Raw genomic sequence first — 71,804 nt, 5'->3', positions numbered from 1 at the left:
GGATTTGCAAATCTGAGTCACTTGTCCCCCTCGTCGGAGCGGGACGTGACATTAAATTGGCGTAGTCGGCAGGATCCCCTTCGGTGTCGGAAAGTCTTGTTAAATAGTGGTTCTCTATCCGACAAACTCGGACAGGGAGAACTGGGAATTGGCCCCTCAGCTCTAAGCTGGGAGAGGGTCGGAGGGATACCGATTCTCTATCCGATGAGGACAGGGAGAATCGGGAAGTGACCTCTCAGCTCTAAGCCGGGAGAGGTTCGAGCAGTTGCAAGCCATGACTGGCCAGGAAACGTCAGTGCTTGACTGCTCCCCTATTTTTGAGAAGCTGAAGGAGTATAAGGCTTGTCCTCCTCCTTTAGTAGAGGTTTGGGCCCACGATAATTGGCAAAATCCAGAAGCAGTGGCGAGCTATATCAGTGTGCTTGCAGGGGTGAAAGGGTCGCGACCAGGCAAAGGAAAAGCTGTAGTGTGTGCTGTATTAGGGGCAGCACTGACTGCAGCCCAAAAAGATAAACATGTTAAGAAACAATTGGAAAGGGGAATGATCGAATCCCTACAAGATCTGGTAAAAGCTCTCCAGGATCAATTGGTTGAGGAACGTAAAGTTACTGAACAAAAAGCTAAACTCTGGCAAGAGCAAAATGAAGCTTTGAAAAGTCAATTAGCTGATGAGCGTAAGATCACTCAGCGACTTCACATGGCTCTAATAGATGCCTTGGACCGAGAAAAAATCTCACGGTCTGAAAAGGAGGGGAATGAACAAAAAACTTGTAACCGGACAGATCTTAGCTCTGTTCCGGATAGTGAACAGGGATTTACAAGTCTGGCAAAATCAGCAGCCAGACCCTTGTACCCAATGAAGGATTTAGAGATAAGCCGAGAGATTTATTACCCCGAAAACGAGGGGGCAAATTTAAGACCATTAATTAAAACAGAGACCACCGAGGGTCAGGGTGGAAGAGCTCCGCAGGTCACCACTCGAACTACACCGTACTCAGCAACTGAGCTTGCAAAAATTCAGGAGAAATATACCAGACGAGCTCAGGAAACTGAGACTGAATATGTGTGGAGGGTATCTTTGACTGGTGGCGACCGAATTTTGTTATCAGAAGATGAGGCCCAGGGGTAGTGGGGGCCAGGGGTTTTCTTAGTTACTGACGACCAGAGAGAACTGTGGTCGTTAACTCAACGAGCTGCTTATTGGGCTGGGAGTCTGGACCCATTGGAAAGGGAGGATCCAGTATGTATTGAGACCCCAACCATAAATCATTTGACTGAAAGTCTGCAGAAGGCTGCTTGTCTCCAATTAATGCATGACAGGCGTTTGGTTCCGCAGCAGCCTTCCCCGATATTATTAATTGCTAACCCTGATCAAATGACTCCCCTGATCCGGGGCTTGCCGGACTCTTTGAAATCATATGCAGTACAGTTACATGATCGTTTGCGGATTGCATTAACCCCACAGAGGGGGAGACGGGAAAGGGGAGAGCCCATGACTTGGGGAGAGATAGCTCAGGACTTAATAAATTATGGCCGGAGAATGGGCCTTACCAGGGGAATGGGTAAATCCAAGCCCTTGGTACGCAGAGTGGAACAGCAGGAAAATCCGTCTCCTTCCCCTCCACAAGTTTTAAGAGCAAAGAGAAACCTCTTGTAGACTGAGGGAACGAGACAGGGGATTCCCCGAGAGTTAATGGATGGTCTGATTACTGCAGTTTTAGAAAAGCTCATTAGAGCCTGGAAAGGCAGAAGGAAGCTGCCCCCCCCCCCCCACCCGAGCAGACCTTTCGGACGAAGGGAGGAACAGATCTGAAAACTAATGAGATGGTGGTAATTGCTTCACAAACACCAACTGCCCCTGAACAGGACTTGATTGATTTAGGGTCGGAAAACTGGATGTGCCATCCCCAGTAAGTGAGCCGGGGGATGGCGGATGAGTACACTTAAGGAGGCTCACAGAGAATACTAAAGGAGAGTTGTGGATTACTTTTCTGCTCGTCCCCCTTTAAAACTCCAGTTACATTTCTAGTAGATACGGGTGCTCAGATCTCAGCACTCCAAACTGATGTTGCCAAGCGGAACGGCATAATTGCTGGTAAAAAGCAAATTTGAGTTACAGATGTTTTCAGGGACTCTAAGCCATAGCCGACTGCTCAGGTGAAATGCTGGTTACCTGGGAATGAAACTGCAACAGAAACTATTATGATTCTAGGAAATTTTCCCACAAATATCCTGGAACTTGACCTATTGATGGGTCAAGTCTGGGTAGATTCAAATGGAAGAAAATGTAAATTTGGGTCCCCAACTCCCTCTATAAGACTTAGAGCAAACGCCTGTGCTTCCTCCTTCTAAAATTGTTAATGTGAAAAGGAGACTAAAGACTTTGCAAACCCGCTCCATTATCCTGGACAACCTGTTCTAGTAGACTTGCCCACTGTGGGGCAAGTACCCCTAACCCTAAAAACTCCCATCAATACCTGTCCATGGGTAGCTACTGATGCCCATGGGAAAGAATACCATATCAATACCAGGTGGATTATCCTTTCTTTCTAACCATCATTGTTTTGTTATGCATGTATTTGTTTTACAGGATATTGATCCTGGATGACCAAAGACCTATGTTACTTTTAGTGCTTTCAATAGTTATAGGCATTATTGGCTAGTTATTATTTGTAATCTGCTTACATTGTTATATAATTTGTGGAATCATACCTGCTAAGTGTAGAGAATCTACTTATTGAAAGGCTAATCTGGAGTTGTGCCTTAAGTTACCTTATTGGGAATCATCTCCAAAATTAAGGAAGTCTGTGAGTCACCTATGACTGCACACTGGTGCTTGCAAATATCATATAACCAATAGGAAAATAAAATAATCAAAGACTAGCTGAAGGGGTCTGGTCCCACAAATTAAGCATTGACAAATTGTACATCCTTATTGACCTTCTAATGTGATTGTGTAACCTCAAATAGTTTTAAAAAATTTAACTTAGCATATATATGTACTAACAAGGTATACCTTTAAGGAATTAAAGGTGCAGATCCATCAAGCATCTAGGATGGTGTTGCAGAATACAGCTAGCATTGCTGAAGGAACATGGACTGTGCAGTGTGCTGAGTCTACTGAGGGAGAATGCTACATCCCCATCCACAATGCACCTCTACACCACCTCTACAGAGGACACCCGTGCCACAATGAAGAAGATTGCCAACAGGAACAGAGAACTTTCTTGACCAATGAACTGATTTGATGTATGGAACCTTGGGTCATGGGTAACATCACCGGGATCCTCAGGACTCACGGGGTGGGGAAGACGGCTTGTAAATATTAGTATTGTAATATTGTGCAAAGTTTTGCTTTTCATAGTATGCCTTGAAGTAGTTGGATATATACTCTCTTACCTTCTGTCTTCTTTTTCCCTATACCTTTTGAGATCACAATGGTCAAAGAACTTGGAGTGTTTGAGTCACGGGGTGGGATGTGAGATACGAGAAACCAGGCCTGTGAGAAACTAAGACAAACAACCTGGGAAAGCAAAAGTTGAGGCTGATTGAAGAAATGCCTCAAACACTCGCAAGAAAAAACTCTGAGTCACAGGGTGCATTCTGTGGAGGCCAAAGCTGATAACGCTGCCCGATGTAGCTGGGGGAGAGAGCCCTGTGGAGACAGGACGGCTCTGCCCTGGGGCACCTGGGAAAATTTCAAGGGCCATGTGTCCGGTGAATGAACTTTGCTTCATTATCCACAAAATGCATATTAAAGTTGACACCCCTCAATATGCTAACGAGGGCTGTCATGATCATGCTAATGACATCATCCCATGAAACACCTTACCCCTCCAAATGGGTATAAATCAAAGGGGGTAAGAAAGGACTCTCTCTCTCTCTCTCTCTCTCTCTCTCTCTCTCTGCCCCTCTCTCCCCCCCCCACCCCCCCCCCCCACCGTCTGGAGAAAGCAGTGAAGCGAAGAAGACGAATGCCAGCGAAGAAGACGGCTGCCTCCTGGAACCCTCGCCGGCGGGATCAGCGCAGGAACCCAGACCGGTGATCTGTATTCCCCCATTCCCTCTATCTCCCTCTTTTCCTTTTTCTATTAAGAAATGCAAAGCGTATTATATTGCTCACCACAACTTGCTCTGTACTTAGCCAATTATCATGTGTTCAATTAGTGCATTGTAGGTAGTTAATAAATGCTTGAACTTGGAGACTTGTTGTCCGCTCCAATTGGGGATTTGCGAATCTGAGTCACTTGTCCCCCTCGTCGGAGCGGGACGTGACAATTTTATAGAATGAAGAGGAAAAGTGAAAGCATGCACAATGAGTCACATCATGATAAATCTACAGCTAAAAATCTGTGGGTGTATATGATTATGTTAATGTCAGTGCCAGTATCTTAGAACTAGAATCACTCTTCTTAGGAAATGTCTTTTGCTTGTATAAAAACCATGCATCTTTCCCCAAATCCCTTGAGACTTCTCGTCCACTTTGGTTTGGTTTTGGAGATTATTTGCCCGACCCTGAGACTTAAAGATTTGCAGGTTTAGGGAACGTCCATCCCTATAAAACTCTTTGCACATGATAGACAGCAGACTTGGGGTCTGAATCCGTATGGTCCACAGGCTTTTATTTGCATGATGTGGAGCACTGGATTATAAACCTGAAGTTCCCTAGTCTTGAGGGGGGAACCATACAATGCGGTACGATACGATACAATACTTCTATACAATAATTCTAATCCAGTAATTCTTCTCTCCTCTGCCCTCTTTATTAATGTAGAGAGTTGGCAAAGCCGAACTCAGACCAAAAAAATGAAGACTATAAAGAAGGTAAGTAGTTGTAATTCCTTAGGATTCCTTTTTAGTCTGGTTTCTGAGAAGCATTGCATTTGGTCACTCTATTTAACTTGCCCCCAAAATCTTCTGAACACATCAGCCAGAATCGGCTGAAGTTGTGAGTATTGATATCTCCAAGATAGTGAATTTCCTATGAGTTTTGTGAAGAGAGGTAAGTGCAAATAGGAGGATGTGCTGTTAATTCCTTTCAGGCTGTGGGAGAGCACAGTGTGAATTCCAGCCTGTTCTTAGGCACTGGAGAATCTGTTCCTTAGCCTGGGTTTCTTGGTGACATAGATTTTTCTGGAGTTTGCAGGACACCAAGTAATGGAAAATCTGTCTTGCAGCTAGGAGGGAATGTTGCAGTATTGTCGTGGTTCAGCTAGGATAGGGTTAAGTTTTCTCCCAAGCAGGGGGAAGGGATCTCTAGCCGGGTTATTCACACCATGCTGATGTCAGGTCTGTCATGGCAGTGCGGGAAGCTTTCCTTTGTGGCTTTGGTGGCAGAAAGCACGCGTGGCGGGCTGGCTGTATCCTTGCGGTATTTCTCTGTATATCTTTTGTCTCGTTTACTGTCATTACTGTTTGTTGTTGTTACTATCGCTACTGTTGTTGTTCAGATTGTTTTATTACACTGTTGTATTAAACTTCTTATTTTAACCCGGGGTTTGTGCCCTACTTGTGTCTGGGGGTGGGGGAGGGACAACGGCAACGTGGTCTCCGGTCCCAGCAGGGCCTAAACCAACACAAGTATTATCATAGAACAGTTTGGTTGGAAGGGACCTTAAAGATAGATCATCTAGTTCCAACCCCTTGCCATGGGCAGGGACACCTTCCACTAGACCAGGTTGCCCAGAGCCCCATCCAACCTTCCAGGGAGGGGACAGCCACAGCTTCTCTGGGCAACCTGTGCCAGTGCCTCACCACCCTCACAGGAAAGAATTTCTTCCTTATCTCTAATCTGAATCTACCCTCTTTTTTGAAGAGTTTAAAACCGTCACCCCTCGTCCTGTCCCTACACTCCCTGATATCGAGTCCCTCCCCAGCTTTCCTTTAAGTACTGGAAGGCTGCTATAAGGTCTCCCCAGAGCCTTCTCTTCTCCAGGCTGAACACCCCCAACTCTCTCATCCTGTCCTTGTAAGGGAGGTGCTCCAGCCCCCCGGTCATCTTCTGGGCCCTCCTCTGGACCCACTCAAGCATGTCCTTCTTATGCTGCCAGAGCTGGACACAGCACTGCAGGTGGGGTCTGACAAGAGTGGAATAGAGGGGGAGAATTGCCTCCCTTAGCCTGCTGGCCACACTGCTCTTGATGCAGCCAAGGATACAGTTGGTTTTCTTGGCTGCAGATATACATTGCAGTGTCATACTGAGATGCTTCTCACCAACACCCCCAAGCCCTTCTCCACAGGGCTGCTCTCGTTCCACTCATTGCCCAGCCTGTACTTGTGCTTGGGATTCCCCCTACACTTGTGCAGAACCTTGCACTGGGCCTGACAGAAGTTCGTGAGGTTTGCACAGGCCCACCTGTCCAGCCTGTCCAGGTCCCTCTGCATGGCACATCCCTTCCCTCCAGCAAGTCGACTGCACCACACAGCTTGGCATCATCAGCAGACTTGCTGATGGTGCATTCAGTCCCCCTGTCCATCTCTCCAGCAAACAGATTATTATATATTGCAATATTTTATGATATTGTAATACACTATAATATTGATTTCATTGTAGTGTTGTAATCTTTATTGTTTGTTTATACTATTGAATTAATTATTATAACATGCAAGTTAGAAAATAATTCAGTCAGGAGACGCACAAACCCACTGATGTCAGGAAGGTGTCCCTCGAGCTCAGCGATTCATCTTGGAACTGAATTGCCGTGCTGAGAGCACAGGAAGGCTCAGTGCTCCTAGGCTGTTTGCTGGCAGCTGGGAAAATCCGTTGGCTCCAGGCAGTGTCCTGCTAGCCTTGGGCTGTATGCGGGAAGGGACCTGAAATGCACTTTGTGTGTAGTAATTCAAGTTCTACCTGTGCAATGTACATTGTTATTTAATGAGCTCTGCCTTAGTGTTATTGTTGCTGATGATGAGAGGGAAGCATAGCTGTGTTTATACTGACTATCTCACTGATCTCTCCACTGTTTTAATTATAGTACAAGTAACAAACCCATGGCAAGTGATGGTGTGTGGTAAGTACTGGGCAGATCTTTCTTTGCAAGCAAGCAAGCATTTGAGTTCTTTGGTGTTTGGGTATTTGTCTTGAGGAATTTCTTACCTTCTAGAGATTTTGTGTGATGATGGAGAAAATTAAAGTGATGCATGTTTAAACAGTGTACTAAAACCACGCATCTTAATGAGAGACTTCCCACATAAACAATTTTTAAAAAAACCAATTAGATACAATTTTACATGGATGGAGCAAAAACACTTTATATGGAGTTATATTCGGGAAGAAGTAACTGCATGGAACAAAAGTTGTGTGTTTGTTTTCATCAGAGTTTCTTTTCAGTCTATTAAAAACTTGAGATACAGGTCGTGCTTTTAAGTAGGTAGTTTAAAGAGAAGTAATTTAAGCTGAATGCTGTGGTCACAACAATAACTTCCAATTCAGTATTTGAAGAAAAAAACCCAGTCCACTGCATATTTTCTTTACATTTTATTAGAGCAATGGTGAAATAAAGGGGAATAACGTGTTTTCTGCCTCACAACATTTTATATACGAATGCATTTTAGTCACCAGAACATTGAAGATGAGAGCTGAAGCAAAAGCTGCAGGACAAGTCCATGAAGAAAATGAGGCTTTGGAAGTCTGCCGAAGCTGCAGACTTCGACAGAGTCATTACACCGCTACAAATCAGTCTGTTTTGTTTGACAAACTTATAACAAAGTAAGTGGGCTTTTTTTTCACCATCCTGCAAAAGTACTAAAATGAGCCTTATTAGCAAGCCTTTGTGCTATGGCATAATACTGGCTAGGGACTTTCTCCTTTGGACAGCAGAAAAAGGTGCTACTCGTGGCAGCCAGAGCTAGATGTATTCAGTGGTTAGGCTGAGACATGTCCACGTGCCCCTGTGTAAACATTCCGTGCTACCATAGTTACCAGGCTAGTAGGTTCCACCACGTTCCGTAACTTGGAACTTTCTGGATCTTTCTAAGACCTGGTAGTGTTCAGCTGCTGTGGACCAGGTAGGGTCTGCTCCTCCTCCTCCTCCTATGCCCCTATGTCCTGTAATTGTTAATATACTGATTTATATAAGGTGGGAGCCTTTTTACTTCACAGCCAATCTGTTTAACCGATTTTTGGGGGAATACGTGCTTGTGGCTGTTTTAGACTTCCAGACATGCAAGTGTGTGGGGGAGGCTGTCTTTGGAAGGTGCTTCATTTGTAAAGACTCTGGGCACAGTTTACGTTTAAATTACGTTTAGTTTTACGTTTAAAATCCCAGTCTGTTTTGGGATTGCCAGGTGCAGAGACCTCTTCACAGTAGAGCATCTCTTATGTGTGGACTGGGTGGATTTGCATGTTGTCTTGTGAACCCAAATGATCACTTTATGTTGTGATTTTTGGTAGCTTTAACTTGCCCTCTGAATCAATTTTCTTAGCATCCAAAGTGCCTTCTTAAATTTTAATTAACTTTTCTTCCATGCTTAATGAATATTTTTATAATGCTTGGTTAAGTTAAGCTACTGAGCAAAGTTTTATACAGCAAGGGAAGTAGTCCTAGTGTTTCTGCTTGTCTGTCAATGTCTTAATTCTCTTTGTGAAGCCCAGATGGACATTGTTTTCTGAAAGGTTTGTCAAGTGTAACAGCAGCAGCATGTCTTTTCCAGCATATATCGTCACGGAAAATCAACTTGAACCTTAAACTACGGTTAAGAGAAGAATAAGTAACCTGTTGTCTGAGGAAGGCTGTGAACTAAAAATGACAATGCTATCATGCAGAACAACTTAAGTGTTATTAAAAACCGCCATAATTTTTTTCTGATGCTATCACCTTCAAAGTTCTTTTTTTCCTACTAAGCCAGACTTTTTTTCAAACTGTTTAGCTAGAGAAAATAAACCTGAAAAGAGTATATGTTTGCAAGTCCTCAAAGCTTGTTCTTAAATCTCTCTATGCTCTTGCATGTCAACTTTTTATCTTAGTACTGCAGAAGCAGTCTTGAAAAAAATGGAGAAGATACGTAGACAGCAAGTGATGGAAGACTGTGAGATGTTCCGCAACACAAAAGTAAGATATTAATTTAATTTACTATTTTTGTATCAGCAGTGTATTTCACATAGGGAAACTAGTTGTAATTTTAATTTAGCTGAAATAACTTCCTCCAAAGAGTAGTGTAGTCTAAAACAACATTTGTTTTTGCTCTGTAATTATAGTATAATATCTTTCTCTTATAGTTATGCTACAGATATGCTCTAAGGGTGGAGGGAATATCTTCTTCAGAAGCCATGAGGTGGCAGTGAGATGCTGAAATCCATGTCTTCTACTACACTTTCTGAATTACCTTATGAATTTTGAATAGACACTGTTACAAACAGCTGTTTTAGGTCTTGGCTTTTCACTTCAAATCTTACTGAAAAATTAATTCATTGATGTTTGCTTCAGCTATGTTTGTTCTTGTGCCAGACTTGCCTGGGAGCTGAAGTACTCCTCTGTCCCTAGAGGAACTTCTGTTAAAATTATACACAGCAATCATATTTTCTATGTCTTATTTTTGCTCTATTAAATTAAGTTCTTGCTGTCCTTTTGAATGACAGGCACTTCATTTCTTAAACATATTCATAGCCTACTTTTGTACTGTTTTATTTAGATCTGAAATCCTTTTTTTTTTTTTTTTTTTCCTAATGAAACCTTAATTGTCCCTAGTACTTTGTATATCATCTCTGAAATGCCTGTATTATTTTTTTTTTGTCTGCTGGGAGATGCTTTTTCTTGTGTTCTGCCACACTCTTGGATTATTAATCTGTGACTGATTGATACACTTTGGTTTTGTATCTGGAGAAGTATTTAACTATCACGTGTCCTAAGTCCTATTTTAGAGCAGAAATTCTTGTCCTGAAATCCTGAGTGCCAGAATGATGTTCCTATTCTCTCTTCTTGTACTTAAATTTCATCTTTTGTGTATATGGAGTACCTCGATAGTGTTAATATAGAGGCTCCAAATATGCCCGTTTTCTGCATATTTTGTGACTGATCTTTCTTGTTTCTTTTAATTAGGGAAATCTTGATATTTACTCCCAAGGAGAGGAAGAAATCCGAACAGGTGGCAAAGAAATAGATGATAAGCCAAATGACATTGTAGGTTAGTTCTGTTTTAGATTTTCTTTACTGTGCTCTAGCCAAAAGCCTTGTCTTAAACAATTGAGATGAGCTGAACTACTGGGTGTTTGTTACCTCTTGAAACATTCTGTATTGTTGTTGACATTACGAGCCATAGTCATGGACTCTAGGGCTGTAGCGTAGTGTTCTCAGATCAGGTATTCAGAGAAAAAAAAAAAAGAAAAAAATCATTGCTTTTGCAAAATGCTTGCAAGATAAAAGGCAAGAGATGGCTGTGGACAGGTGGGAATACAAAGAACTGAACGGTGTTGCTCCGAATGAGAAAGAACAATCTTGCTACAGCACAAGCACGACAGTTTTCATGGTTTTGAACAGCACAGCGAGAGCATTTTGTGGAAGTCAGGTGGGCTGCCAGATGTGTATGGAAAGCTCCTCCCAAGTGTGAAGATCAGCAGGGGAGAAGATAGACGTGTTCCTTTTTGTGTTTATCAGTAGTCAGTGGAAGCTGCTGTCTGGGCAGTTAGTTAGGAGCTGTCATCCTGGTACTCATGGAAATACCATGAGGAATAAGGTTAAATTGTAAAAGGCCATCTTAACTTTATGTTTGAAGTGAGGAGGGGAAGACTTTAAGGTTTTAAGGAGAGTGATAGTTGTGATGAAGGCAGTCAGTGCAATGGCCCTTGCAGGAGTTTTCTGGGTGGAAAAGGAGGGGGTGAGACTGTACTTAAGAACAGAAGAGAATGTGGCAGTAGTTGAGCCCGTCAGCGTTAGATTTTGTGATAGATCTCTGCACACCCACAAGAGAGCTCAGAGGGACAGTGGCAGGAGGGAGAGTCCAAATAATACCCTGCTGGGCTACTGCCAGGGCCATCAGCCCATTCAAGTCCTATATGCACGAGCCCAGAGGAGCACAGGGGTGCACAGTGAGAGGCAGGGACCCAAATCAAGAAGGAGCAGCTCCCTTGTCTGGGCCCCTCTTGGGGCTGTCCCAGCAGAGCCATCAGCCCCAGTGTGCAGGTGTGAAACCCATCTGGATAAGTCGTTGGGAGCAGCTCTCCAAATGACATTTTGGTCTAAGGGATTACTGCCTAGAGGTGGGACATATTGTAGGATGCAGGGGAAGAGCAGTTTGCACAGGACTTATTATGGGATCTTTAGGGCAGGAACCAAAGGCAGAACAAGGGAGGGGTTGAGATAATTTCAGGAGGAACAAGAGTGGGAAAGTAGAGGGGCAAGAGGATAAAAAGGGCTGGTGACATGTCAACAGTTTGCTGGTCAGCACACTTGACTGATGGTGCCCTGCACCTGATCACCTCTCTGACCATCAGAACTTGAATAAGAGATGATTTGTGCAATAACCAGTGAGGGCAGTATCTTGTACATGTTACACAGACTGTGTGAGACCTGACCACTGGCAATAGAACCTTACAGAAAGGTTCAAGGTAAATGTCCAGGTGTCATTGAGCCCTGGGGTGATCTTGTTCCTAATCACGAACAGGCCTGAGAACAGTCCGTGGCCTGTCGTTAGGCCTATGATTAGATCTGACCTAGCCTGTGGCTCCCGATCAGACCTTCATGTAGAGCAGTGAGAGAACACTTGGAGCCATAGGAGTCGTCTGGTGAGAGGCTGACCTAAAGAAACCAAGGTAGGACAAGGCATGAACAAAAAGAAACATTAGGTATGCCAAGGCCGTTTGACTGGAGAGGGAGAAGGACAGGGGACTCATCATTTGGAGATTAGGAGTTAGGAGAATATCAACTCACGACTTTAGTAAGAGCAGCTTTAATAGAAGGCATGGGCATTCTAGAGGGAGGAACCGTATGGCTTGGTTCAGGTGTGTGGATCTCAGGCAGTTGGGCAGGAAAGACTTGTCCTTGTAGGTAGTATGTGGAATGGGAAGTAAGAGTGAGGCAATTAGTTTGGGATCAAAGTGCAAACTCTGGAATTTTAATTTAGGAAAAATCTAAAATGTAATTCTATAAGGAAAAGCATGCCAGGAAGGAGTGGGGCAAATATTTCAGTGCTGGTGTAAAGAAGATGAGTGGAGCAAGGGGAAGGACTAGAGAAGCAGAAAAACAGAGAAATTCATGCCTTTAAGAGGAGTATTGGAGTATCAGTGGCTGGGAATGGTAGTGATACCAAAACATTTTTTCAGTTTTCCATGTGCTGTCTATATATCTTGTGTATTACCTTGCATTCAGAAAGCAGTGCAACCTTTTGGGAAGAAAAAAAAAGGGTAGTTCTTTCCAAGGAATGAAATTCACTTACCTGTAGCGAGCGGGTAGGTAAACAGAGTGTGTCCATTCCTCACATGGTGTACAGCTATGAATGTGAGAGGGTATTATTAAGAACCTGCTAGATAATGATACTGCTTTTTCGCACTCTTACCATCTTTCATGAAAAAAACTTTGTTACTTTCCAGAAGCTAGTGGCATGAACTGTATGCCTTCAACATTGTTTTCTGATTGGGGAAATTCAAACCATTGTCCATTGCCCATTGTTGCTCATGTAATCTGTGGCAGAGGCAGCATTTGGAGCTAGATTACAACATGCTTACTCTTACCACTGTAGAGTATTAAAAACATTTCCTTGAAACACTTTCTCAAAAGAACAAGACTTTCTGAAATAGTGGTTTTCATAGGAGCTGCATCTTAGCTAATTGAGATGACAGAACTGTTGGTGTTAAGACTGATTAGAAGTCACCCAGCCATTGGTGCAAGGGCAAAACAATATCTGTTTTCATGCTCCTCTGTGTTTTCTGATTTCTGGCACGTGTTTTGCATAAACTGGCCTTAAGGTGTTGCAGGTTTTCAGATCTATTGTGTCCTTAACATTAACATTATAGTAGAACCTGTTAGGCATCTGTGTAGTGCATTTTTTAATCTAATTTGCAACAGTACTTAAAACCCATTTAATGTTCTGTCAATCAATGTACAGTAGTTTTATCGGAAGAAAGCGACGCGAAAGGTGATGGTGAAGACACTCAAAAGCGTTACAACTTTCGACAGAGGAAAACTGTTCAGCGCTATCAAGCTCCGATGGCAGGTACGTTATATGCATAGTTCCTCTTCAGACTAATTTCTTGCGTATGAGTGAGGTTTTGTGGAATGAAAATATATATACACACACTCCTATTTACATTTCTTACCTTCATTCTGCAAGTAAATTTTATTAAATACATGTATCCTGTGCACATGATCTTTCTTTGCCATTTGTCATACTTACTGTTGATTTTTGGTAAAAAAATTACCTACATATCCTTCGAAGAACAGTAATTAAACACACTTGATAATCTTCCCCTTGTGTTCTTCAGTTCTCCTTAAAAAGCAGGTATGTGTTTTTTGATTTATACTGTGCACTGATTCACAAAAAATGAAATCCCCTTCCCAAATCACTTGCAACTTCTTCTGAAATTAGAGATGGGTGAAACACATCATGTTTTCTGCCTCCTTCACTATCCTGCTTTCTCTTAAACTTGTCTGTAACATTGTTCTAAATTCTTTGCTTTCAACAGAACCGGAAGAGCATAAGATGTATTTTTCAGGCCAGTCACAAGGGTCTTCCAGAAGAAATAAGAGGTTGGTGTATAGTTCTTCTATTGAATAGTGATAGTTCTTCTTTATCAATAGTGCCGTCAGTCACATTATTGAATGAAGCTTTCAAGGGTTTCTGTATTGGTGGTAATTACAAGTTAATAGTAGGATTATCGATGTGGTCTGAGGGTATAAAGACAACGAATGTTGGGGGGGAGGCTATACTTTTTATTAGCCATTAGATTTTTTAAAAAGGGATTTTTACTGCCTTTTTACTGATGCTACCTAATCACTGATAAGGTGATTATGGAGGTTGTGGCAGAGATTGTGGAACTGAGATTCTTTTATTGTGGAATTGAAGCCAGCATATCTGTCTGAAAATCATAGACTATTTAATCTTGAGAGATACAAATTATTTTCTTAAAATTGATGATAATAGAGGGAGAACCTGTATGGAAGTTTTAATTTTTTGTTGATCACTCAAATACTGATTCCTCTCTGGAATCAGTTAATTTTTCCGTAAGAAACTGTTCTTAAACAGGAAAAGTGCTAAATGAGTTTATAAATTGCAATAGTAATGACAAAGGGATTTTGGATCCTGTAACCAGTTAGAGCATGGAGAATGGGGTCTCTTGCTAGATAGGAAGCGCTTTGTTTTGCATCCTTGAAAGCAGACAGTTATGGAAGGAAGGGGTTTTGAAGACAAATTTTTAAATAAGTTAAAAAGGATTATGTTTCCCAGAGTGGATACATAATGCTAAGTGAGGTTCTGTTTGTGTGTGTGAGAAAGATTGGACAAAATGAGTAATCTGTTTATGAAATTTTGTGAACTGGTTAAACATTTTACCTTCCAAAGAAAAACTAAATTTTGCTGTCACAAGGAAAGTCATGTAATGTAACTTGAAATCAGATTCATTCATAAGAGTGAAACGATCTGGAAACTTAATAGATCTCAAAGTAAATTCTGCGATAGAATTCACTTAGATTTCAATATGACTTAGTGCGTACTTCAGTTTGGTTACTTGCTTGTTTCAATGTATGCAGACGGAGACAGGCAGTCCACGACAGTGATTCCTCATCCTCATCGTCATCTGAAGATGAAGAGCAGTTTGAGAGCCATAGGAAGAACACCCATAACAGAGATTTAAGAAGGTTAATGAAATTGGAGAATCTGGGAGGAGTTTGCATCTGCCTAACTGTGAAATGTTATCCTCTTCCTCTTGTGCACTTTCTAAACTGTCGCAATATCTAATCACATCTGTTGATAGTGACAACTGTAACTGGACTCTCTAAAACTGGATTTTTAGAATTGATTTTTAAGAAGCAATTTGATCTCTAGGTGGGAATGGTGGGAGGAACACTTATATCATGTTTTAATTACTGTGCTTTACAGAGGTTTATTCAGAAAGAAAACCACTGTAAAAAAAAAAAATGTTATAAATAGAGGAAATGACTGAGGTTTTGTTACATAACAAATGCTCTAGAAGAACTATTTTAATGACGGTTTAACAGATAAGTTTTCAGCCTGATGTCTTTCAGACATGTGTGTCTTCTGGCACATATATCGTAAAGTCCTCAGCAAGTCCCAGCACTGGTGGACAGCCTTCATCATGTTAATCCACACTGAAATAAGTATCCCCTTGGGCTGTAACTTTTTGAATGTAAAATCTTTAAAAGATGTCAGTGTATTTTAGGGGGTTCTTCCATCACACGAGTCAAGGTCAGTTCATGGTCTCCATGTACAGCATAGCTGTTTCTTGCATTCATACTGGCGTGGATATTCGTAAGTGCTAAGAGTTGTTAAAATAATTAATGCTTTAATGTCTGGAGTGACCATTTTCCTTTATTTACTTATGGATATTAAATGTAAACCCATTTGAAGGAACATTTAACTATTTAGGAAGTTTCTGGTAATTCGTGAGGTTTTTGTGCATTCACTTCCCATCATTATAAAAGCAAAAATCTTCTAGCTGCATCGTAACTTAGAAAGCGCCTTTCTCTTTCTCCTTAATTCAAAACAGGTGTCTTCCACTAAACTTTGGGAAAGATATGTTGAAGAGAATTCACAAGGATCGAATGAAGATTGGAACAGGTCTGTCTGATGGTGATCCAATGCAAACAGATGGTCTGGTAAGTATTTTTAGTTCATTGTGTCAGTGAATTGTTTACAGGGCTTATAAAAGCTTTCAATAACGTGCTGTCTACAGCTACCTTGGTTAACGGTTTTTCTCGAGCAATTTGAAACTGCCCAGAATGTTACATTTGTGCTGACATGTGATTTCTGATGGAACCTTATTGTGGGTGCAGCTTTCTTTAACATGCAAAAATGTGTTCTACTGAATTTATTTTTAGGTACGATTTGATGGTGTGGGTGGTCTTTCCGACCACATTGCAGCTTTAAAGGAGATGGTCATTTTTCCACTGCTTTACCCAGAAGTCTTTCAGGGATTGAAAATTCAACCGCCAAGGTAACAGACATTGCTTGAAACTATAATTCACTTGTTTTCCGTAGAATATTTGACGGAGGTATCAATATATTTACATGCTTCAAAATTTTCAGTGATGTTGATGAGGATTTTAGCAGTAGCAAAAAGTAATTTCTTGAAAATGGATAGAATCCAGAATACGTGTGGGCTCAAAGATTTAGTTTTTGGTGAGAATACACTTTAAAGGTGTCTTGCCTTTAAAAGGTGGTGTTATGTTGTTTTTGAGTGCTATGTACAAGTCAGCTTAATTAGTTTACAAGCAAGGAGGAGTTAATTATTGGTAGTCATGTGTGTTGCTTGGAAGTCGTCCACTTGTCTCTCCCACTGACTCTTTGGTTGTGTGTTTTTTTTTTTTTTTCAAGTGCTCAAGTAGCAATTTTACAATTGATAAGACTTGCAACTAGAACCTTGCAGTGTGTGTTTGTGTTCGGGCTAAAATAAGAATGTGTCCACTTCTTATACAGCTAAATTAGTTCTGCATTATGAGATGAAATTATTAGAGATCTAGTTGTTAGCTTTATATGCTCTTCGTCAGCAAAACTCGATCACGGACATTGAAATATGACTTTAAATTCTTTGCTTTCAGGAACTTAAAACTATTGCAAATAATCAAAATAAAATCTCTCAGTGTTTTGCTTCTTTCTTCATTGGAATTCTCTTTGAAAGAGCAGTGTATTAGTTTTTTTAGATGAAGAGTATGTTTATCTGGAAATGCAGAATATCCTCCCAGCTTTAGAGTTCCTCCTCATTTATCATCAGCAATGGATGGTCTGGGAGTCCAAATCCAGTAACTTAAAGCTTTTTGAAGGAGAATGAAATGCTTTACTACCAAATCTTGATTCTTGTGAAAACAAGAACGAATATGCAGTGCATCACTAAAAACTGAACTGGTGATTCATGTTAGAGCCCCGTCTCATCCTTCACTGAAGTTTGTTCTTGTTTGGTTCCCCCGTGCTGTAACCACCCCTGTTGGTTTGTCATCAGTTTTGGAAGTGTCCTTGTGGATCTTTTCTCAGGGTTTTGTACATCTGTGTTATATTCTTTATTCATTTTGTTTGCTGCCTTGTTGAATTGTGCAGGAACACAAAACTTCCATCCAATTTGTCTTTTCTCACACTTCAGCTGTTACTGCTGTTGTATAGATGAAATCTTTTATTTAGGAGAGAAGAGTTGTGCGTTTTAGGGATGGGGGTTGTAATGTTTTTTTTCTTAAATCTTTTTTTTTTTTTTTGTAATTGCAGAGGCTGCCTATTCTATGGTCCGCCAGGGACTGGGAAGACACTGGTGGCTCGTGCACTTGCTAATGAATGTAGCCAAGGTGGCAGGAGAATAGCCTTTTTCATGAAAAAAGGTGCTGACTGCCTGAGTAAATGGGTGGGTGAATCTGAACGAGAGCTTCGTATGTTATTTGATCAGGTAAGGTTGAAATGTGCTATGTGTTCTGAGCTGTAACTGTAATTTTCTGTGGTGAGTATTTTTAAGAACAGTTCACTCTTTTTTGTGTTTTGTCAGTTCCTTCCACTAAAATGGGATTGCCCGTGTTTCCTTTTTCAGTGGGTTTTTTTAGGGGCTTGAAATCTTGAGGTGTACTGTGAAAGATTAACAAACAAGAAAACCTCGCAAAGCAAACGCCCACCCTCTGCCACAAAATAAAACAAAAACGCACCACCAAACTTTCCCCCCCCCAAAAAAAACCAGCCACAAAAAGGGTTTCAAGAGGCAAGAGATATGAATCATAGAACAGAATCATTCAGGTTGGAAAAGACCCTTGGGATCATGGAGTCCAACCATCAGCCCTGCTCCACGAAGTTCTCTCCTACACCATATCCCCCAACATCTCATCTAAACAACCCTTAAACATATCCAGGGATGGTGACTCCACCACCTCCCTGGGCAGCCTATTCCATTGTCTGACCACTCTTTCTGTGAAAATTTTTTTCCTAATGTCCAGTCTAAACTTCCCCCATTGGAGTTTAAAGCCGTTCCCCCTTGTTGTGTCACCTGTGAGAAGAGACCAGCACCAACCTCTCTACAATGTCCTTTCAGGGAGCTGTAGAGAGTGATGAGGTCTCCCCTCAGCCTTCTCTTCCTCAGACTGAACAGTCCCAGCTCCCTCAGTCTCTCCACACAGGATTTATTCTCCAGGCCCTTCACCACCCTCATTGCCCTCCTCTGCACTTGCTCCAGCACCTCGCTGTCTCTCTCGTATTGAGGTGCCCAAAACTGGACACAACACTCCAGGTGTGGCCTCACCAGTGCAGAGCACAGGGAGACTTTCACCTCCTTATGATATGGTGGCTTTAGATCAGAGGGAGAAAGATACAGGCTAAAAGCACGGTCATTCAAATTCATAATGGAAGCTTGCTTCCAGAACCTGTAATTGAATTAAGTCCCGGCTCTGTTCTCAGTGGTTGCCAAAGAGCTGTAAAAAGTACTGGTATGATTTGTTTCCTATCACCCAGTCTCAGGGGGGCTGACATAGGCTGCTGTCTTCTGTTACTCATGGCACTTACTCCATTTGCTCAATTAGTAGAGATCCCTGATGCTAGTCTGAAGATCTAGTTCTAGTGACCTTCCAACCATAACGTTTTTCATGCATTTTCTCTTTAAAATAGTGCTGGTTTACTTCTGTCAGCATTCCTGTGTTTTCATTCCAGGCCTACCGGATGCGACCCTCAATTATTTTCTTTGATGAGATAGATGGTCTTGCTCCTGTGAGGTCCAGTAAGCAAGACCAAGTTTACAGGTAGTACATTTTTTGTACCTACATAGAAACTGCTTGATCTTTGTGAAAAGAAGATCACAACCTATTTAACTTTGTGACACATTCATTTATCCTGAAAACTAGTAATACAGTGCTACTAAATTTCCGTTGATTTTTAAACAATAGTTGGAAACAATTCACTAAGCTTGAGATCAGCACAAGGCTTGTGTTACCTTATCTATTTTTTGTATGTCTTCAAATGAGTCACTAATCTGTTAAAAATCAACTAAAAGCTTATCCTTTTGGGGTGATCGTTGGAGAAGGCCATGTAAAACATAACAGAATTTACTAAACCAGTGAATTAAAATTATATCTTCCTGTTAGCTCTCTTGTTTCAACACTTCTGGCACTCATGGATGGCTTAAACAGCAGAGGAGAGGTTGTGGTAATCGGAGCCACCAACAGACTGGATGCCGTAGATCCCGCTTTACGAAGACCAGGACGCTTTGATCGAGAGCTCCTCTTCAGCTTGCCAAATAAAGAGGTAAGAACTTAAACTGTCTTAATGCTAATGTAGCAGAGTCCATCTTTATAACAAAACGATGTAACAATGCAGTATCACGGAGCAGTTAAAATCAAAACCGGTATTGTACAACGTGGACGAAAGAGGGATATCTGGAGAGACTGTCTTGTACTGTGGAGGGCAGATCTGATACTTGAATATTTATGATTAAGTTCTGTAATTAGTTCTGGTTTCACTGTGACCAGCCAAGAAAATGGGATGCTTCTATCAAATGTTTAAGAAAGATTGAATGTATGAATTGGCTACAAATTACTGCTATCTCATCTTGGAAATGAAAGAAATGGTGTGCACACAAGAATTTCATTTTTGATAACAAAAACCTTAACCAGGGTGCAGGAGTGAATGCAAAATTTCCTGTTGCCAAAGCAGTTCATGCTTGCTTACTTATTTAATTCACTTGGGCACTTTCACCCTGAATTGTTCTTGCTCTTGGTTTGTGAAGGGGTAGCAGCTCTTCTGTGTTGGATTGTTCCCAGGCTGGGTATCCTGGGAGAGGTACTTATTAACAGGGATTTGGACAAAGGGGTGAAGGACGCTGCACAGGTGGAGGGCTTGGGAAGCTTCTAGCTCAACGGTGATAGCTAAGCAATGAAAGTATTATAGCAACCAAATAATAATAATATCATTCTAATTCTATTATAATTATTTAATTACAATATTATAGCAACCAAAACATATTGAAAGGGTGACGACAGCGTGCAAAACTGGAAGGCTGGTTTTGTGTTTTCCCTCTGGCTGTCACTGACACTTCTTTTTCTTTTATTAGTGCTTTTTGGAAAAAGGATAAAACACTTACTGGATTGAAGGCTGGTGAAAGTGCACTAAACAGTGTATTTAAAACAAACATGTGTCTCCAGTTTTTACCTGCTCTCAGCAACAGGAGAGGGGGCACCATGAAACAAATCAAATATGCTACTCCCTACTGTGGAAATCTAGAAATCTGCCCTAATTAAACTATGTACCAGGAAATACTTAAATGAAAGTCTTGCTAATTGGAGATGAGGATAGGCAACATTTGACACTTTCTGGATCAGTGACAGTAGTTTGAGTCATAATTATTATTCTTTGTTACAATTGTAGCAATTTGAAATGTTGTGCTAGGACTGTTTTCCTTGAATGCATCTGCAGAAAAGCAAATTTGATGAACTAATGAGACTGTCACCATGAAGTTTTGCTGAATTTGAGAGAATTTTCTTTGGTCAAAAATCTCTGTTTGCAAATAATTTAGTTATTTTTTCGCTACAGGTTCTTCCTTAGGACCATTAGGTCTTCTACTTGTGGAAACTTACTTTTTATGGAAGCTATAAATGCATTTGATTTCACTGCAGACCCCCAGGAAGAGTTTAATGTAACAAGTTGAGAATGATTAAATATTGTGCTTGAAAAAGCAGAGAGCATATTAACTGAACTTTAAAATTCTTAGAAGTTTAGTAGAGAAGAGAATTATTTGTATTATTGTGAGGTTTTTGGGGGTTTTGTTCTGTGGTTTTGAGTTTTTTTTTAAGAAAAAACCTGGGACAAACTAAAAGGCAACCATTCTGTTTCCAGTCTAGAAAAGAGATTATAAAGATTCACACGCAAGGCTGGAACCCTAAGCCATCGGACAGATTTCTGGAAGACCTAGCTGAAAAATGTGTTGGTAAGTTTGAAAACTAAGTGAGTTACTGTATGTGACTGAGCCCCAAGGAATCTGGGCTTGTGTCAGGCGCTACCCCAGCTCTTGTGCCTTGCCTGCAGAGTGAGGCGGTGAGGCAACTGGCACGTCTAGGGAGCAAATAACGACAATGTCAGATGCTTCTTTTCTTTTGATTTTATTTTGTCTGTCAGAATGTTGAATGGGGTTTGGGCATCTTCCTTGGGAGCAAAGTTTTGACTGTGATGCTGCTTCATAAGTGCAGGATATCAAGCTGCAAACCACATAACAAAATTTCTCCGCAGTGCAGTCACTCTAAATTCTCTCTTAACCAGTTAATGTTGGGCTGTATACAGAGTCTTTCAGGGTTGCACTTTAGAAACCTTGGCCTTTACTTCTGTGTCACCTGAAACTGACCTAACGTGATTCTTGTTTTGTTTATTAGGATACTGTGGTGCTGATATTAAATCGTTATGTGCTGAAACTGCCCTCTGTGCTTTGCGTCGCTGCTATCCTCAGATATACAAAAGTGATGAGAAACTGCAGTTAGATATCAATTCTATTAAAATAACAGCAAAGGATTTTGTCGTGGCTATGAAGAAGATTGTTCCATCTTCACAGAGGGCTGTGACTTCACCTGGGCAACCGCTACCCCCTATTTCAAAACCACTGCTTGAAAACACCCTAGCAGAAATTTTACAAGCCTTACAGAAAGTATTTCCCCATGCAGAGACTGCACTAAAGGAGAACCAACAGCAAGGTACAGCAAGAACATCCACTTTAAAATTCTGCCAGGGCAAAAGTTCTGGTTTGTGCAGTCAACATAGGCAAACCTCTCAGCTGTAACGATAGTAGAATGTGATAATATGCATGTGCACAGTGCTGCATGAGAGCTGTGAATGACTTGTCGTTTGGAATAGAGCGCTGTGTGTTCTCTGCTAGAGCACCCTGTTTCTGACAGTAGCTAACACGGTATTTGTAATTTCTAGAGATGGATCTAAAGTTTAATGTATGGGGCACCTCTTTCAAAATAAATGTGTAAATGGGGAGACAAGGGTATTTTTACATGAATGCTTCTAATTCCTGTCTGAAGACTGTCAGGACCACAAGACAAGGGGTTTAAGCTAAATACTGGTTTAGGTGTCATGACTTTTAACCATAGTCTCTGAATTGAAATGTTTGTGGATCACACTGTACACTTGCACGTGAGATCAGAATGTTCTAGGAGTGGATACTTCAGGGCCTGGCTTGCATAGCATATGTCACCTCATGCTCCTGACTGTATCAGCCCTGATCAGGTTTAGTCTGTCAGTTGGTGTGAGCAAGTAAATGTATCGACTCACTCCACTCCTGATTAATGGAAATTTGTGAATAGTTAGTTGTTATGCTCATTCCTGGAGAATATTCCACCAATATTGCTCCCAGTAGGTCTGGGAGATGTATTTGCATTGGAGAAAAACAGAGGCAAAACTCCACCAGCCAAATCAAAGCAGAGAGGCTCGGGGATTGGTAATGGCATTCTCTCTCTGCTGCCCGCTTTACCTTATTTCCTCCTTCAGTGATCGGCAAGGAGCCGTATTTAGTAGGTTATTATATTCTGACTTACTAGTCCGAGACAAATGGAAGTCTGTGGCCATCGCATTCATGCACTAATTGCATGAATCGCATTAATTGCTCCACATCCAGTGGGGGAACCTCCTCCAGAAAGAAGTAGCCTTATTGGGTTTTTCACGTGTCTGGGAACTACAGAAGTTGTTCCTAATCGTCTTTATTCTAAGGAAAAAAACCTCCAAGTTTTCACCAACAGAGGGATAATAGCTTACGCAAATCACGGGATGTAGGACAGCTTTGTAGAGATCTGAATCTGTGGTAGAATGAACTCCAGAAAATAGCTTTCAGCATGTGCCCTCAAATACAAGTGGTTTCCAACACTGAGTTAGAAGCTTGATTAATGGATTAATGTGATATTGAGAGATGGACTATTGAGGAAAGTTAACAAACTTATCTTTCAGACAGTTTAAATAATATTTTAAGAGATGATGTGATTGACAGCGATGAGGAATTACCATCAATCTTTGAAGATGAGCCAACTCATAATATGCCTGATAGACAAAAGGAAAGCCTCCTCACTTTCAGCAGGTAAATGTTTATCCCCTTTATGTTTATGTTTTGAAGATGGCTGGGTCTGTAAAGAGTTTTGATGTGAAGGGCGGTAGATGAAGGAGTAAAGTGGGGGGTGTGGGGGGGTGATCAGTCTTTGCAAGACGTAAGGGTGAAGGTCCAGCTGGTTACTAATGTTATAACGGAGTACATGATCATAACCCATTAAACTGAACGGCCCGGCCCTCTTTTCCCAAGTCAGTGGTCTACAGACTATTAGAACATGATTTAACCCATGGTATTCCTTGAAAGACTCAAGACCAGAGAAATGTGCTGTCTGTCCTTCTAGCTAAAAAACTCCTATGGATTTGTGTAGCCATCTTTCGACCTTCTACCTTCCAGGAGTGTTAAACCAGTAGCAAATTATGTAGCAGAAACAAAGTTGAGAAAGGGCTCGTTAAAACACTGTGAGAAAAACATAAATGATGTCTGCGTTTTGTAACTTTCACCTACTAAATTAATGTTAATCTTTTGACATTTTACTGTGGAAGTCGTATAAGCCAACAGTTGAAAAAAGAGATTCCTGTCATCCCTGTAGTGTCAGTTATTTTTCTCACTTTCTGTCACTGTGCTGTCCAGAAAATCTTTGGACTTGCTGAGCTTGGTTAGGTCTCTAGGATCTTTGACTTCACCCAGTAAAAGTACAACAGTATTGGGGTGGAAAAATCAAATGCTTTTCACAAATGTGTTTTGTGGGAGTAAAGCAACATGACTGAGAAACGAATGCACAATTCAAAGTGAAACAATTAGAGTGGCTGAATAAAACAAATCTAAATCTTCTACGTCTTCAGTATACCGCTGTAATTTAACCGATCCAACTGTGCACTTGAGATAACAGCTAATGTGTTTCAGTGCCCATGTTATTTTTTTTTCTGAAAATATGGTTCTGCCCCTTCCTTCCCACAATCTCCAGTAACTATGGCCAAATTTCAGCTAAACTTGACAGGTGTAGAGATCTCACAGTTACTTAAACTGGTGCGTATGGGTGGTGAAGAGATCCAGACTAGTGTGTGCTGAGAGTTGTTTTCCCCCATATCAGGTTACTGATGAGTTGTCATGTGTGTATTGAGCTGGACAGTCCCCCTGTGGAATTGAAGAGCTGGTACTTAACTGAGCCCAACGAAGAGCAGACACGCTGGGGATTGGCAGGTTTTCTTAGGGGAAGTAGGGTACCTGTTTGTAATAAAATGGGCTGTGATGGTCTTCCTGATCACAGGCCAGCTTCTTATTTGCTTGAAAATGGAGAGTATTTACCAAAAGAAAAAAGTGCATAGGAAAAAAAAAAATTAACATCTGTATGCCTATTCATCACGTCCTTTTTAAACTTACTTTCTCCTTACTGTTCTAGAAATGCTCATTATCAGCCGACATCTTGCAGGCCACGGTTCTTAATAACTGGAGATTCAGGATATGGGCAAGCTTCTCATTTGGCACCTGCAGTAATACATGCCCTGGAAAAGTTTCCAGTTTATGCACTAGACCTAGCTGTTTTGTTTAGTAGCGTCACGTCTCCAGAAGAAACATGTGCACAGGTATCTGTTTCCTCTTTAATCTCCTAAAATACATGAACTGTATGTAAACCAGTAAAGTAAGCAAAATTCATTGTTAATGGAGTTGGCCTGGCTTGAATGTGCTGTTAGGTTTACTTCTGTCTGAAAATCCGCTTTTTTTTCTAGATGGGATGACACTAAGGATGTTGTACATGCCCATATTTTCCATTTCAAATTAAACAGTGAGGATGTTGTTAGCAGCTGGGGAAGATGGGAGGTGCTGCTAATAAACGTCTCATTATGGCTAGGAATCCTGCCAGACTCGGTGGGATCCAGAACGTTGTTTTCATTGCTGCTTAAGACTCTGTGCTCCCAGGAGATAGCTCTGCATCAGCCCGACTGTTTGTCGTGCACTTTCTGTAGCCACCTTTTATATTGGTAAAGCAATTGAGGTTTTAGGGAAAAGAAGTGTTTCTTTTTTATACATATACAGCTGCCCTGCTGCAGTATATGCAGTAGAAGCATTAAAATTCATGGAACCCTTGCATTGGTACTATGGTGTGGGTTCTTAACTAGAAAAATTAAATGTAAGCAGATTTAGCACTGCTTTCCTTTTTACTTGTAGGCAGGAAATCCATTTCATTGTTTGACATCACTGTATTAAAATATTCTGACCTTTAATAGCAGCTTTTCAGAGCTGTACAAGTAATGACAGACACATTTACATGGCCAGATACTCTTTAGTCGTATAAGAGGAGCAATTCCTTTCTTGTTATGTGGTGGTTGCATCTGAAGTCCTATAACCAGCATGTCTAGTCGCTGCCCAGATATACCACATGCACTTCTCATCTTGTGACAGCACTCCCAGAATACTGATAATCCCAAAGGGTGCATAGAGAAATTTGCTATGTGAAAGGACTGTTGCCACTCTCCTCATGCAGTAGGTGCATGTCTTCCTTTGTGGTTGAGGTACTACCTGTAGGAAATGGCTTGTGATCTTTCAAAGCATTGGGATCTGGTCTGATGGATCCTTTGGTAATGAGAGGCTGTGCGTGGCTGACCTATTCAGACAGGCTAAAGAAAGGTCACAAATCTTACAAAATGTACTTGAAATTATGAATTGTAGCCAGGCCTCTTCTACAGTCTCAAGCCTCATCTTCTCACATAGGTCTTTGGTTGTTCTGACTCTGCTCCAGGCTGACTTGAATATGTGCCCACTCTGAATTGAAAATGGTGTCGCTGCAGTCATGTAGTGATTTACCCAGACTAGTACATCTTGCTGAAGGGTTATCTTGTTCTCCTGCTAGTCTTGGGCACACCACCACACCAGCTGAGTTGTGAAACACTTTAGGAGTTATCTTACGCCTAGGAAGTTTTGAAATCGGTCAGAAATTCAGATCTGTTTCTATCTGCGTAGCAATGTCTATATTTGAGTCAAAGTGAAACTTTTACCTTCTTGTTAAGAAGTTGTTCTTCTGCTGGTTTGTTTTGATGTTTTGGCTTCATGTACACCGCTTTCGTAAGATAGCTTGACTCTTAGTTTGACGTACTCGTTACCCTATTCTACATGGTTTAGTTTTCTCATCCAAGCTTTTCTTTTACCAGCTGATGCGAGAAGCTCAGAGAACAGCACCAAGTATCATTTACATCTCACATATCCATTGGTGGTGGGAGGCTGTTGGACCTACATTGAAAGCTACTTTTATAACACTACTGCGGAACATTCCAGCATTTGCTCCAGTTTTGCTGCTTGCAACATCTGATGTGTGTCATGCAGATCTCCCGAACGAGGTACTTCTGTTGATATTTGTCTTATTTTTTTTTATTCACTTTCTTGTTAATTGATCAGTCCTTTAAGAACTGGAGTACTGTGCCCTGTTAAGCAAATTTACACTGTTAGTACTCAGGCACCCTATCCAGGTCTCTTAAAATTTGCTTAAATAAAACAATGCTGAAGGCATTTGTGTAAAGTGTTTTCTGAGTAAAGAGATTGACTTTGACCCAACTTTTCCACCTTCTCGCACATTCATGCTTATTAGACAGATGTATAAATTTACTTCAGATCATAATTCCAGTGACTTCTAGATAGTTAGGTATGTTCTTAGTCAAGAATATACAGTGTTTGCCATGTAAATGGGAAAAAGATATTTTTACTGAAAACACTTTTACTGAAAATGAAAGATCTTTTTACTGAAAAAATAGAGTGGTCACACCATTAATGACAGAATGTCATTTCAAATTTAAATACCTCCATAAAAATTTCAATCTCCATGTAAGTGAACGCTTTACAAATTAGAAAGCTACGTTCCAACTTCTCTAACTTGGTAGCAGATTTTCACCTGTATTCCTTAACACAATTCAGTAGGAGTACATGCGTGGCTTTCTAGACATCTGAGAGTGTGCATTAAAGAAAGGTGTTCCAAATGTGAATATGCTGCTCTGATTACTTTGTCTCAGTTACTGGGGGGGGAGGTGTGTTTGCTTAGCTAGACGGTTTTATCATCAAGGGCTTTGAAACGGTTTAACTTTCTACAGAAGTTTTTAAGCTGTTAATAAATTCCTTCTAAATTAAGTATTGACATTCCTTCCATACCTTTTGGTAGTAGAGATTGAAAAATGGGAGTAAAACTTGGAAGTATGCAACTTCAGACACCTCACTGAAATTAATTTTCAAAAAACCCAAACCGAAACACCTTACCAAAAAGCCCGCACTCATCTGCTGAACCCTGCCCATTCCTTCTGTAGTTGCCATAAAGATTCAAACTAAAGGGCAGCAAGGCAGGTAAATGCAAAATCATCAGTCTTGGAGGTGGTGAATGTCACCACTTTATCAGTGTGTCATATGGTCCCTTTGCTGGGCTTGAGCTCTAGGGGAGTTTCTTAGAGAAGATACGTAATCTGCCGTGCTAACCTATGAAAATCTAGCCTTTTAAGGCCAAGAAGATAACTTTTTCACAGTTTGTCTTATCTAGATGATTATTCGGTCTAATTTAGAAAGGTACTCATCTTTTTGGAAGAGAATATAAACTTGTGTAGCCTTCTATCTGTAATATCTTTTCTCCTCATGCTTTAGATAAAAGACTTGTTTATTAATGATTATGAAGTTTTCCAACTCCACTTGCCTAATAAGGACAAAAGAAGAAAGTTTTTTGAGGACTTAATTATAAATCAAGCTGCTAAACTTCCTGCATCAAAAGGCAACGCAGGTGAGGATATACTTCGCTAGCTGTAAGTTAATAGGTACACAGTATTTGCTGTGGTGGTAATTTTCTATCAATAATTTTCCATATGCTTGTGTTTGAGTACCATAAATTGAGTAGAAGTTTCTGATTGATTTAAGCTTGTCAGCCACTGGAAGAACTGCCTGAAGAACTGCCTGTAGCACTGCCGCCTAAGCCTCAAGAGCTGACAGAGGAAGAAATAAGACAGCCGGAGGAGCAGAAGGAGGAGATGTTGCATCACCTTAGGGTTTTCTTACGGAATGTGACTCTCAGACTTGCCGCTGATGGATGTTTCAGAGCATTTACAAAGCCTGTTAACCCAGGGGAGGTAAATGACTGTTGTCCTTTAATACCATTTTATCCGTGTGTATTCATCATTTCTCTCTGTCTATTTCTCAGTGTTTGTGTTCTCTTTATAGGAAGGTTTATCTTTGTTTTTCGGACCATACTGTTCTGGTCTTTCAAGAAGCAGGAAGTGAATTTTGCTTTTGCTGACTCCTTGAGGCTCTCGAGTGTCTGTTACTTGACTATTCACTGGACGCCCTGGGTTCCTTCTAAAATGCCATTAGAATTTTAGAATATTTTAGTCAGAAGGGACCTGTGGCAGTCATCTAGTCCAACTACCAGTTAGACCAAACATCAACACAGTTTGCTCATTAAAAGGCTTTGACGTGTAGGCGTGTTACAGCACTGACAAGCAGAGAGATCTCTTTCTTTATTCGAAACAGTATCTATAGGACTGTTTCAATAAAGTCTAAAGCTCTTTCACTGACTGTTGGTAGTTTCTTTGAGAACAAGAGTAGAAGCAGTAGTTTTAAAATAAATGTTAAGATTCTATTCTCCGTTTCATCTGGGGCTCCTCAGTATGAGATCAACCGTAAGGGCTGTATGGTTTCTTCTTCCTCCCATACACTTCTGAGTCTCTTTCTCACTGAATTTATTGAATAAGTCTAAGCCAGGGACATATACTTCCATGTCAGCTGTAGTTTTAATAGAGCTTTGAGTTTCAGCAAAGTCCTGCTCCCCTAAGCATCCACTGACTTGTTTTTCCCTTTACTTCTAGTTTCCGAGATGTGAATAATCTAAGCAAACATAGATGTCCTCACCTAAACTAGTCATTAGGCTCCTTTTATGGTCTGAGAAAAGAAATCAGCACCTCTGGGTCCAGTTAACTCATTCTAAACTAGATGTCTAGGACAGATGCTTCCATGGTGTAATTCCTGCAGCCTTTTCCTTGCCTCCAACAACAAAGAGAATCTTAGGTGGCTTCACTGAGAAAGGTTTCTTGGCTGGGATTTTCTGAAGCAAAGTGAAATGAATCCCACTCTGGGTGTCTGTTTTCTTCCCTGCCCCACACAGGCTTCTGACCTCCCTGCTGCTTTCTTTCCCTCTTCTGGTCTGTTTCTTCAAAGCCAGTTGAAGTAGCCCTTCTATTTTCAAGAAAAGAACTTGTTAATTTCTGTGTTTTCGGATGGATCGTAAATATTTGGGGTTTTTACAAAGTACTTTATTTGACTTTATTAAAATAATTAATTTTGGTAGACAATGTGTTAAATCTCTGAGCATGTTTATTTCATTTGTAGGCATCTGATTATGCCAGAGTTATTAAGCAGCCCATGGACCTGTCGACCATTCTTTCTAAGATTGACTTGCACCAGTACCTGACTGCAGAAGATTTTCTAAAAGACATTGATCTAATCTGCAGCAATGCTTTAGAGTACAACACAGCTGAAGATCGTGGAGGTGAGGATGTGTTTTTATCCTGGATTTGGAAAAATTTTAAATTTATAAATTGATAGATGTCATCCGTGGGATTAGATCATTTTAAACACCCACAGAGAGCGTTTCTTGCCAGGTTGCTAGTGTTGTAGCGTTGAACTACGTGGGTGTGAAATGGCGATAGAAGTGTTGATCAGTAACTAGTGCTTTTGCTTTAATAATTAACTCTTATGTTGGTTTATATATATATATATATATGTATATATATATAAATATATATATCTAAATATATAAATATATATATTTATATATATATAAATATATATATATGTGTGGAGATACATATATGTGGATATATATATATGTGGAAAATATTCACTGAGATAACCTTTCATAACCTACCTATGACAAGAACAAATCTTTCTAAGTAGTCAAAATAAAGGATTTCATTGGCTGGTAGAAAATACTCAGTTCTGACTGTAAAATTTCAGGTTGCCTCATTAGGCACAGAGCTTGTACTTTGAGAGATACTACATACGCCATAGTGAGGGCAGAACTGGACAAAGATTTTGAACAATGCTGTGAGGCGATTGAAGAATCTCGTAAGGAAAGAGGTATGTTTTTTGACGCTAAGGACTTTAATACTTGTCTTAGTATTTGTGACCAACAATGCAAGACACAATTCTTTGGTCTCTTCTTTCCTGCAAGGTTGTAGCTCTTCAACATATACTCCATCTTACTGCTGTGCAATGCCAAAGCAGAACTCTGTTCCTGTGTATAAGGAAACAGAACCAAAGTGTAATGAAAAAATGAAGATGCCAGCAGCACCGATAAATTCCAGTACACCCTGCTCTAAAGGCAAGTGGCATTTTATTCACACTTTCTTGGAGACGGTGTTAAAGTCAACAGTGCCTTCTCTGTTCTTATCACATAACAGGTTACTGTGATGCCTGGTTCTTCATGCCAGAGTCATCATATTTTTTAACTTGCTTCAAAATATGAGATAAATCCAGAGATCATTCATTCAGTATGGTTATGAAGGTCAAGTACAGTGGTTAGTTTACATCGTAAAATACTGGCCTTGATGGCCCAACTGACATGTAATGGCTCCTAAATTGCTACCTCTTGAAGCCAAAAATGTTGTACCTGGCAGTTGCTGAACAATCAACTAGTTCTTAGTTATATAATAACAGCACTTTTCCCTTTCCTGCCCAGAAATGCTAAACTCTATGCTCCCTCTTCCTGTGATTTCCAATTGAAGGGGGAAAGGGGAAAAAAAATAGGGGAACAATCATGATAGATATGTAAAGGAAAGATCATGATTTCCTCACTCTTCCTGTGAAAAGGACATGAAAGAACAAAGGGACTTGGGTGTCTCTGTTAAAGCACATGACATAGTGTGAAGTTTCCTGGGTCTCACTGGCATGACTGAGAATTTTGCCATTGACTTCACCCATATGCTTTGAGCGGTACTCCCTGAATACAAAGAATGGTGGCTTTTTCTGGAAGGCGAGAATGCGAATTATGTTTTAAACAAGGTTAACTGAATCAGAAAGCGTATGAGGCATAAGTGTTTACGGACAATGTTTTCTCCAGCAAATATTCCCTTAGAATTGTCTCTTTAACTCTGCCCAACACACATTTAGCTTTTGAAGTTTACAGCTTTAAAACGGATTTGAAGAAGGGCTTGTCTCCAAACGCTTTTCTGTTTATCTAGATTAATTCACGGAGTAAGACAGTAAGCAACTTCACCTAATAACCTTGCTTTGCAGTAATACTTCCTATCAAAAGTAAGAATTTTCTGCTCAAAAAATCTTGAAGCTGATGGTTTTGTGAATGGAAAAATCTAATAGCAAATTGACCTCATTAATTTGCAACTCTTTCTCTAGACACATGTAGGGAGACAGACACTGGTACTTGAGCTTCTTTGATCATTTTCCCTGTAAGTCAAGTAAGATGAGGATGCTGGATTTGGAAGGACGAACTGCTTGGGTAATGTTTTGGATTACTTTTTCTGGTATCCCTTTGTAGGTGTATCAAAAAGAAAACACAAAAAGAACAAAGGCTCTTTGGGTATCAGGGCAAAGAGGAGGAATTTTCAGTTCAATAAAGAAAATAAAGTTCCGGAAGAGCAAAATGAGGTAGAGAGCAGTGAAGAGTCTCCAGAAAAACATGTTTCTAATATACATCACGCTGAAGTTGAGCCCACACAGGATTACTCTGTGGAAGAAAATGAAAATGTACTTCGAGAACGACAGAAAAATGGGAATGAAAATAAATCTGGGGCAGAAGATGAGACATTTTTCCTTTTCACAATGCCTGCTTTTGAAAAGAAGAGTGTCGTGCTTCCTGAACCTTCAGACCTAAGAACGAACAGTGAAGTGATGGCTTGCCAAGTAGCAGACTGTTTGGAAGAAGGAAATTCAAATGGTAAGTGAAAGGTCAAACAGGTCATGTAGCTCCTTTTTATTCCTAAGAGGGTTACACTACTTAGTAGGATTTGGTCATCTTTAATGCCATTCTGTTATTGCTGCTGTATCTCCCTAGAACCAGCACTCAATGTTTCTTGCATAATGATGCCGCTCCTTTAGTTATGCTAGCCAAACTCATGGGTTTTTGCAGCTGCTGTTTTTTTGATTCTGAGGTGTGTTTTTCAAATGGCACCAAGCTGTGCTTCAAGCAGTGTGGACACAGAGTCACATGTGGAATAGAAGACATATGTCCTAAAGTTTGCAATGTAAGATGTGTTTCCTAGCCTGAATTACTTTGCAAGTTTTACCATGCAGTGCTGTAATGGCAATGTGACGATATTTTTTCCCCTGCCGCCTTCTGTAGTGCTTTTTTTTTGTGTCTGAGTTGCTGATTTTTATGGAGCAGTGACTTTTGCCAGAAAGGAAGTGAAAGTTAAGCATTTATCAGTGAAAAAATGGTAACAGTTTTGTCTCTGTCATTCCAGAAAGAACTGTGTTCCAGGTACAGGATACTTCACTGATACTGTATTCCAGATAAACAGAAATTCTGACTTAAGAAATTTGTGTCATTCCAGATTTCTGGGTATGCTCTGTAATTCATGAAAGATATTCTCCGGTCGAAGAGCAGCAGGTGATACATGTCAAGCCATCCACGGGGACTGCCACACAGCCAACGATTGTCGATTACCAGGAGTTCACAGTAAGTCTAATTTCTGTTTTGTTAATACTGAAGCGGGACATTTTGTTGCTATGAGTACAGTTGCCAATTAAATGCCAATTAAACAATGGCAATTAAAACAATATATGGGGAGGATATATAGCTTGTGAAGTAATTGAACTGGTAATGGGCTATGACTGTTGTGTTTCCACACCTGGTGTAGACTGTTGTTCTTGCTTTTGGTGAACTAAATTTTAGGAAACTGGGTTCTCTCCTCATTTTTTAATTTAAGAGGACTTGCTGAATTTTAAAATAGCCCACTGACAACCTGCTGGTACTATTGGTTAGTGATGTCCTAACAGTTTCTGTGATGGATTTGGGGGTTTTGGTTTGGTTTCTTGCAGGTTTTTATTTATTAGGAACCTGAAAAGGACCTCTATTTCTACAAGTGATGACTTTAAACCTGAAGTTAGCAGGCTGGCATAAAGCTCATCATGGCTAAAATACGAATACCTGCTTTTCTGAAATTCTTTCAAAATCCAGTGTTAGAATTTTGCATTCATAGTTACAGTGTGATAAGGATTTTCCAGTCTCTTGTAGGAGAGAAGTTGCTATCCTAGGCTACAGCTGGGGAAAGACTTAAAGATGGGCCCAGCTGCAGGGAGTAAAAGAGGTTCCTTAACATGAATTGGAGAGGGTAGAAGAAGGACCTGATCTTCAGGGAATATTGCAGTGAGGAAAATTAAGAAAATGGCTAGGTTGCAGTCCTGGAAGTTGGCCAATGCAGAGGAGGGCTGCTGTTTACCTGCCATGATGAGAAAGGGAATATTACATGGATATTTCCCCTGTTTGGGAAATTGTGGCCAGACAGGAATCCCCTTTGGTGAAGGGGCTCGTCAGCACAGTTCTGTCATGTTTTTAAGCTGTGACTTAATTTGTAGAGGTGAAACTAACTTTTTAAAGCTGGCTTCCTACAGAAGCAGATTTCAGGGAGGGGGTTTTGTTCATGTCTTCCTGTGTATGCAGAGGAGCCACATAGGTTTTTCATAGAGTCAGGGTGCTAATAATGTGCTCCAGGGTTACTGTCCACTTGGCAGGTGGTAAGTACAATAGAGCCTTTGTATATGTTTCAGCTGCAAGGAGTGACACAGTCATGCAATGCATCTGATGTGAGGCAGCCAGACTTTGACGATGGGCAGTTGTGAGGCAGTAATACTTTCATTTGGTATGGCTGCTCTGTTAAGCTAATCTTCACAGCCTCACACACCACCCAGATACTAAACAACTACAGCAGGGGAAGAAGGTGCTGCCACTCCCTTGTTCCTGTTGCTTTCCCAGAGATTATCACATTCACATCTTTACCAGAAACAACTATGTGAGAGATGGGTCATCTGCTACAGGCAGAGATACTCTACTAGTTTATCCACTCGTCAGTTTAAAGGCGGGAGCTAACGGATCTGACTTTGCTTTCTGATGTGCTTCAGACACCTGAGCAATGTGTTCTGCCAGCAGCTGTAGGCACAGTACACGTTCAGGTAATGGTGAGCCCCTAAGGATGCTTCTGTTTCCAGCTGGCACAGCTGTATCTAGAAGATCCATTGTGTGGTGCCCTGCATTGCAGAAACAGTTTCTCTCACGAAATGCAATGGTGGCTTTGCTGTGGCAGCTGCCCTACAACAAAGTGGATTGTGTCATTCCCTGCTGTTCTGGAAGCAGTTGATTCACAGTTATGATTGTTGATGTGATTCATCAGTAATAAAGTATTGTCTGAAATTTAATCCTTCCTTTTTTCTGAAGTGTGAAAAAAAACAACCTCATTTTCTCCAGTTAAATCTTGTGAGGTATTTTATCTGTTCTCTGAAGCATCACTCATTTTATTTAACAATATAAGGAAGTAGGATGTCACTTGTGTTGTGCTGTTACTGTTTAGCTTCTAAAAACATAAAGAGCCTATGCAGAGGTTCTTGCACTATTCTCAACTTGCTGTTTCCATTTTTTTCTTCAGCAACTGTTGCATTTTGTCACTGTGGCAACTGAGAACTTCAGTATATTTCAGCTGGAAAAACTCTATGCTGTTCTTAGTCACTGCATTTACCAACATCGGAAAGATTACGACAAAACCAAATTAGCGAAGGTACGTTTTTCTTGTCTTACAGCACTTTCCATCACTGTTATGCATGTGTGTGTTACGCATGTACATGTACTCTAGACATCACGCTTACTTAGCATGACTCTTTGGTGCCTAGTTACCTGTGTGACAAGACTTTTTCATTTGTCTGGAAGACATTTATCCGTATTGCAAAACCGTTGTTGTATTTGGCATAATTGTTGGCAGCTTCAGCAGGAAAAGGCTTGAAGTCAAGGGGTACACCCACACAGCCCTCTCAAAAGCAGTTAACCTCAGTCTGTCAGTAGTGCTTCTCCAGAACCTTTTTAGGGGCGGGTGGCTGTGAAATGAGGGTGCTTTTCTCAACCTGTTGCTTCCTCTTTCTCCCCTTATAGGCAGAGGTGGTGATACTTCATATAGCAGTCATTCCGTTCTTGAAAAGAAATTTAAGTATGAGACATAACAAGACTTTGAGACTCTCCTGTAGTCTCATCTTAACCTTTTTTTAACTAGTGTGACTCAAGCATCTTTAATTTGACATAAGGGGTGTTTTCTGCCTATGCTGGTTTAATGCCGAGTCAAATTCTCTGATCTCTTCCTGTAAGAGAGGCTCTCTGAGTTGTCAGAACTCAGCAGAAACCGTCCAGAGGCACCCATGGTCCCAGTCTGGCATTTCCAGTATCAAATCCATTTAGATAGGTTGGATATTCAGTCTTCAGATTCAAGATCATTGAATCCAGTTGTCTCCGAGATGCTTGTGCCTTAGAGAGATAAAATTCTTTATGCTTCTCAGTCTGCCTTAAAGAAGAGGAAGCCTCTTCTCTTTGGCCCTGGTCATCTCAATCCCTTCTTCCCACCTGGTAAAGAGTTAGAACAGACACTCCATTCTGATTGTGCAACAGTGAGGATTACTTGGATCCAGGGAGCCCATTCCTGAAATATGTGCCCGTCTTTCATCCCATAGAATGACGTAGTTTAGCATGAGAAGGGATTTATTTACGTTATCTCAGGGCTTGTGAGCTTTTGTGACTTAACATTTAATGCTTAAATTAAAAGTGACTGGGTTTCTTTGTTTTCTGCTTCTACCTTTAGCTTTAACATATATAACAATATCTCGTATTCAGAGTGACTGTGCAAATCAGTCAGGAACGAGCTCTGCTCTATGTAGAGATGGACTCTGAGGAATTACTTGTTAGAGTGCAGAAAGTAACATTTCCAGCTTTTAGCTGTGGCTTTTCAGGAACTGCCTGCTCTTTCTAACTGTTGAAAGCACTGTTGATGCAGATCCATAGAGTCTCCTTAGCCTCCTCTCTGTTTTGGATGCATAAGGGTGTGTTTGAAGCTACTAGTGGGTATAGAAAGACATTGTGGTGGTGATACCATGTGTATTTGCTAAGTATTACTAAGATTTTCATGTATGTACAGATTCTTTTTATGAAGACATAAACAGAGTTCTTAAGCATATATTCATGCTGACTGCTACTGTCTTTTTTTTCTTAATAGGAAATGAAGAAAGAAATTGCAGCCTTCAGTTATGCTCAGTGATAAAACTGATTTCAGCATACTTTGTGATGTTTTCATTCCACGTTGTTATATGTGTGTAATTCAACAAAGGTTACTTCTGCATATTTATACATATATTATATAGATCTTAAAATTTATTAAGAAAGTCTTTTAAGTGCTTTGATAGTTTTGTCCTATATATAGAAATGTACATATATGTGGCATACTGCTGTGATTGCCTTTGGAATGCTGCAGATCTGAATATCTCCCAGATAATTTCAGTACCTTTCTTTAAAAGAAAACAGTTGAAAAGGTGATATGCTTTTATCACTGTTTTCCACATTGTGGGAATACATTTTTCTGAAATAATCTGTGGGGTTGTATAGTCCATGGCTTATTACATAAAGGTTTAAACCACGTCTCATTTTGGTATATGAAAAGTAAATCCTTTAGAAACCTCTTCACACATTTCAGAGGGAGGGTTTTTTTAATTACCTGATAGCACCTTAAGTGGTTTTCATAGAGCAACAACCTGAAGAATGTGGGAGAAACACTCCTTCCACAAATGTAAGAACTTCTGCTGTGGCCTATTTTTGCCAGTCAGAATAGCCTAACTTGAAACAAAGCAAGATTTACCACTCTAACTTTCTAAGGTAAAGTTTATTCTTGCTTGTAATGACAATCTTGATACTGGGGAGTAGCATTTTAATAGAAATTGCTAGTTGCAGATGAGGTGATCTTGTAGTTGAATTAATTTGTAACTATTTTTCTAGTAACCTGGAGAGAATTGTATCTCCTTATTACGTAGAAGTGAATATATTGTTCGTGATAAATATATTTAGAATAAAAGCAAAGCAATAGCCCATTTTGAAGATTTATGACTCTTCAAACCAGCACATTTCTCAGTTAATTGGACAGAGTTATTTTTTTTAAATTAATATTAAGATAGGCAAAGCTTAATTTTATGAGAATAAAATTTTGTATCAGTTGCAATAAAATAGGTGGCACTAGACTTTGCTCTTGTGTTAATGTCATCTCACATACAGAATGTCTGGTGATAGTGAATGCCTAACTGCAATCCCTCTGTGTGTGTTTGGTTTCTTATGTTTTAGCTTTCTTTTTTTTTGTTTCTTTCTAGTGTGTTTGTCCAAACCTACACAGAATTTTTTCATCTATCTGTGTTGTTTGGATGAGTATTGATAAAAAATGAATCCCCTTGTTGGGTTTTTTTTGTCTGCTCTACCTACTTTCATCGCAAAATAATTTTTATCATTCAAAACCTTACCCTTAAAAACCACTGTGAGTCTGAAGACTTCAAAATAAGGACTGTATGTGAGCAGCTTACCCCCATCTTGCTGTATTGGTTATACAGCAAAGGCAAGTCCAGGAGGAAGAAAATCGACACTGAAAACTTGCATTTCAGTGTAATGTGTTCCATTGGAAATGTAATACAGGAGTTAACGTCATTTTTCCTTCTCTTGGTCTCCACCTTGGCTGCTGTCACCGATTCTCGATGGGACTGTGGGGGTGGTTTGCCGACCGTGTTCCCCAAGATTACGCTTGGAAAAACTGAACGGGAGTGACTGGAAATGAGGAACCAGGAACATTACTGGGATTGGAACTTTTGCTCTTCCAAGCTTTGATCAGACTCCTTCCTGTTGCCAGTCTCAACAGGATACTGTACCTATGCAGTTTTAAAAAAAAAATTATAATGGTGTAAATCTTGATCTTCCATGACCAATGGTTAACTCTTTAACAGTTCCCATAAGCCACCTCTTTCTCTTTCTCAGGGAAACAATCACATTTTACTGTCCGAACTAAAAAGGCAAAGAGTGATGAAAGAGTACGTATAAACACAACATTTTTGAGAAGCAGGCAGGGGGAGTTTAATAAATATTGACTAAAATATCTAGGTATGTACTAAAGGAAAAGGTCCCCTTTCTCCAAGTTCTGTAACAAGACGGAAAAAAAATAAAATAACGGGTGTGTGTTTTTTTCCTCAGAGTCGTTCCCTCTGCGCTCCTCGCCCCTGGATTGGGTCTGTGGAGCCTGCGGCAGTGTTCTCCCTCAGCGACAGCTCGGGGCGCCTGAGGGATGCTCGGGGCTGGCGGTGGCAAAGCCGCTCTCCCGGGGCTGCAGCCGACGCGGTCCTCAGCGCCCGCCTGGGTGTGTGGCGGGAGGGTGCTGTGATAGGTGGTAAGCTGACTGTTCATCAAATTCAGCAAACTGTAGTATGAACTATTGCATATTGTGTAATACTAACAACAAATGCTTAATTGAACTAACCTGATAGTGTAAAAAAAAAAAAAGTGACAGGAAGGAGGGGGGGGGACAACAAGAGAAGAAGCATCTGTATGTCAGAAGATGTGGAGAATTGCAGGCGCATAATTGAATAAAACAGGAGGATGTTCACGACCATGAATCTCATTATGCAAAGAGATTACTGGGCCTAGACTGATAAGAACACTACAAACTCAAGAGGATCATCACATTCCAAGCTACACCGTGAGGAGGACCTACAGCCTTCCTCCCAGAAGACCACCCCCCACGATTTGAAGACCCCTGACCATAGTTTTAACAACTTCTGCGCAAGCCTAAAGGACTGATAAGCTAATTACCATATGAAGCGGGAGTAGGCTGGTTCAAGTAATGAATATGTATAGGTGTATAATGACTATGTAATACTTTGTAGTATAAGATTGAAACAGAGTGCCCTGGAGGGTGCGGTCCGTTGTTGGAGCAGGAGACTCCCCGGCCGCCCAGCGCTGTTTTGCTTGTTGCCGCTTGCTAAATAAAGAAATTGGGAACTCTGACTCAGCCAGTTTTAAGAACTCAGTTCATAACGGGTGCCAGCGCGGAGCCGAAGTTTGCCGGCGGAGGAGCAGGCTGCGAGGGCGCCGCTGCCGCCCGGCCACTGCCGGCCCGTCGCCCCCGTTCTTCCCTGCCGCAGCCGCTGCGCGCCGGCACCTCGTCGGGAAGAAGGGTGAGGGGACGCCGGCGGCCTGCGGGCTGCGGCGCCGGGGCAGGTCCCCCACGGCCGGCCGCTCCTCGGCGGGGCCGGGCCGCCCTCCAGCGGGTGTCTGCCACCTGATGGGCGGGGCGGCGGCAGGGCAGCTCTGGCCCCGCTCCCTGCTGGGGAAGCCGGGGCACCGGCCGCGGCTGCCCGACCGCCCCATGCACCCGCCCCGGGGCGGCGAGGCGCCGGGAGGATGCGAGCGGGCGCCGCGGGAGGCGGCGAGGCGAGGGCCCGGGCGGGCGGCGGCGCTGGGAGTTCCCGGCTCACCCGCCGCCCCCCGCCCCAGGAGCGGGGCGGTCGTCGGTGAAGCGCAAGATGGCGGCGCGGCCGCGAGCGGAGGTGGCGGGCGGGCAGGCCGGCGGGCGGGGCGGGCCGAGGGGCGAGGCGGAGCGGCGCCGTCAGGCAGGGGCTTGCGTCTCCCGCCGGCCCGGGCGGAGGGGCGGCTCTTGTCGCTAGAAGGTGGGAGGGCGACCCCCCCGCCCGGGGAGGCGTGCTCCCCGCACGGCCCCGCGGGCCGGGTGCTCTCCCGGCGGCGGCAGGGCAGCGACGGCGGGTCCTGCCCGGCGGGGGGGCCGGGCCGGGCCCGGCGGGGGCTGCCGCCCCGCTGCCGCCTGCGGGGTGGGCGCGGTGGGTCGGCCGCGTCCCGCCCGCCTCCCTATTGTCTGGGGCTGCGGGCGAGCGGCCGGCGCTGTCCCCGCGGCCGGGAGGCGGTGGCGGCGGGGGGTGTCGCCGGCCGGGTGCGGCGGGCTCCGGGCTGCCTGCGGGGGGAGAGCCGGGGCGTAACTTCGCAGCGGACTGCTCCGTCCCTCCCCCGGCCCGGCCCGCAAGGGGATTAAACCCCTTCGAGCCCGACGACCGTCTCTCACCCCTGCGCTTCCCTTTGCTCGCCGCAGGGCGGAGGAAGATTCGGCGGACTCGCCCGCCAGAAAGGAGAGGCAAGCAGTTCAACCCCGGGGCGCCCGCAGGAGCTGGCGAGTTCCCGCCCGGTTTCCCGGGCTGCGTGCCCCTGCCGGCTCTCGGGCTGACGGACCGACCGACAGACAGACTGACAGCAGCCGATGAGCCGTGAAGTGCTGGCTCGGGAGTTGTCTCGCATCCCGTGGCGTTGCGGAGTGGGTGCGAGCGTGGAGGAACAGTGCGGTGTCTGTGCAGGCCAGGTTGGGAAAGATGTCTGGCTTGTTCTTCTGGGGGTGTCTGGGTCTTGGGGCGCCTTCTGATGCTCGGCTCTCCCCTAGATCAGGATGAGCAGCACGGGAGATCAACACCGACTTCAATAAACCGTGTATGGCGGCAGTTCTGGATCTCTGACAGGGCTCAGAGTATCTGCAGTAGTGACCGTTATCGGGTAGGTATTTGTGCTTGATTTCCAAGCTGCTTGGACTTGTTGGTAGGTCAAAGTTTACTTTGCCCCGTGTCACGTGAAATAGTGAAGGCTGAGATGTCTCTTGGTCTGCAAGCTGGAATAGGTGCCGCTTCTACACTGGATAAGTAGGGAGAGTGTACTCGGCGTGTCGAAGTGCATATAAACATTGTATAAATAAAAAGTGCATTTTGTTATGAAACTTGTTACGTGAAAACAAATACTCTGTTAAAGATAGGAGTGAAAAAAAGAATGTGAAAAGCTGTGCTCTTGGCTTTGACCAGCAGTCTAGTTTTTGTTTGGCTTTGCTTAGAAGGATTTCACACAGAAAAAATAAAGCTTGTGAGTACTTACAGAAACCCTGTTTAAAGCAACCTGCGTGACGCAAGCTCGGGGGCTGCCCTGAATTGGGACCTCTTTGAGTGAGCACGCATCATTTAGAAAACCCTTTTGTTACTGTCTTTAGGCGTTGCCAGCAAGGCAGTCTATTTCACTTGTACTGTTAAATGAATTCCCTTGAGCCGGTTAGAGGCAAATGCTGGTTTTTATAACTGAAATGATTGGCTTTTAACTTCAGGCTAGTGGTTCTTGTGTCTTTGCTAGACTGAAAATCCCTCTGTCACCACATTTGGGTAATGTGTCTGTATACTCTGATTGTCCCCAGACTTGTCTTTGTAAAACATAGCAGTTTGAGGTAGAGCTTTTCTTTGTGAGGCTCTCTCTCTTTCTACTCTCTTCATGTTTCTTATGACTCTCTTCTGGATTATTTCCTCTCTTACAACACCCTTGATGACCGGTGCGTGGTTTAGCTGGATTCAGTGGCCTGGTGCCTAGCCTTAATTACTGTCACTCATGGCTGTTGGTCGTTATCTGCACAGACAGTATTTATCACTGCATACCAACATATCACTGGAGACTGTTAGAGCTGTGTATCGAACAGTTCTGCCTTCTGTAGATTTCTGAGTACTGAAGAATTTCTGTCGAATAATGGACTTTGTGTTATCATTAGGTTTCCTTTTGTTCCTGATGTACTGAAAAGACTCTTTCTTGTGTCTTTTGCTTCACTGAGCAGTCTATTGCACTTCACTTAAGCTTATTGCTATGCCTGAGCATGTCCGTGGGTTTTTGCCCCATTTGTTTACAGGTAGTCTAAGGGAAAGGATTAAATTTTGGTTAGCTTCTTCATCTAGTTATGATTAACACTGCTGACCCTTTTGTTTAGATGTGCCTTTAGAAGAGTCTTATTTCAAAAGCAGTCATCTATCTTTGAAGTCAGATTCTTTCCTCTAGTCTGAGTTCAGGATTTTTTCCAGCTTCATGGAACTGGAACTTTTAAAGCAGCAAGTACATATAAACCGGGTTTTATTCTGTTTGCACTTAATAAATATCACCAGGGCACAACGACTTGTAGCTAAGCTGTGGCTAATCATTATTTTGGTGATCGGTTTCTCTTTACGTGGCAAGCAGAGGTCCAGTCAAGAGTTCCATGGTGTCAAATTCAGTATTTTTATGTTTTCTAATTTTTAGAAATCCTGAACCTGTTGCAAAATTTACAGAATTAGCTTTTCAGTGTCTGATTATTAAATTAGAGTCCTGTGTGGTAACAGTTTTGGGGTCATGGCATGAGAGAAGGTTCTGAATGGACATGCCGTTCTCTTCTGGGTATTAACGGTCAATATTCCCTCTCCTTGGTGCTTTAGATGTGGTGTCATTGATCCATGAGTGTCCAGGATGGTTCACCTCTGAGTTGTCAGTGACTTGTTTACAAGTGACGCAGTTTTCAGTATAGTACCATTTCCCCTTTTTCTTCTGTTTACTTTGTATTTCCTAAATAGGCAGCAATGTTGATCTTAGTGTTCTGCTCCTGTATCTCCCTACTGTGTGTCAGTAGCCTCACCTTTGTGAATACATACCTGTAAGAATACAATTTTCTGATGTTATTTTTTTAAGTTTCTGATATTGCTAAATTAGGCATTAAAGCAGCTTCTTTTCTCAGGCTATCAAAGGGATGTGATTACTTAAGTTTTCAGCATTATTAGTATCATCATTATTAGTTTCAATTTATTGTCTTTATTCTGATTCATCTTCTCTCCTTTTTTAAAATTTTTTTTGTGGCTAGTTCAGTACCTTTCCAAACATTCAACCCCCTTTGCTGCATAGACAGTTGTTTCTTTTTCTGTGGAGGTGGGAGCCACCACAAATGATACATTTCCTTATCCTGTACCAGCCAGATGGCATTTCACAATTCTGTGCCTTGCATCACTTTAACTGATGGTTCATTTCCAGTTCTATTGCCTTTCTGTCAAGGAACTAGAAGGAACTTTGGAAGGTCCACTCAAGTCTTTTTCATATCTTCAGAGTTCAATGAACTGTAACGTATTTCATAAAACAGTGTCTCTACTACCAGTGGATCCTTTCTAATCAGCTTCAGAAATCGGCCAAAACTGAGCAAAAGTCTGCTGCTGTTGCCTGTGGGAAGATGTGTACCAGGCTTTTATCCTGAAGAGCTTTGAGATCATAGTAGATGTTAAACTGCAATAGAATGCAGTGAAAAGTGCATAATCTAAAGGGGCAAGAACTGGAATGTAGAGTAGAGCATGCATTTATATTGTTAAAAATCTAAAAAGGGCAGTATCACACTAAAGCACAGAAACTAGGAAAATTGCCGATGACTAAAAGAGGAATGAATGCGGCTAGATGGAAGAATGTGTAGGAAAACTGGTGAAGCACTTTCAATATGCTGCTTTCTGCACTCCGTAAATTATGTCAAATATAGCAAAGAACTTAATGTTGCAAAAATCCTTTAGCAGCTTGACCTCTGCTTATGCCTAGCAAGTACAAAGGAGCTCAGTACCTTCTACTTCCAAAGAACCGCCTTCAGCTTGTGTTTGGAGCCATTTAAGAAAGTGAGTTTGGTATTTTAGGTTCACTCCGTGCAACTTGGCCTCCCTGGTGACATTTTGCAATCTGCTACTCACCCTCCTTACCCATTGGTCTCACTAGGAGTTGAAGTGCTGCCAGGGGACCCACAATTTGAAATCATTGCTCAAGCAAGCCTCGAAGGCTGACCGTTTTGTTTAAACTGTGGGCAAACAGAACTGTGTCATGAGGCATGCATAACACCTGTCCTTGCTCTTTGGCAAGGCCAGCATCGTTCAGTGAGCTCCAAATTCACCCCACCAGACAGAAGGACAGAAATGAGCTTTTGAACTTTCTAATGGTTATGATAAAAGTTCCACACATCCAGCACTCTGAATCTTCAAAGTGTCTTATGAACCATGTCTGTGTGCCCAGGTGGCCAAGAAGGCCAGTAGCATCCTGGCTTGTATCAGAAATAGTATGGCCAGCAGGACTAGGGAAGGGATCATCTCCCTGTACTTGGCACTGGTGAGGCTGCATCTCGACTACTGTGTTCAGTGCTGGGCCCCTCGCTACAAGAAGGACATTGAGGTTCTGGAGCATGTCAGAAGGGCAACGAAGCTGGTGAAGGGTCTAGAGCGCAAGTCCTGCGAGGAGCAGCTGAGGGAATTGGGTATGTGTAGCCTGGAGGAGGCTCAGGGGAGACCGTATTGCTCTCTACGTCAAAGAAGGTTGTAGCAAGGTGGGTGTTGGCCTTTTCTCCCAGGTAACAAGCGATAAGACGAGAGGAAACGGCCTCAGGTTGCACCAGGGGAGGTTTAGATAGGATATTAGGAAAAATTTCATTGAGAGTTTTGTCAAGCACCGGGACAGGCTGCCCAGGGAAGTAGTGGTGTCACCATCCCGGGAGACGTTTAAAAGACATATAGATGTGATGCTTAGGGACATGGTTTAGCAGTGGGCTTGGCAGCGTCAGGTTAATGGTTGGATTCTAAAATCTTTAAGGTCTTTTCCAGCCTAAATGAATCTATGAATTGGATAGGAAATAGCTTTCAATGTCAATTAGGCAATTGTGTAGGTTTCAAGGGCTGATTCCTTGTTTATAGGTGAGGAGTGCATTTATTTTAGCATTGTTTTACCTTACAAAGCTGCTAAGAACTCTATAGATGGGAATGCATGTTTGTATAGTCGGAGGCAGTCTTGGTAGAGGTCTCTAAGCTTGGCTTTCCTAAAAATTGAGATATATTAGCCTAAACAAAACATGGTACTAACATGATGGCCTTGCTCCCTGTGTTATAATGGAAGGGCATGCTTCCTGTGTCAAAGTGCTGTTGATTTTAAGCCTCTCCTGTTGGCTCTGTGCATTGGTGTAAGGCTCTGTTTTGCTAATTCAGTCAAAATGAGATCTAGGAATATTGTATCCCCTAAAAAGAGGGGACACAATGGAGAAGGAGTCAGGAAAGAAAAATTATTACTACCTGAGCTGTAGAAGACTGGTAGTTAAACCTTAGTTACAGCTGTGTGCTTCTTGAAAATGTCCAGATTCCTGTTTAATCTTTAGAATACTTTCAAAGTAGAATACTGCCTTTTTATCCACAGGTCAGCTGCCTTCAGCAACATCAGCTGGAGCTGAGGGTGCTCTGCCAATCAGAGCTGTATCAGGAGTAACTACTGATTAGACAATAACTACAATTAGGCAGTAACTACAGGCACCTGGCAGCAGTTGCCACCTAACTAGGTGGAGCAAGTGGTAAAACTCAGGGGTTTCTGTTTCTCAGTAGGATTCTCAGCAATGTGAAACACATTTATAGCTTTGGTGGAATTTTTGGAGCATTCAGGACTGCACAGTGTCCAGCCTTGTTTGCAGTGTTGAGTACTTATGGCTCTCTGTCCTCCAGACTTCTCAGTGGGGGTCTGAACTGACAAAAGGTTCATCATACCTGGAGCGTCACATCAATTCAAGTTTTTTGTGCGTGGATCAGTTTGAGCAATTGGTGCCTGTACAAGATCTCTGCCGGTACTGTAGCTATCGGTTAAAACACGATGCAAACCCACACAACTTTACTCCTTGTATCTTATGAGTGGTTTTCAAATTTGGCTTCTTAATACGTTTTCCTTAAATTTATTGCAGTTTGTGGGTAAGTAAAGAACTATTTTTTATATTTCATTAAAATAAATAATTTAAGGTAGAATTTTTTGGGGGTGAAATGATTGCAGCTTTGGGTGTTTTATCTTACAGTCCACAAACATTAACTTTAAATACTAATTTAAATCCTAATAATTCTTGACAAGTAGCACTTTTTTTTTTTTTTTTTTTTCCTCTAGTTTGTGGGTTCCTGCAGGGGAAAATAAGGCTTTGTTAATATCAGCTGTTTGTTTCTTTTGGGGAAAGGAGGGAAGTGGTGAGAAAAAAGAGTAATATTGAAGTAAAGTAAGTTTACTCTTTCCATATATAGTAGAGCAATAGTCACATGTGCACATCTTTAGAAATACATATATTAATCCTTGTCTATAATGTTCAGAGAGGGAGAGGTTTTATGTTTCTAAATACACTGAAATTTTACTTCAGAATCCTTTGCTTTGAAAGCTTTCCAGTATATTAATATCTGTGTGGATGATGATGGTGCATAAACCACACTCTGTGGTCAGGTGTGCTTACTGACAAAGAGTGAGGAATGTTTTCACTGCAGTTCAGGCCAGATGCGTATGGGCACGAGCTGGTTCTAAGGGCAGAGATTTGCGGATATATGCTCCTTTATTTGAGTGAATATCCTCTTTTGGGATGTAATCCTCATGAAGTTACTATCTGTGAATTAGCGAACAGGAGCCCTCTTCCTTACCAGGTAATGTTTAATTCCGGATGCTGCAGAGAGCTGGGGCTGAAGGTGCGAGCTTTCCGGGGGGTTGGAATTGAAGACTGCTCTGCACCGGAGCAGCTTCTCCGCACTACCTTATGCGGGAAGATTCAGCCTTTTCCACCCGAAACAACGAAATGAAAAGCTCAGTCAGCCATTTCATCTTGAGATACCCCGCCCTCCAAAACAAATACTAAAAAGATGATGTAGGTTTTGGCCCATGCATATCCCAGTAATTTCCACTGATTAAGTTGATGCTTGTAATTGGATCTAGACAGGCCATATTTTGCAAAAATATCTTTTTTCATCTCAGTAGAGGAAGTTACAAGATTTATATAGTCCCTTTGATATTTTATTTAACCAGTAACTGGTTGGAAAGGAAAGAGTGTGTTTAGTTTACCATTGTCCTAGATTTAGTTTTAATATCTAATGTTTAAATGAAGGGGGGGTTGATCTTTATTCTTAATGATTCATGCTGCCTCGAAGCACAGTGTTTTCTAGTTGTGTGCTGCCTTTCTCACTGGGGGATGCAAACAAAAGAACAGTAATTTCAGACTCCTCCCTCAGTTTCCAAGAGAACCTTAGCAGCTCAGGCATAGCTTTGAATTTTAAAAAGCATTTTTGTTCCAAATTATGTAGTGATTGCACACAAAATAGCAGTGCTGTAATATGCAATTTAGAACAAAAGCATGATGGTGCTCATTTGCTTTTAATACTGCTTTTTCCAGCGGAAAAACAAAAAGTGGATTCAGTTCCCATAAACCAGTCTTGCAAAATCCTCTCAAACATTTATTAGTCTAGACACAAAATATTCTCAACCGGCCTCAGATTGACAATGGCCAGGAAAAAAAAAAAAAAAAAAGGCAAGCTAATATTGTACTTGGCTGTCAAAAAAGGGAAAGGGGAGGAAAAAAAAGCTTGCCCCAGGCTAGTGAACCAGTAACATTTTGCTGGGGCTGCCTACAACAAGAGATGCATCTTATTCCCACGAGGTTTCCAGGCCTGCCTATTCTCTTATGCTAAACTTAGACACTCTCATAAACATTCTCCTTGAGTACCACACCCCACTCGTCATATCCTGGGCTCTTCTAATTTGGTTGATTCAAGAATGACACTAAACATGTTCATCTTGCCTCTCCTAACCAATCTTTGTATTCTCCCATCTCCCCCCCCAGTTATCATTTGCCTAATGCATTAATTCAAAAACAATCCTAATATATGGGAACTGGCATAACTGATAGAATTAAAATTATTTAAAATAGGTGATTTAATCACAATTTAGATCTGTGTGTAGAGATCCTTGATTTGAAGTATTTCTTCTGATCTTGATTTGCATTTGAGCTTTTGCTAACTTTCATAAATGATGAATGATTCTCATTGTTTGATACTGTGGTGGTTTGAAAAACTTTGTTTTGTGAAGGGAGAAATTGTATCAGTGAGTGTTTATTTCATCTGTCCTTTACCTCAATGTACATTCAGAGTATTAATTTTTACTTTTTGGCAATTTCTTAGAAAACAGTGAATTATGCATATCTTGTTCTTCAGATAATGGTTAGTTCCTGTAATTCCCAATTTATGTCCTTTGGTTGGAAATGAAAATTTAGTTAAGAATTCCCCTAAACAGCAGAACATGTCTGTATTATTAATTAAGCTACTGTAAATATGTAGAATATCAAAGAATACATTTATTCAAACATGGCTATTTTTTAATGAGACAAAATATGATACTTTTTCATACTTCTTAGCTGAAATGTATTGTTTCTGTGATGTTGTCTCCATGTCTGTTAAGGTTTGAGCTCTGGCAGAGCTCATGCTCAAATGTGAATTGGAGATTTTACACAGAAAACAACCTGTACTGCTTTTTCAATTTTGAGGCAGGACACTTCTGTCATTCAGAAAATAATTTGTGTCTTCACTCAGTGCAGATGTCTTCAAAGTGAGTGTCTGTCTGTAAGGTTAGTCCTTGACTGCCACTAATTCAGTGTTTTCACTAAGAATTTCCAGTGAAGATGATATGCTTCTAAAAAAAATAAATTATATGAACTACAACTGTCCATTTTAATACTGATTTTTTCCTCAGTGCTTTTATCCCATTAATAAAGACTTACCTCTTTACAGTTAGAACAGGACTTCAGGCAGTCATTGGTGCTCTTAATGAGGATGACTGGTTTAATGCTGGTAAATTAGGTAGGCGTTACTCATTGCAGTGAACGTGTTCAGTGTGTTCTTGTCACATTAGCGTAAATTAACAAATTACTTCTAACTAAAACTGATTTTTTCCTACTCTAAATAATAGGAGGTATAAACATAATATTGATTCTTTTCTTCCTTCACCCCCAACTCTGATGCTATCTTGTTTGGTGATGTGTAATATTTTTTTTAGGCTTTTCTGTTGCTTCTTAAATGTGTTTTTTATTAACACCTACAGTATTTTGAAATAAAATTCTACTGCCTATTCTCATTTAAGTCAGAGAGAGTATGATTTTGACCCTAGGATATTTATGCAGCTTTGAACGACCACTATATTTTAAAACAGAACTAATCCAATTTTTTGATGGTGTTTAAATCAAATGGAAAGAAAAAAAAAAAAAGGCAAGCAGCCCCACAGCTATTCATTTTAAACACAGTGTTTTAGTTAGCTACACACTTTCCACTTAAATCCTGTTGTGCTAATTTTCCACCATTATACTAGCATGTGAGAGACAAAAAGCGAAACTGTGTAATCTGTTTTCGGTGATTGTCGCTGTCACTTCCCTGCCAGGACCGAACATGGGAGGCTTGTGTTTCTCCTGCAGGAGTTGCTCACATGACAGTCAGCTCCAGCAGAACAGGGCAAAAGGGGCAGCCCCTGGCTTGCCTCAGCCAGTGGCTCCCAAACTGGGGGTTGTCTCCTCAGCAGGGCTCTGAGCAGTTAGGAGAGGGGTCCCACGTGTCGTAGAAAGTAAGTCATGGAGGTGAGATTCACAGTCAGAGTTTGGGGCTTCATCCTGGATAACGATGGAGCGGGGAACCAGTCTGGTGAAAGACTTGATTCCTGCTGAGTTACTTTGCTGCTGCGTCGAAGGCCTTCGTTTGGGTGAGCTGGGAGCAGTGGGGGACAGCATTACTGCTGGGCTCCTAATCCAGCGGTGCTTGTGAAGCAGAACATGTGAAACACAGTCACTGCAAACCTCCTGCTCCCTGTGCCCTGGGCTGAGGTACTTGTTCTGGTCTACTGACTCTTTAAGACCCTTCATTACTCCGTGGTGACTTGAGTACGCAGTTACCTCTCTGACTTCTACAGGTGACCGTACTTCGAGATGCAGCTTTTTATTCCATGTGTTATACTTGGAAGGCTCTATAGCCCCCTGTCTTTTACTCTTTTTGTCACTGAGCTGATTGGCAGTAAACACTGTTTATCCACTCCGTGAATGCGTGATGGCGGGGGGGGATCCGTCTTTGTCGCGCACAGAATAAGACATTATCTCCCACAGAAATCAGTGGGAGCATCTACGGAGTACAGTACAGAACTCAGCAGGGGGGGTGGAGTCGGGTCACTGTTGCAAATTAAAATGCTTTGCTTTTCACAAAGGTTAGCTTGGTACACAGTGGTATTTTACTAGATAGATGAGACCTGCAGAGAGTGTTTATGTAGGCAGCTTGAGCTACCCTCCTTCCTTTTAGTTATAAGCTGAAACATCCAAAAATGGTGAGGAGAAAAATTAAGAGTAGAAGGGGCTTCTGGAGATCCTCTAGTTCAGCGTCCTGCTCAAAGCAGAGTTAACTGTGAAGATAGAGTTGTTTGGGGTCTTACCAAGTTTTGAAAATTTCCAAGGATGGAAATTCCTTAAAAGTTCCCAGCAGATCTCTAAACCTCTCCAGACAACAGTTACATAAATTACAGGTCTGTATCCTGGTGTATGCAAGTCTGTGCGTACATGTGGAGCATGTAGCAGTGCCTATTAGTGTCACCTGGTGAGTCCATTGTAAGTCCTTGTTTTCGGTTTCTTATGACCATTGAAATGAGAATTTCTCACACATAGTTTCTATTTGGAGACTGCTTTTGTTCTCTGTTCGTTGAGTTTTGGGGGAACATTCAACTGGTTTAAGAGCAAAATTAACATCAAGGAGCGAAGCAAGGAAAGGCAATCTCAGTGTAAAAGCAGTATTACCATTCTTTTTCTGAACAGCTCTGTGCCTCAGGGACAGAGGAACTTGACATAGGAACTTGAAATTTGGCAAGGGTATAGCCCTGAGGTCTGAGAAATGCATTCCACTGTTTAAAAAAAAAAAAAAAAAAAAAAAAGGCAGAATTGTGAATCATAATGTATCACTGCCTTTTTGTATCCAAGGTAGAATTTTCGGGATCTTTTGTTACCTGCTTTTGATCATGCCTTTATGCCTGTCATGCACGCTTGCGAATGCCACTGGTCTAGCAGCAAGGTGTAAAAGTGTTGGGAGTTGCTAATCCCTGAGACCTAGTCCCACTTGTTTAAGGGTAGAGTGCTCCCAACACTGTTAATTACTGTTGAGAAGATACCGTTTTGCTATGATGACAGTCAAATATTAGTGAAAGTAGATAGCAGCCGATTTGAAATCTGGTTTCCAATGTGAGAAGGGCACATGTGGTTAGTTGCAATCAGTGGAGGAGGGGGAGAGGAGAGGGAGACAGTTTGTGCCGAGCTGTGTCACCTTCAGAAGTGTGGGGGTTCCTGTGTAGCATGAGGGATGATTAGAGAATGAGTAGGGCTGTCTAGCAAAGGAGACCATCTGTAGGACGGCTGCTTTGGTCTGTGAAGAAGCTAAAAGGTGTCTGGGGACACAAACTCTGGGAAGTAAAAGGAAGATCTTGTATTTCCAGCACTAGACTAGGGCCTGGGACCACGAAGGTCTCTAGAAATTTTTTGTCTGGGAAAAAAATAAAAGCAGATTCAAGTTGAAAGGAACATTTTGTGAAATCATGTCTGTGCCAGATAATTTCATTTTAAAGAAGAAAATCCCAGGAGAAATAAACCTTTTGTTTTGATGTTTTAAGGATTAACTTTTTTGATAAACAATTCCTAAAATGAATAATTTTCTTAGTGTTCAATTTTTTTTAAAAGCCAATATGAAAGATTTTCTGGGTTGAATTAAATGTTTGTTCAACCCAAAACACATTTGAAAATCTTTTCATGTCAGTAATTTTATTTCTTTCTCCTTTCCTTTTTCTGTGTAACAGCACAGCAAGCAAAACAAAACAGAGCTGTAACTATGCAAAAAAAGTATCCCTAACTCTGCTGCCATTTTGTTGAGTATGATAAGCAGTCTGATACTCACTTTCAAGAATAATCGAGCAGACATGTCTGATGTTAAAAGTACTGAGTGCTCACAATTTGAATTGAACACTTCAGTGGTTAAAAAAAGAAAAAACAAAACCTGCTTGTATGAGGTTTAGCTACCAAGGTGACTGGATCATGTGAAAAATAAATGTTTATGTGACTGAGGAGCAGAGACACATACCATATATGTTAAAGGTACTTTGTCAGTGCACCCATGATTGTTAAGTACTTGCCATGTTTGATCAGTAGCTTCTATGTGATCAAACATAAAAACTGGTGATGGCTTTGTGTGTCAAAAGCAGTGGCACAAGTTACTGTCCTCGCTGTAGAGATACCTGGGGGAAATTTTGTAATAGAGAAAGACAATCTAGGTTATTTAGTGGTCACTTCTGGCCTGACCTTCTAAGTTAGTTTGGAACCTGCTCATCACCCATTAAAACCAGTGGGGATAGGGAGAATCCAAGAAAACCTACTCGCAGGTCCCGTGACAGGCTCCCTTCAGCCTCTGTTGGGCTTCGTGTCCTCTTCCCAGTGCTCCACATGGGTCTGGCTTTGGCATACCCTGAAACTGTGTGTGGGCAAGCAGTACAGTCGTTTTTGGAAGATGCCTCCCTTACTACAAATTGTAATGTGACAAGGACCCTAAGCATGCCCTTATCTTTGTAGCACACATGAAGTCCTGCTGAAATAATTTTGACAAGTTTTGTGCCTGTGTTGAATTAGAACTGGAACTAATTTAAAAACAGGGATCAGATGTGAATATTGCAGAGTTTAGGTAGAGAATTTGCCTTTATTTTGGAGTCATAAGCAGTAATGCCCCCCTGATCTTTGCAGATAATGAACAGCTGAAGAAAATGGCACTATAAAATTAAGTCCTTCACACACCTCGCTGAGAGGCAGAACAGATCATACCAGATCAGCCTACACTGGGCTGTGTGCGGAATAGTTTTTGACATGGATATATCTACTCTGAATAAATGGTAATAGTTAGAAGGAGGCTAAACAAAGGATCAACGATTGCATGTTGTCATGGATTAATCAGATGCTATAAGAAAAAGACAAAATGCTTTCTGCGTTGAGAGAGATCGTAGGCAATTTGTAATCTAGGTGATTTTAAAAGTTAGAAACAGTTTCTATTGCTTCATCTTCTCCTGAGCCACTCTGTGCATGTTCTTAAAATGACATTTGGGTTTGGATTTTTTGTTGGCACACTTTTCCTGCACACAGGATGGAAGTGTCATACAGCAAGCAGGGAGAAATGCCTTTTCATAAAGCATACAACCTGAACACACAGTGAACACTTTCTGTAATCTCATTTGTTTTCTTGATGCATTGGTTACTCCTGTTTGGGGAGGGAAGGAAGAGGTAGGTAAAAAATTTGTGCTAGAAACAGATTCTTTTATGTGTGTCTTCTGCTCTCAACCCCTCGTCTTTTCCTTCTCAAACTATAATCAAAAGGGGCAGAAGGTTTCTGCCTGCGTTTAGAATATTTATATAAATCTTTATCCAAATCTGCTATAGAGACTACTTTAAATGTTGAATTCCACTGTGGAGAATAAATCTATTTTGATCTTGAGAGAACAAGAATGCAACTAATTGAGAGTTTTGCTTCAGATTCTTTCACTGAAAAATTATGCTTCTAACATAAAGCAAACACCTGGGATATTTCATTACAAACCAAATTACACAATGTCAATATTAACAGCGAGGGATAAAAATACAGTCCGGATGAAAATAGAAAATCTTAAACAATATTTAGTCATGTATTTGACCCTAAAATATATAAGGGACAAGCCAAAACAATCTGAACCATTCGTGATGATCTTCAGGAATTCATAGAGGATGGGGAAAGGTCTCAGAGGACCTGAGACAGACAAGCATAGTACCTAGTCTTAAATGAGGGAGAGGCATGAGAAGAGGAGGAGAACATGTAGGGAATCACAGATCAGTTAACAGGATCTTCATTCCCAGGACAATACAGGAAGAATTTACTAAAAATCACTGTGTAAGAATGTAGAGAATTGGGAAAATGTTCTTAAAAAAGGTGGATTTGTCAAAACCAGACTATGTCAAGCCAATCTGGTTTCATTTTTTGCTGGAGTAATCAGCCTACTGGAACAAAATGTTGCAGACCTTACTGAAGCCAAGATAGATGGCAAGGTCCCACATGGCATTCTTGTGAGCAGTACAGGAGAGGTGTTCTAGAGGAAGTACAAGGCTGATGCATAATTGATTTGATAAACTACTTGAGTGCAAGTTTTCATAATCCCCTGGTAAACTGAGAGAACATGTCAAGCAGAGTGGTACAGATGGAATAATCCTGTTAGCGCCAAGGAGAAGATAACGGAGGTTTCTGTAAAGTCTGTGGAGGAAAGAAGTCTAGGAAGGGTTGCAAGCATCTTGCTTTGTTGAGATTTCAGTGAATGCTGTCGTAGCTCTTCATTAAGCTCTGAATTAAACTGGGTTTTGAAATCACAACATCCTTAAAAAAAAAAAAAATCTTACATAGCATAGTCAGAAGAGCGTAGATGCAGCTTTCTTTTTCTGAGATGTGCTTGTGTTAAAGAAACTTATTTCTCCATTGGTAAACAGTGGAGGGGTAGGATAATCTGCCTGTGCACGATGAGCACAACTGAACCACAGCAGGTACGTGGTACAGAGATTTAGCTAAACGGCTGCAAATGCTGCAATTGCATATGGATCTGTAGGCTTGGAGACGCTGTGAATGCTATTGGGTAAATGAGGAGACTGGAGAAAAACGCTTACTGATTTATTGGACAGGTTTCCCATTTTATTTATCTCCGTCCTTATCTTGAACACGCTTCAACACTGCATGTCAGGTGAAATGTTGCTTTCACTTGGGCTCTGTGCCATCCCAGAACAGGACCTTTAGCAAGCTCTTACGTTCACTCATGCCGCCCTGCATGTAGATCCTACGTGCTGTGCTAGGGATGAGGCACTGTGGAGTACCGCAGTCGCTTTTTCAGACTGCAACTCGCAGTCAGCAAAGCTAGCTGTTAAGTAGCTTTTGAAAACGGGCATTTCTGGCATTTTAAAAATTTTACTCAAGATTGCAGAAAGATTAGGTAATACCACCCAGCTCTTCCCCAAGAGCATTGCTCTACATTGAGTCTTGGCAGTTGTCTTTCTTTTGTCAAGAGCCCTCTAGCCCCATAAAAAAAGCAGTATGGTTAGTAATGCTCTACCTCTTGTCCCTCAGGACACTGAGACAAATGGATCCATTTAGCTTTGCTTCATGATTCCTTCACTGCAAAGATAAATGAGATGGTGTGAAATGCATTATATAGGCATTAAAATAAATATCTTTTACACTTCTGTGTAGTTTTACAGACTGCCAGCATTAACTTGTAGAAGAAGGGTATCTTTCCGTTTCAGTACTATTAAATAATTGCCATCCCAGAATGATGATTACCCACAATTTATTGAGCACTGTCGGTGTCCTTAATACCATGTAACCGTATCCTTGGCATAAAAAGCCTATCGTGTCAGGCTGTGCACTTTGAATGTAAGCACAGAAGGAGTGCAGAGGGTGACTGTCAAAAACATTTGGGGAGGATTTTTATGAAAAAGTGAGGTGAGGCATACAGTTTCAAAAAAGCAGCTTATGGAACAGCACTGGGCAGCAGCTATGGATGAACAGTTTTGTCTTTTGCCTAAAGAAAAAATGGGAAGCTGAGAATTACTTATCTTCTTTCCTACCCACAAGTCCTGCTCTGCCATAATCAAAAAGAAAGAATCTTCTTACCGTACAGTGAAAATAGTGTTTCTTTCCCCCTTCCCATTTCTTGTAACTGCATTTCTTCCTTTTACACTGTTCTATTTCCTTTAAGACTTTGTCATGAACAAAGCTGGCCTTCTGTTTTTAGCCTGCCTTCTGAAACAGCTACTGAGTATTCCCCTTGAAGTTGAGCATGCCCCCACTTTGGGAAGTAGGTGATGTTCCACTGTCTAAAAGTTAATGGTACCTCTGGGATTTCTGTTATGAGAAATCAGTGTCTGATTTTATTTCAAGAAGAAAACTACTACAGAATTAAAACCCTCTGCAGAAGTTTGTGCGTCATTTCCAACAGACTAGATCTGCTCCCTGTGGGATAAAATTCTCTCAAGTCTACGCTATTTAAGGTTACATTTATTCTCTGAATTTCTGTAGGCCTGAGATTTATTTGGTGGTACTTTAGATTTCTTAGAAATGGACAAGGAATTCTAAACATCATTTTATTTGGCTTCTGCTTGCTATATCAGTCTTCAATGCTTTTTTTCTCCGGTACAGTTCACACAATCAGTCATGTCCCTGTTAATGCATAGAGGCGTGAAAACAGATTTCAGTTAATTGCCATGTGCTAGCAATCAACTTTTATTGGTTTGGGATTGGTCTTCAACTGGAGAATGACATTTGGGGAGCTAGGAAGAAAGGATAGTCATCTTTTGTCTGTCAAAGTGCCGTAAAAAAGGCATTGTTCTGCCTGTTTTCAGTCTTGGGATAAAGGCCCTGCACATACTCATGTTTGCATATAGAATGCAATAGAAAAACACTCTTAGGCCTGCCTTTTCTGGGACCCTTCACAACCTCAGACATGAGGGACATGACAGAGTCAGTAGTAGAGATGTCATACTAGGGTTGAGTTTTTGATAGAAAGGACTTGAGCTCATGGGGCAGTCGAGAAATGTTGTCAGAGCTTAGGCAAAGCAGTTCAAAGGCAAGTTATATAGGACAACTGACCTCAACATTATGCCAAGAAAAAGGCTTCTGAAGACAGGGAAACAGTCAGAAGGTTCCCTGTCTTACACCATCCTGTGTTTTATGCCTTTCAGTGCATTGACACGCACGAAAACAAATTTCAGCCTACAGTAAGTGGATTGGATTTTGCCTTTCTTAACTTAGTTTGAGTAACTCTTTTTGGAATGGGTCTGGGGATGAACAGTGGCAGATTGAACCACAAAGGACTGAATTACCTTAAGCCAAAATACGTAGCAGAATAGAAATTACTCTTTAACTAATTCCACTGTCTCTTCTTTGCTACAGGTGGTAGATGTGGACTTTAAAGCAGTGTCTCTCAACATTTCATCCTCAACTATTTCTAACCTGATTGCACTACAAAAGGAAATCTGCTAACGGGATAAATGTTGAGACTTTACAAGAACTGACTTGAAGTACCGAAAGCCGTTACTATTAATCAAGAAGAGCTTGAAGCTAGGTCTGTGCCTGACCAGTCAGTATCATTCTCACATAACAGGCATGGCAAGTAAAAGAAAATCAACAACACCGTGCATGGTCTTAGCCAACGAGCAGGATCCAGATCTAGAAATGGTATCAGAGTTGGAGGAAGGACCATCTGTACTTGCGCCAGCAGATAACCCTACAGCAGAGAGCGTAACAAGTGATGAGGATGTTCATGAGTATGTGGATTCAGACAATCAGAAAAATACAAATAAAGTAGAATAAAGTAGAAGGTGGTTACGAGTGTAAATACTGTACTTTTCAAACTCCCGATCTCAATAAGTTTATTTTTCACGTAGATTCAGAACATCCCAACGTAGTATTAAATTCATCCTATGTTTGTGTAGAATGCAATTTTCTTACCAAAAGATATGATGCTCTCTCAGAACATAATTTGAAGTACCACCCTGGAGAAGAGAATTTTAAGTTGACCATGGTGAAACATAGTAATCAGACAATCTTTGAACAAACACTGAACAATCTCACTTTTGGCGGGAGTTTTGTTAGAGAAGAAAATGTTGAACAGGCTGACTCTTCCGAGGTCCCCTCATCAGGGATCTCAATCAGCAAAACTCCTATTATGAAAATGATGAAAAACAAAACTGAGAATAAACGTATTGCTGTTTTCCACAATGTAGTTGATGACATTGCTGGTGAAGAAAAGGGAACTGAAAAGGAGCCAAACTCTGAAGAAGTAGTAGAAAACCCACCACCAGCAGTTTCTGAGTCAAAAGCAAGCCATTCAGGTGTTTGCAGTGCAGCAGATGTGGCTAGTGCCGTAGTGACTCCAGCACCAGTGCTTCAGCCTGGCGTGGCACAGGTTATAACAGCCTTTACAGCTCCACAGAACTCAAACCTGATTCCAAAAGTCCTAATACCTGTAAATAGCATTCCAGCCTATAATACTGCTTTGGATAACAGTCCTCTTTTGCTTAACACCTACAACAAATTCCCATATCCAGCCTTGTCAGAAATCACTGTTCTTTCCACTCAAGCTAAGTCACACGGAGGAACAGATTAGAATATGGTTTTCTGCACAGCATCTGAAACACGGTGTGAGCTGGACGCCAGAGGAAGTGGAGGAAGCAAGGAGGAAACAATTTAATGGCACGGTGCATACCGTGCCACAGACAATTACTGTTATTCCAGCACACATTTCTGCCGCTAGCAATGGTTTGCCTTCAATTTTACAGACATGCCAAATAGTTGGTCAGCCAGGACTTGTTCTCACGCAAGTTACAGGTGCAAATACGTTACCAGTAACAGCCCCAATAGCTTTGACTGTAGCAGGAGTCCCAAACCAAACACAGTTACAGAAGAGTCAGATTCACACTGCTCAGCCTGTTGCAGAAACCAAACAAGGAGCTGCTGTTCCAGCCCCTCGGCCTATCAAAAATGAATGCGCGCTGATGAATCCTGACTCCTTTGGAATCTGAGCGAAAAAAACTAAGGAACAGCTGGCAGAATTGAGTCAGCTACCTTAAAAATCAGTTTCCTCAAGATTCGGAAATTGTAAGACTTATGAAAATAACGGCCCTGACTAAAGGAGAGATCAGAAAGTGGTTCAGCGATACATGCTACAATCAGAGAAACTCAAAGAATAATCATGGGATTCATCTCAACAGTGATTCGTGTGCCACCATTGTTATTGATTCAAGCGATGAAATGAATGAGTCCCCAACGGGAGTCACTCCACAGAACAAGTCATCATGGAGCGCTTTTCCTGATTTCAACCAGCAGAAATTCAAAGAGAAGACTGCTGAACAGCTGCAGGTCCTCCAAGCAGGTTTTCTTAATAAGCCAGTCCTTACTGATGAAGAGATGAATAGGTTAATAGCCCAAACCAAACTGACCAGGAGAGAGTTTGATGTCTGGTTTACAGAAAGAAGGAAATTGAATGTCTTGAAAGAAGAGGGAGCTGACTTGAATGAGAGCAATGCTGGCAGCTCAAAAGAAGAGACTGGAGAAACATCTGTGGGAGATGGAGCAGCAGGAGCCAAATCAGTGTATTCCACTTCAAGCAAAATAGGCAAAAAATCACCAGAGCAGTTGCACGTGCTTAAAAGTTCTTTTGTCCGTACTCAGTGGCCATCTCTACAAGAATACAACAAACTAGCAGAAGAAACTGGGCTCCCAAGATCAGAAATTGTGAGCTGGTTTGGAGATACTCGCTATGCTTGGAAAAATGGAGGATTGAAATGGTATTATTATTACTAGAGTGCCAATGCAAACAGTCTGATTGGCCAAGGCTTTGCGAGAAAGAGAGGAAAAGGAAGACTGAAGGGGAGGGGGAGGCCTCAGGGGAGACCTCAGGGAAGCACGAGGTTAAATTGTTGGGACAGAGGTGTGTCTGTCATAAAATTCAAAACTGGAACAGCAGTCCTAAAGGACTACTATATGAAGCACAGATTCCTTAATGAGCAAGACCTCGATGAACTGGTAGCCAAATCTCGCATGGGATATGAGCAGGTCAGAGAATGGTTTGCAGAAAGGCAAAGAGGATTAGAACTTGGAATAGAGCTGTTTGATAAGAACAAGGAGGAAGATGAAATGCTGGAAGATCAGGAAGATGAGGAAGAAACAGATGATAGTGATACTTGGGAATGCCCCCGACATGTTAAGCGTAAACTTTCAAAATCAGATTGACATGCCATTTGGGATTTGGGGGCCAAAACCCAACTAATTAGGTTGGATGTTATGGTGAAGAGCCAAATGATTTTTCATGGCCTTCAATTTAGCAAGCACCTGCTCAGCATTTTCCTTCTACATAAAAGAACATAGGCAAGTGTGGTGGTGCAATTCTTACCCCTCCCTGCCCTCCTTGCTGGGCTGCTTGGTGCCAGGTGTGATTCCATCCACATTCCCCCAAGCGATCCACCAATCTATGGAGATAAGGACTGATAACCTTGAGGAGCCTGGCTCCTGCCCCTCCCAATTGCTTGGAAAAGGTTATAATGGCCCATCATCTCCTGATGGCCTGACACACCTATGCCTGGGATGTGATCAGATGGAACAATAACAGGGTTGCATGTTATTCAAATTCTTGTGCAACTGCCGGAAGGCACCAGATAGTATTTGACAAAAGTCAGTTATCTTGGATCCTATAAACTGCGACCACCAGAGAGACCCTTTGAGCTCTCCTGGATCGCAGCAGCCTGTGACCAGCATCTCCCCTGAGCTGGGACGCCTCTCAGGTACCAAAACCCTTAAGGTGTCGTCTGCTCCAGGTGGAAGGCCAGGGCGAAGTCCCCCCGCTCGAGTCTCAATTATCGCCCGTTGAGGAATGCCAAGGCATTGTGAGTATTTGCTCTAAACTCGAGAGGGAAATTTTCTTTGAGCTAGCTTCTATTTCACCTGTTTGTTGGTGGGGATGTGTGTGTGTGGGTACGTACCCTTACCCTTGTTCCTGTGTGCTTGTCCCTTTTGTGTTCATTTCACCAAATCCAAACCCCTTTGTTTCTTTATGTATATGTCTGGTTTGTGTATGCGCATGTACATATGTGTATAAACTAAGGTACCGTTAAGTAAGTTAGAGTGAATATTGTCATTTTAGAACCTGAATAAGTTGCTTTTCTTTCTGAGCTATTTTGTATTGACAAATAGTTGTTAGTTATTAATAAATCTAGATTATTTTTCTAAATCATTACCGTGTCAATACTTTCATCCGCGACACCAAGATGCTACCTGTGCAGGCAACAACTATTTGCTTCCTTGCTACAAAGCGATGGACATCCTTAGGCCTAGCCTAGTACGTGGGGTTATAAGTCAGATTCAGTTCAGCTCCTCCTCTTCCGCATTATCAACTGGAAGATTCATGTTCATCATTCATGTGACTGCTTCTCAATATTTAATTGCTTTATGTTGTTTAATTCAAAAAAACGCATAGACGTGTTTTTCGTTGATGTAGGAGAACATTGCCCGCTCATGAAGGATGAAAATGCAAAAACCTAAGATGTCTTTTTGCAAACACCGCTTCACCTGAAAGGTTTCAAGGCCTGGGTTTATTCCTTAAGGAAAGAGTTCAAAACAAAAGAGAAGGGGAAAAGTGTGACAAAGGAATCAATGAACCTAGGGGTGAGGCTTGCTTGGTTTAAGAATGCGAGGTGATTATGGCACCTTTTGTGTACCTTCAGAGTGTTTTGGGTTTACAGAACTTGTGCTGAAATGTTCTTTGTTGATAATTATTTAGACTGAATGAGTCTAATGCTAGAAGATGCTTTTTGTTACATTTAATCAGTGTATCCTACATCAATTTAATTTAAATGCCTGACAGACTTCGTGCAGTTGATAGTAACATTTGTTTTTAGCTTGTGCACTCTTTGTTGGAAATGGTAAGAAAAGTACGTATATTTCTAGCTGAAAAGAATAATTTCTTGAAAACTTACACTGAATTTTAAGGTAAACGTGAGGTGGAAGCTGCCTAAAAGCTGTTCAGAGTTGCTTGGAGTTCTCTAAGAATACACAGATACAGAGATGAAAAGCGTCTTTGGCTGCTAGTAAGAAAGATTTTCAAGTTGTGGCTATGACATGATGTTTATTTCTCAAAAAAAAAAAAAAAAAAAAAAAGAGGTTATATGGCTTTTAGATTCTTAGAAATTATAAACACGCTTGTGTTTAATTGTTCTTAATAAGAATAAGAATAAGTGATAGCCCAGTTGAATGATTTGTGCGCAAGTTTAACCTAAATTCATCCTAACAGATTGAGCTCACCTCACCACTATGCTGATTGTTCTTGAGGCTACTGGGGAAACACACTTATTTTTAGAGGTAGTTTGATCTATGTGAAGTGAATGTCAGAAGTAGTTTAATCTGATACAGAACATCTACGTCTTGAACAACTGTCTTTAAAACAAAGGGAGGGGGAAAAAAGGCCATTTAGTCTCAACACATAGAACTCTGAGTTTGAATTAGCAACTTAAAAACAATGGGCCAAATTCACAGAAGTTAGTTTAGGCAGATGTCTGGCATCCTAGAAAACTGGCACTCTGAGGACAAGTAGTTTGTGTTCTTGCTACGATCAGTCTGTATTTTTTAGGGATGTTACTTTATACTTAGATGTCAAAAGGTGATGATGATTAATTGGTGCTGCTGTTATTGCCAGCGTTGTCTGCTTTTATATTGACACTAACAGAAAGGATACTAGCAACCTCCTTTTGTACATCTGTCAGCATCTCCTCTGTAGGCTTCTGCATCTGATGACCAACGAGAGACAGATTAGTGTAGAGAAAATACATCCTAATGTTTCCACATTTCCAAGAACCTAATCTGGAATTACTCTTTCTTCCTCACTGTGATAACTGTCAAAAGACCAAGAAAGTCCTTTTAGTCATGATATTCTGAAACAGAGGAGCCCATGTTAGATCTGGGTTTTGTGCCTGGTAGTGGGTGAAACCCAGATCGAAGCAAGAAACGTCTGATGAAAAAAATATTAACTCGCCTTTCTCCCTGGACACTTGTAGCTGTCTTTCTGCTCGCAGGTTGAACAGGCTGCCTGAATTACAGGAGGATGTTGTCTGTGAAAGCCATTTCCTGCGGTGAGCTCTTCTGACTATTTGAGATTGCTGGGAAGAAAAAGGCAGTGGCTTTTGGTGTGTGTCATGAATTTGATGATGAAACTATTGCCTGGCTTCCAAGATTCAAATTGGTGAGGCACAAAGTAGCCAGTGGTGCTGGAGAGGACTAGCCAAGAATCCCTTGGTTTAACTTTGGAATGGGGGAGGAGCAAAACCATGTTGTCAGCATATTTCATTGAACTCTGTATGGATGTGAGATGCTGTAAGAGAGATCAGGGTCTGGCCTTTTCAGCATTGACTGCTCCGTGTGGTTGGGAGATATTCTTGTTTGGCTGGTAATGGTATGGATGAGGCTGTTGTAGATACCAGCAGATAGAATAAGGACTTATATTAGCTTCAAGCTCTGCTGGGAATAGGGGGTCAAAAATCTGGAGTTGCCTTAATCCTTAAGGTTGACCCAGAATTAATTTTCTTTTAAAAAACCCAAAACTAAAACCCACCCAAGCAACCTGTCCATAATATCTCCATTTTTTGTTAGCAGAGACCGCATTTATATTAGCATTAAATCCAGCCTTCTTTAAAAGATGAGAAAAAAATAAAGATCCAAGTTAATGATCCGATTAAACTGGGAAATTTTCCATTTTGGCAGTGTTCTGTTAAATAACACTCGTCTACAATGGTAGGCCTTAGCACATCTGGTCTGAAAAACACAGGAAGAGGAAATACATTGTTTATCAGACTAAATATAGTTGGATTGAATTTCTTCTTTCAGTAAAATGGTCAGAGATGGCGGCTAATGTATACTGGGCCAGATTTTCAGTTGCTGTAAATATTACAGTTCCATGTATTCCAGTAGTTATAATAGTATTTACAGCCCATTGAGGATCATCATCTCTGCAGAGTATAAAATTTAAATTAAGCCATGTGCTGTGGATCAGCTAATGAGAGATGCGGAGTGTCCACATTTCCTTTGGGCTACGTGCACACTGTAAGCCTTTCAGTTGTGCCAAGGATGAGAAAAATCTGGGTGAGTTCAGCCTAAAGAAAGCAATTGAATGCATTCATTATTGCTCCTAATCTGTCTGTTATTTCTGTTTGAACAAACAGAGTCCATCAGTTACCAGTTTATTTCATGTTTGCAGCACGTGTATTTGCACTGTGTACTGGGAGAGAGGGAAGCTCCTTCCGGAGGCCTCCTGTGTCAGGAGAGGAGCATTGGAAAGAGCTATCAGCATGCTGGTCTCTGTCTGTGAATTGTGGTTGTGGCTGGTGGGAACTCAAAGCTACTGGTAACAGTAGTTTAGCTCAGATTCATCTTGGCCAACCTTAGGCTGCTGTGCTCCTTGCATAGGTGCTCGAGGCACACTATATGGTCACTTGAGAGGAAAGAAATTGCCTGGTGGGTGGAGAGGATATGGCACCTTCTCATTCTACCGGTTACATACAGGAAACTTCCTCAACCTAAGCACATCAGCAAGTGTCTTTATGATGAACCTGAGCATTGCAGTGCTCAGCAGCAGCACGCCCCTGCAGCCTGGCTCCCTCCTGTAGTTTATGCACACCTGCAGGATGTTTTGGAAGCCACTTGGACTGAGCTGTGTTGACAGTGGGGAGCGAAGGGGCAAGAAAGTATGTCTACCCTGGGGTGAGTGTCCAATGTGGGGTTTTATGGATTTCCCTGCTTGGTGAAGAACTGTGTGTAGATGAGCCTGTGGTATGTTTTCTGTATTTGTGTGGAGCTTCACCTCTTAGGTTTGAGCCAGTTATGAACCAGCTTCCAGTGATTCTCATTGAGAGTGAGATGAAGAAACTGATCTTGCTCAGACCTTGCCTCTGGTTTGTTCTCAGTCTTTGTTGGGAGCACTGTTTCAGAATTCAGCTGTGAGCACCAGTTCCTTTAGAGCTAAGGTTGAGCTTTCCTCTCCGTCTGCTGTTTCTGCCAGGAGTACCTGATCTGATAACACCAGTTACTTGCTGTATCTAGAATTCAGCTAAAGGGAGAATAAAGATAATCCTGTGCCAGAATGGAGTGAAAGAAAGGGTTAAAAGAAAGCAAGTGGTGTCACAACTGGGTGAGGCATCCACCATCGTTGTATCATGCTGCTTCATGCCATGTTCTGCTCTTGCTTCTGAGTACAATGAAGGAGCACAGTTCCATCTTAAACAGTGCTGTCTTCCCAGTATCAGCCTCTCACTGACCCCATGGTTAGTGCTTGTTGTAAAAAGAAAGAGCTAGTCCTCCCTGGAGGTTTGAATGAACTAACAGAGTGCTGGCTTGTAAGAAGTGGAAAGAAGGGAAGATGTAGAAGCTTGAAGGCTTTTGCTTGCCCTGCACAATTCAGTTACCTAGAAGTTGATAAGCAAAGCAAATTTTACTCTTGTTCTGACAGAACAAGTAAAGTATTGCAATCGCTCATTTTTAGAAATCTCTGTCTTGTTTTCAAAGCAAAGGAGAGGAAAGATATCTAGTACCTCATGATTAGAATTTAGTGGATTGTCTCTAATACAGTATAGTAAATGAGGCCATTCCCTTTTTAACCTTGTCCAGTACCATTTTAATTTTTTTTTTTTTTTTTTTTTTTTCATGCCATTATATGCAATATGGTCTGGCAGTAACTTTGATTATAGGGAAGGAAACTTGCAATGATGTCCTCACATGACATGAAATAATTTTTCTAATGCAAGATTTGCTGACTTTGGGCAAAAGCCTATTTTCCTCCTGCTCGCCAAGGAACTGTTGAGGCAGGCAAATGCACTCCCTTCTCTGCAGAGCAGAGAAAGCATTTCTGGAGCCCATACAAAGTGATTCATGGCTTTATGCAGTCCCTGTAGGCCAGAAAGCCCAAAGGTGCTGACACTTTTCCTCCTCTGTTTTCCTCTGAAATGAGAGCACAGCAGTAACTGACAACTAGTCTGTGGCTGCTGAGTAACCAAGCTGTAGTTTAAGGTGGGGAGCATTTTCCCTTTTGCACTTAACAGAGTACTATGTATCCAGGCTGGATTTCAGCATTTGCTTCTGTAAATATAGCAGTATCGATTTGCATCCTCCACCTGAATGTATCTGTCTATATTCATATCTCCCAAGGAGAGAAGATAATCTTTAAGCTTCTGTAATATTAAATATCCTTGCTCTAACCTGAATGCACAAAAATAGAATGCAATAACATATAGCTACTTTCTTTGATTTAATTTATTTTTTCTTGGAAAATAATTTTGCCTACATTCAGTAGTAATGAAAAGATGGTGGCTGTGATTAGAGAGCAGTGAAACTGTTGAGAGTTGTTCATGATGCTGATGTAAACTAGATATGGGAAGGGCTAGTAGAGGGCTTGGTTCCCTGCACTGAACAGTGCTGGATTACACCTATACTCTCCATCAAACTTGTAATGTAGATTTAGCAAGTAGCATGACACAAACTTACTAGGTCAAGTTACTTGAGGTTTGGTGATGTGTTAAAATTCTGTAGGAAAAGATTTTAAAATGAAAGATGTAGCAAGGTGAAAAATCCCCTCAATAGCTGCTTATACACACTCAATAGCTCAAACTTTTGTATTGTTTTCCCACCTTTAAAAGGGGAGATTTTGAAGCACAGGCAGGTAACATCCAGTATTTTCAAGTTTAATGATTGGAGCTCTTGGGAGTTTTTTTCCTTCTGTGGTGAAGAGCATCTTCACTTTTTCAGTGGATAGTCATTGCAAAACTGACTTACATGACATTGTAAAATGTAGAGTGATAACTGAGGATCCTGTAGCACTTTTCGTGAATTAAGGTGGGATTCTTCTGCATTTGAGCAAGACACTGCAGCTAGTCAGTATACCTAACAAATGCAAGCCCGTTGATCCTACATGCTTGGAGTTGGTCAGATGAACTGCACCCTGAACTTCATTGACTCTTAACATGTGGCTTGCAGGCAGACACGGACACTACAGACATCTGAAATTAGGTGAGGTGGATCTTCACCTGGGAGTGTGCTGGCTGGATTGCAGCACTTGTCTTTGTGTTGTAGTTAGCAATGGTACTTACCTCTGCTTCTGACTTGATGCTTGTTGGGAAGTGTGAGGCCTTTTTTTTTTTTTTTTTTTTTTTTTTTTTTTCCTAGAGCAGGTAGCACTACAGTGGTGAATAAAGTAACTGATCTTTGGCTATAATACTGTGGCCTAAAAATGATTTGGGGTTTCTCAAGTATTTTAGAGATAAGATTACTATATGAACATATGAACTATATGGATCGTGCATAACTTAGAATGTGTTAAGACACATAATATTTGTGTCCCAGCTGATGAAATTATTTCCTTATGCTTGTCCAATACTAGATACCTATCATGAAACTTTCCCTAAAGAACCTGCTAGAACGGCAGAAGATTCAAGTCTTCATCTGTGATATGAAATGATCAACTGTAAGAGCTCTGTTATGATGTCAAAATGTTCCCCCTGCCTCCAGTTCCAACTTACAAAGGTGTTTCCTATTTTGCATAGTTGGCTATCTGCATGTTTGCTTACAGTCTGTACAGAAATGCACTAAAGCTGAGTTGCCCTACCTGGGAAGGCTTTATATTGTATAGAAAATGTGGCACTAGGTACGGCTCTTCATGTGCACAGGAGAGTTAACAGGTATCGATCTCGTTTACAGAAATGATGGCGCTTTGCAATTTTCTATAATATATTGCAATATACTTAAATGTCCTGTTTGACATGTGAAATGAAATTAAGGTAATGCATTGTTATATATTTGAAGTATGAGGAAGACAATTCACTAACGACCAGCAAGGTTTTTAGAGGGTGTCCAGTGTGTCGCCCTCTGTGATCTGTCTGTTGTATGTGATGTTAAAGGAAGCAACAATACTGTCACTGTTTAGAATGAAGAGTTTCTTTTGAATGATGCAATAGTCTACAGTGTCTTTCCTTTGGAGTTGCCCAGTGTGGTGAAGGGGAAGCAATTCTTGAAAAAGTTCAAGATAACTGGTTGACTGTAAATGGGCCTAATCTTTTGTGAAACCAAGAAAATTTTTGGACACACACAGGACTTGAATACCAAAAGGATTGGAACTTAGTGTTGTGCCAAAGTTAAACTACTGTAGTTGGCAGAAGTTCCGCACTGTAAATTGAAGACTGATTAAAAGCTTGTAAAAAAAAAAAAAAATAAAAAAAAAAATCACATTTTAATACAGTACATTTTTATTCTGATACGTAATGGAAACATTCTGTTTTAGACCTTTTTTGAAGAGGCTTCAGTGACCACTAGATTTTGTCCTCTTATGTTTTGTTTGGCCTAATACTATATGTTCTAGTAAGATGGGCTTTATTGCCTGTGTTCTTTGATATGTGATTAAGCTTATAGCTTTGAGTGACCGAACATTTTACAGAGTAAAAGTCCTTAGAAAGAGTATAACATAACTGATATTTCCGTGTCTTATTTATCAGGCTCTGCACAAACTTAGAAAGTTGTGCTGGACTTGTACAACTCATATACGGGAACGCAGCGTACTTCTGGATATTACAAACCTAAGCCTTTGTGGCAGTATGGATCTTGTCTTTGGATTTATTTTTGTTAATTTCTTGAGGCAAAGAGACAAATAAATGCTGCTGTAAAATATTTGTACTATTTGCCATTATTGCTTTCTGTAGCAATTACTGCTTTTGCTTCAACAGATAAAGAAAATAAATCGGAGATAGAAAATTCCTGGTAAGAGAAAGGATCATGTGGGAACTTCTGAAAATAAACTTTGTACCAAAAATTTGAAAAAAGAAATAATGGAATAAATGTCTCTTTACTGAGTGTGTGTGGTTTTAAGAGGTGATGTGGAAACCAGGAACCATGTCTGTATGAAAATGTCACAAACCAGCTCTTCTCAAATGTCTTTTTTTCCTGTTTCACAAAACTGAATTTCACTGATTCCTCAGATGCATTGAATTTGGAGAACTGGCTTGGCTGAACAGCCAGCGTGAGGTCAGCTTCACGTGCAAGTCAGTACAGCTGCTTGTTGCTGAACTGTTCTGCTGTGTCAGCAGGCCAGGGACTTTCACGTGATTTTTCTCATTAAGGCAGATGCTCTTTATTGCATTTAAAAGAGTAGAGGCGAGTAGGAACCACTTCCCTGCTGAAGTCCCTGTCAGTTGGACATCATGCTTCATGGCTGCTTTTGACATTAACATGTGCCTTTTCCTCAGAGAAGAAGGGTCTGAGAGGAGCACTTTCTGCACCTCTCTGGTGAGCCTGACTTGCTGTCACCCACAGAAGCTCCCCACCAGTGGCAGTGCCGCCGTCTTGCATCAGCACGGCTCATCACGCCTGTCTACTCAACTGCTGGGCTCCAGCTGGAGGGCTCAAGACCCAGTCTTCCCTTCAGGACCCGGCATTGTGCCTGCAGACCTATCCCTGCCTGAGAAAAAGGTATTTAAGGAGATACAATCACTCCTGTGCTGTAGTTTGTCAGTCCTGAAAAATTACATCCCTAGCTGAAGCAGCGACCAGTGCGCAGGCCTGGAGATGAGTGCTTGTACCCAGCAGAGCTTGGTGTTTGGCCAAATGGTTTTACTCGATCTGGGGAAAAAAAGAAAAAAAATAAGGGGGGGGGGGCGGGGGGAGGGATAAAGAATGCTTATTCAAGACTCCGTCAGCTAATGAGGGAGTTATGAAAAGCCCTGGATTATGCACACAGTCACCTTTTTTTTAAACAGTTACCTTTTTTGTTTACAGTGTTGTCAGCAATTCCAAAATGCTGCAATTCAGTCGATATTTTCACAAGAGACCAGCTGGCTTTGTGCGTTGTTTCCCCTCTCCCAGCCTCCTCTTCCCAGCCCCTTCCATTTTCCATTTGTTTTCATAACAATACTGTCAACTACTATTTTTAGAAATTTAAAATACCAAGCTACTTTGGGCTCTGCCTTATTTTTCTCTTTATGCCAAAAAGTCCCCTCTAGAATGATGTTAAACTGCTCCCTGTGGTCTTGGTGTTGCTTTGAAATGCTGCTGGTGGTGGTCTTCAGTCTGTTGCATGGTGGTTTCTAACATCTTTGTTTTTTAAATGACTTGCTGCACTTCATATACTGCAAAATGAAACCTTTGAATATTGTGTTTCTACTGCTGTAATGTTGAATTATTAGCATTGTGACTAATTCCTCTCCCATGTGTGTTTCTTTACAGGCTCAGTGCTGAGCTGATGCTCATTACCTTAAAATACTTATTTGGTAGAAGGAAGAAAAGGTAGAAAAGGAACGCAAGTGTGTGTCACACCTAGTTGATTTGTGTCTTTGGGTGAAAATAAAGGTCAGTGTTGGCAGTAATTCTCCTCTTCGTGATTTTCAGTTTTCCTAAATGAAAGCCAAATATAAAAAAATGTAATTGCAGTGAAGCCTGTCTTAAGTGACTAACGTGGAAGAGGGTCCACAAAATAGACTCTAATAATGACGTGTTCTGAACTGAAGGACATGGTACAAATAATATTGCAATAGTAACTGCTCTCAATCTTGCAGTTTCTTTCCAGCAGCTGGCCAGAGCCCCCAGGTGAAGTCCAGCTGCAAGGATGTCTGTGCAAGCATGGCACCCAGCACCCACAGAGTGCAGAAGCAGAGGCCCACAGAAGCCCTGTGATGGAAGTGGCTCATTTGTCTTAGTGACAGCACGAAGTTAAAAACTGCATCACAGATGTATGTTTTGTGGTGTTCTTGGCTCTAAATTCAATTTCACTTGCAATGATTTGTGGAAGGGAGCAATTGTGGGCAAAGTCCATTTTTTATTTCTACATTTTGTTTGCATTTGCTCATTGAGTAGTTCTTTCCCCGTGCTTTGCCTCACGCTTTCTGTGGGACTGATACTTGTACAAGGCAAATATGAAGCCATAGAAGCTAAATTTAATAGCTGTTTCCACTGGTCCTTTCCAACAGTGCAAAAGCTGCATGGGAAATGAGGCACCGGAGAATCAACAAACAGTTTGGTTGTTTCCCTTGTGGAGGCAGCCTCCCCTGCCAGTCTCCATATGGAAAAGGAAAGCAGGAATGGAAAAGCCCACGAGTTGTGCAGGTCGCTCAAGGGCAGTCCTGAAGCCCTGCATATATTTCTTCAATGTAGCAATTTTTTTTCTAACTCTAGATTTGTTTCTCATTGTTCCTGCAAGACAGCAGTATTGCAGTAAGTCAGCTCAGTGTAATGCATGTTATTACAGCAGAGGTCTACAGCAGCCAAGGCTGCTTAAGTGGTGTCCTACAGGAGTTGCCACCTGCGTTACTTAGCCCTGCCCAGTCCTGAAAACCACAGTAGTAAAGTTTTAACCTAGAGAGGTAACAAATCCACTGTGGTTTCCACACCCTGGTTTCATCATGAGTAGCAATTAAGCAACAAGCGTAACTGTGGCCATGGGAAGTTAATGAATTTTCAGAAAAACTGATAAAATTGAAAAAAGGGCATAGAAGAAGGTATACAAACTTCACTGTGCCTAACACCGAATCTGTTGGGGTTTTTTACAGTTAGAACAGTAGATTGAGGATACCACACTTTGCCATGACTTCTGCATCCAGCTTGTATCTTCAGACCATGAAGGTACAACCTTGGTGCTTGTACTACACGGCTGAGTGAAGAGGTTCAGACACATGATTCACATCAGTACTGGAAATGTGCAGGCTTGTGCAGGAAGATCTTTGCTTTAGGATCACCTTCTTCCTGACTCTCCAGAAACCTTTTTTCCTATTCTGTTTTCAACAGCATTCTGGTCAAAACCGAGGGTGTACTCATTTTGTTCATCTTTTGTCATGCTAGACAGAAAATAGTTGCAAAACCCATTAACAGCTGAACACATCTGTGTGTGGTGCACCCTCTTGGCAATAACAACTTTTCTGGGTTTTGTGAGGCCCGAGGGGGAAGGATTATGGCCTAGTTAACATGGCTTGCCAGGGTTTTGAAAGGTTGCACTGTTTTAAGGTAGAGCAGGCAAATGAACCATCTTTTGGGGGTTATGTCTTCTCCTGACTGTTCTAAGGACCCCTAAAAAACTTCTGGCTTCTGCTAATAACGAACAATTCTTGCTCTTTGATTTCCATGATGCATGACCCTTCACCTCCCCACTCATTTTCGTTGCATCTTACTAGAACTGTGGGGTGACTTGATAACTTCTAAAGGAACCAGATTCCATGGTTCTGCTCTTCTGGAGAGATGAGAATGCAGAAGGACATTCCCTGCCTGTTGAACTCAGTGCCTGTTTGAAGCAGTGCTGCCTGGCGTCGCCTCTTCCTGCCCGGTTTCTTGCCTGATGCCCTTCTGCTCAGCCCCTGGCCTCTGTGCTCACATGTTAATACTGCCCTAG

At 41.5% G+C, this 71,804-nt stretch overlaps 1 protein-coding gene and 1 pseudogene across 1 annotated transcript; both read left to right on the top strand.

Annotated features, from left to right (window-relative positions):
- Positions 1 to 13,071: 13,071 nt before the first annotated feature.
- Positions 13,072 to 40,454, top strand: LOC141955513 (ATPase family AAA domain-containing protein 2-like). Its single transcript, XM_074895236.1, has 25 exons — positions 13,072 to 13,146; positions 13,616 to 13,679; positions 14,648 to 14,786; positions 15,656 to 15,764; positions 15,987 to 16,102; positions 17,362 to 17,536; positions 18,778 to 18,866; positions 19,209 to 19,368; positions 20,956 to 21,046; positions 21,486 to 21,800; positions 23,053 to 23,179; positions 24,549 to 24,732; positions 26,296 to 26,481; positions 27,764 to 27,896; positions 28,031 to 28,239; positions 29,495 to 29,654; positions 30,122 to 30,244; positions 30,339 to 30,488; positions 31,662 to 32,060; positions 32,677 to 32,801; positions 34,765 to 34,893; positions 35,262 to 35,316; positions 38,160 to 38,212; positions 38,373 to 38,565; positions 40,279 to 40,454. The coding sequence occupies exons 1-25, from the start codon at positions 13,072 to 13,074 to the stop codon at positions 40,452 to 40,454; spliced, it is 3,735 nt and encodes a 1,244-aa protein (XP_074751337.1).
- A 16,559-nt stretch (positions 40,455 to 57,013) lies between these two features.
- Positions 57,014 to 59,641, top strand: LOC141955511 (zinc fingers and homeoboxes protein 1-like; annotated as a pseudogene).
- The last annotated feature ends 12,163 nt before the right edge of the window (positions 59,642 to 71,804 follow it).

This window comes from Athene noctua, unplaced genomic scaffold (assembly GCF_965140245.1).
Source record: "Athene noctua unplaced genomic scaffold, bAthNoc1.hap1.1 HAP1_HAP1_scaffold_285, whole genome shotgun sequence".
Taxonomy (NCBI): domain Eukaryota; kingdom Metazoa; phylum Chordata; class Aves; order Strigiformes; family Strigidae; genus Athene; species Athene noctua.
Note: the sequence above shows the minus strand (reverse complement) of the source record. Positions and strands in the feature narration are given on the sequence as shown.

Bases quoted from the DNA above. Each gene is read 5' to 3' on its own strand.
- LOC141955513 (XM_074895236.1), top strand. From the start codon at position 13,072: ATGGTGAAGACACTCAAAAGCGTTACAACTTTCGACAGAGGAAAACTG. The intron at 13,147-13,615 runs GTACGTTATATG...TGCTTTCAACAG, and splicing joins CTATCAAGCTCCGATGGCAG to AACCGGAAGAGCATAAGATG. The intron at 17,537-18,777 runs GTAAGGTTGAAA...TTTTCATTCCAG, and splicing joins TTCGTATGTTATTTGATCAG to GCCTACCGGATGCGACCCTC.